At 36.3% G+C, this 72089-nt stretch overlaps 4 protein-coding genes and 1 pseudogene across 4 annotated transcripts; 3 read left to right on the top strand and 2 right to left on the bottom strand.

The window, feature by feature from the left end:
* Nucleotides 1-20091: 20091 nt before the first annotated feature.
* LOC142613751 (putative sodium/metabolite cotransporter BASS6, chloroplastic) lies at nt 20092-32428 on the top strand. Its single transcript, XM_075786237.1, has 8 exons — nt 20092-20397; nt 20497-20600; nt 22519-22649; nt 23068-23261; nt 23357-23609; nt 23688-23941; nt 24023-24105; nt 31850-32428. The coding sequence occupies exons 1-8, from the start codon at nt 20214-20216 to the stop codon at nt 31910-31912; spliced, it is 1266 nt and encodes a 421-aa protein (XP_075642352.1). The 5' UTR covers nt 20092-20213; the 3' UTR covers nt 31913-32428.
* Nucleotides 32429-55217: 22789 nt separating this feature from the next.
* LOC142612067 (uncharacterized) lies at nt 55218-56054 on the bottom strand. The gene has a single exon (XM_075784197.1). It carries the CDS (start codon nt 56052-56054, stop codon nt 55218-55220), a length of 837 nt encoding a protein of 278 aa, XP_075640312.1.
* A 1935-nt stretch (nt 56055-57989) lies between these two features.
* Nucleotides 57990-58901, bottom strand: LOC142612066 (uncharacterized). Its single transcript, XM_075784196.1, has one exon. The coding sequence runs from the start codon at nt 58899-58901 to the stop codon at nt 57990-57992; it is 912 nt and encodes a 303-aa protein (XP_075640311.1).
* Nucleotides 58902-61520: 2619 nt separating this feature from the next.
* LOC142611717 (7-deoxyloganetin glucosyltransferase-like) lies at nt 61521-66652 on the top strand. The gene is made up of 2 exons (XM_075783828.1): nt 61521-62120; nt 65538-66652. Exons 1-2 carry the CDS (start codon nt 61604-61606, stop codon nt 66464-66466), a joined length of 1446 nt encoding a protein of 481 aa, XP_075639943.1. The 5' UTR covers nt 61521-61603; the 3' UTR covers nt 66467-66652.
* A 3925-nt stretch (nt 66653-70577) lies between these two features.
* Nucleotides 70578-72089, top strand: part of LOC142611883 (7-deoxyloganetin glucosyltransferase-like) — a 3513-nt pseudogene continuing 2001 nt past the window's right edge.

Below are 72089 nucleotides of genomic sequence, written 5' to 3'. Positions count from 1 at the left end.
TCTATTGTCACATCAATTTTGATTAAATCATATATAAAAAAAAAAGTAGTTGTGTCTATTTTTTATGAACATTATAACACTTCAACAAGTCACTTTGTATAATTTTTTATTAAAAATTTTAACTCTCAATCATTTTATGCAAACAATATTAACAAAAATATTAGTCTCTTTGTACACTCTACACTTATGCAAATAATATTTTAATCATTCACCCTTTTTTTGGCTCGTGTTTTTTGGGAAATAATAAACAGCTTAAATTTTTTATCAAAAAATAGGGTTCAATTTGAAATATCTAAACGTATGGGTTAAGTATAAAATCTAATTTAATTAACGGTTCTTTTTTTAAAATTATTCTCAGAATCTTAGCACATTTTATGGGTTTTCGGTTCATCAATGAAGAGACGGTGTCGTTTTGAAGCTTAGTGAATAACGTGGCTGAAGGAGAGCGCAATTGTGTGACAGCTGGTGATAACTTTTGAGTAATGGGGTGGTGATGCGTCATTGGTTTGTCGTGGCTTCACCGTCACGAAAGGTATGCTTTTGGAGTTTCCTTACTTTTTCTTTTTTTCTTTACCGAGTTACTGAGTGAGTGAGAGAGAGAGAGCCACTACTGAGCTGGTCCAAGATGGGTTGACTCGCTCACTATTGGGGTTTTTCTTTTTGATTTCTAACGTTAACACTAGTGAAGTTGACATCTCTGAGGTTTTTTCCTTTTGTTGTTTCGGCTGGGGTTTGGACTTTCTGGACCGACATGTGTGGATAATATTTGTGACCAACCAATAGTTTCTTGACGCGTGTAATCGAAGCCAGCAGCCGCAATTATAGAAGAAGTTGGATTGGACTCGTACAAGTAGACTCGTTTTTTATATATATTATTATTCCGTGTTTTTCAACTCAAATTATTAATATTGTTTATATTTTTTAAAAATATATGTGCATAACAAATTGTGTTAAAATATATATAATATTATTTAAAAATTAAAAAATATTGTTTAAATTACGAAACCAAACAACCCTTATTTTTTTGCTTTTCCATTAAAGAATAAAAAATTCAAAGCAACCATGAAAACCAGTGAAGGCATGACTAATATTGAAAGATAAATTTGGTATGCCTTCTAAGCTTGAAATCTTTGTTTTTTTTAACAAGCAAGACAATGTGGGATACTAAATCAAGCAACATATAATATCTCCTTATTTTGGAAACATAATTGGTGCAAGCATGAGACTATTGAGTGTAGGCTTAGGTTTCACTCAAAAGTTCAATGTTTAATGGAGGCAAACCTTTATCTACCATTCATCATTTGGACAGCCTTACACATTTTATCATGTTGATGATGAGCCAATAACCTAATTGCCATGTTAGGCCAAATATTTAATTCATTAATTACACAGTTCACAAGATGAAATTATTTCACATGGAGAGTAACACTAACAAGACCCCTATGTCATCAAACAAACACTAGATTACAGCCCCAAAAGAGAGACAAGTGGAATTAATTCTTTGGAAGACACTCAAGACAATTATCTTGAACAACTTTAATTTAATGAACACATGAGAAGCACATTAAGGTAAGAAAATTACTGTGTACTTCTGAAGTATCAATACTCTCTTTTCTCACATAAATAGTGGATCTCACTAATTAAATTTATGGTAAGACCTACCATTTATGTGAGAGGGGGAGTACGTATTTATGGTACTTCAGGAGTATCTAATAATTTTCCCATTGAGGTAACGGTTAGTGTAGAAGTTTGTTTTTTTTTTTGGTATTGAAGTGTAGAAGTTGCTAAAGAACTTACTACAAATTATGAAACAAATGGAAAAGGATCAATTGAAACAAGTAACCATCAGACATTGTTGACATGTTCCTCAAATGCACTGAATAATTTCAAGCAAAATGCAAGATATAGTTTATTATATAGCACTTATGTTTTTCTAAAATAAAAAAGTAAAATATTTATAATCAAATTCATTCATGAATTAAAAGAGGCCAACACAAAATAATAATAAATAATTCTCCATATAATAAATAATAATAATTTTCTTAAAACGCTTTTACTTATAATATTTACAAAATCATAATTAAAAAACATGTACGAAGCACAACGTAACAACTAGACTCATAAAACCTTTGTAAACTAGACTCAACTTGTAACCTCAACAAGTGATGTATTTGCCTCCCACTATAATGGTCTTACAACTCTGAAATTGTTATATAAAGTTTCCTCCATGATTGAATTTGCTCCACATGAATTTGGAACTCCTATACTCCAAAGAATTCTTTGAAGGATTTTTTCCTATGAAGTCACTAGTAACGGTTCTAGAATATTTGTAGTTTTAAAGAATAACTGAAGATGTGAAAACTCACAACAAGAAACTCAAAGATAAAATCTTGAGGAGGTAATCCGATAGTTTAGACTCAAGGAGTTAAAGCTTTCTCAATGTAATTGAAACAACTACCTCTCCTTATGAAAAAAGTGCAAATTGGGGCTTTTTATAGGATGGTTAATATACGGACTTGATAAGACAATAAATAGGTAAGGGAAAAACTGTTGCAAATTTGAAATTATTGGAGACTGTACAACTATACCAACTTCAAATGGTTAAATCTCATTCATTTTAAATCTAAATTGAGTAAATTTTTTGTCAATTTTGAAGCCCTGAATGTCTTGTTCCCAAATAAATTTCACTAAAAAACATGTTACGATGTAAAAGATAAGGGTAAAATATAATTAGTTTATCATCTTTGAATATATCATGATTTTACCGTTTTTGAACAACTTTTGAACCAGACTCAACCTCAACATAAACTTTTAACCCTTGTTAAAATTAATTATTGTTTTGGATATGTCACTAAATACACATACAAATACACAATTATAAAAGTAGATCTTAGAATGGGTGGATCTCGATGGTCCCCAAAAAATTGATATCTCCCTTACCCCATGGTTTATAATAACATTTTCAAGAAAGTATATAAATGATCTTTCAAGATATTATATATATATATATATATATATATATATATATATATATATATATATATATATATATTATATTAGAGCATCCACATTGGTGGAGGCAAAATTTTGGCTATTTAGCACCTACAAAATCATTTTATCTATTTTACCTCTTAACTTTACAATACATCCAACATCAATGAATCTATAATTTTAGCTATTTGATTAAAATAATACAAAAAACTCATTAGAATCATAATAAAAACGTCCACCACAAACTTCAGGAACCAACCACAATCTCCTCCTCCATGAGCCACAATCACCACCACCGCCACCATCACAACCACAACTACAATAAACAACTACTCTTGGATGTTTACTGTAACAAGAAGGCAAAAGAATTTGTCTTTAGCTCCACCAATGTTGGGCAATAATTAGAGTTTGTGGTGCTAAAAATAGTAGTATAACTTTTTAGCACCACCAATAATAATGCTCTTAACCCCTCAAATTATAGATATTTTCATAATATCTTTGTTATTTACTAAAACTTTCAATAAAAAAACAACTTTACAATCTCCAATATATCACCATAACCCCAAGAAGAAATCTATGATTCCATCTATAAACTCCTTAGATTAGTAGATTCATCAATTATCCTTTACAATACTAGCAAAAGTAGATCATCCTTGATGATGCGAAGAAAATCAGTAGATTGGATGCTTTAGGCTTCAAAGGGCTAGCGATTGTTTCGAAGGCCTGAAAAAGAAAGAACAAGTGATCAAAGGTGATCGGGGTGGACTGGCCAATAACCTTCAGATTGTAAAGTTAGTTTCTCTTTCAAGTTCTGGAGTTCTAACTTTTTTGGAATTGTAAAAACGTACATTTTTCTAGTCTGAAGGAGTGTTTATATAGTGCATCTTAGAAATGGTTATTAGATTTGTAACTTCCCTTATATTTTAGGAGGTTCGGGGGTTCAAGAATAACTTTCACAACCGCCATGGGAGTTATGTCTTTTTACATAACTGTCATTGGAAGTTAAGTATTTAAAGAGTTGTAGAAATGAGCCTGGATCCTTCTCACGCCTAAGTGTAGAGGGTTCGTCTAGAAGCTTTCCCGATGGACGACCTTCGTTCCATGGACGGTCGTCCTGGTGTGGACGAACTTCTGATGAGGGATATTCCTTCAGCTATGGACGTCTTAAGGACGAGTTGAAGTTAGATTTTTAGTTCACCATTAGTTATCCCCCTTGTCCAAAGGTCGTCCAGAGCATCGAAGGATCTACTTTTGTTCTTTGGACGCGTGTCTCCACATCAGTGATCATACGTTATTCCATGTGCCACAATCTCAATGGTCAAATCTTATTGTCTCAGATTGTGCCACGCGTCATAATTTCATTGGTGATTTGTCACGTCGATTTAAGTTTTCGAGGAAAATGCCACGTGGTGCTTCCTGATTGGTCACGTTGTTTCAGATACCATTTTTTAACACCTATAAATAGCGGAATTCCTCTCGTACCCTTTACATTTCTCAAATTTTCTTCTTTGACATCCCTCGTCCATCGCCTCGTTTAGAAGTATTCCAGCATCCTTAGTATTTCCTCGTCTAGAGCCAGGTAATCTCCGCATCCCCTTTTTTAGGTTTTCCTTCAAATTTTGGAATGTCTAAGGTTGTTGTTTCCTTATCTAGTGATAGTGTAGAGAAATCTATAGACGAGTATCGTGACTCTAGCTACAGTGGTTCTAGTAGCGATAGTAGTAGTAGTAGTAGTGGGGATACCGAGGAATACACGTCTGAGGTCCTTGGGATTCCTTTAGAGGTCTTTCAAGAACACCTTAGGACGAGGGCAGCCTCTGGGTCTCTGGCTGGTACCTCAACAGGTGTTCCTCCGTCCGATCCTGTAGACGAGGTAGAGACCATATATAGTTGTGCTGTAGGTATCCCTTCCAAGATAGACGAGAAGAAATTAACTGCCTTATGAGCTAGTACCAAATCCCTGATGATCTCAACCCTAGGTTAGCCGTCCATGGGGAATGGTGCTACCAGCCTCGTTTTGGGATTGGCATTTATGAGGCCTATCTTCTAGGGAGTCTTAGGTTACCTTTGAATGCTTTCGTTAGAGAATTACTTACTAGGTTAGGCTTAGGAGTTTGCCAATTTAACCCTAATGTGTGGAGACCTGTCGTCTCTATGCAAATTTTGTGGAGGGAAGTGTTTGAAGGGAACCATCATCTTCTGTAGACGAGTTCCTTTACTGTTAGAAGCCCTCAGAAATTAACCAATCCCTTGGTTTTTACCAATTCTCAGCCAAAGGGAGAGATTGTAGGTTAATTAAATCCTTGGTAACCTCAGATAGGAACTGGAAGACGGAGTTTTTCTTCGTCTCTGGTTTTTAGGGTGGACATCCTGTTGAGGTTGGCAGGGATCCTTCTGCCCCCTATATTAGAGAGTTAGGGAACCTTCGTCCTGAAGGTATGCCTTCTATGTTTATTTTATCATCAATATTTTCTTATTTCGTTCCTGCAATGGTCTGACAATTTTTCATTCTTTTTATTTTATTTTATTATAGGTGTTAAACGTCCATCTTTAAACAAGTTTTACCTTGACCGCGTCCATAAGGCTCGTCTATATACTGACAGGGTTTTCCATTCTTTAGTAAGTCTTCATCGTCTTGCCATTTGGGGACTTGGTCCCGAACCATCCAAAAAAGCATTATCTCACGAACTTACTATTTGCAGGCGTAAGTTTTTTATCCCCCTCTCTTCTTCTTTCTTTTTTTTTTTAATTAAAAAAAAAGGGTTTATACTTTTGTTACCTCTTGGATGACTAACTCTTTTCCTTCAGGTATGGCAATTATGAAAGAGAACAAAGGCAAGGAAGTTGTAGACGAGGCAAGCAAGCAGGAGGTTGAAAATCAGCCTTGTCCAGCTGTGGGTGATAAGAGGAATCTATCGAAAGCTGTCGACTTGGAGAATCTCCCCAGTCATCGTAAGGAGAAAAGGGCGAAACACAGGTCATCCAAGGCTGGGGTTGTTACACCTAGTCTTCCCATTCCCCCACCATCTCAGCAGCCGTCCATTCAGATCCATGATGTAGAGTCGTCTGAGCCTGCTCACACCCCATCGTCCAAAACCACTGCGCCTACCTTGTCCCAACCTCCCTAGAGGGTTCCTACAAACATCGTCAAAAATGAGGATTTGGCTTAGGAGAGATTTGAGAAGGCCGTGATTGGCGAGGACGTGGCAGTATGCTATGACATGTCCTTGAGAGAATTCGAGCACTCAGGTGTTCATGATCTTTTCAAGGTAATTAAAACAACTTCTCCTTTTTTATCTTGTCCATGTTATCACGGCATCATACACTTATCTATGTTGAAGTTCATCGTCGCGTCCAGACATGCTACAGAGCTGGATAAGACGAGGATCTTACTGGAAAAAAGCATCAAGGAAATTAAGGATGACTACAAGGGTTAGGCTGAAATAGCAGCCAAGGCTAAGGACGAGACTAAGGGGCTGCGAAACCTCGTCGAAGAGCTGAAAGCTGATATTGTAGAGAAGGACACTCGTCTTGATCACCTCCAGAAGAAGACCGACGAGCTGAGCAATTCTCTTGAAAAGGCCAAAGAAGGTGCAATGGAGGAATTCAAAGCTTCTAAGCAACTGATTGACTTGCTAGACGCCAATTATGCAGCTGGGTTTGAAGACTTTTGTATGGATGCTAAGGAGAAGTTTCCTGACGTTGACTTCATCTCCATTAAACTTCAACTTGGTGGCGCTGCTAGCTCTTTTCTTCAGACGAGTTCTGAATATGTCAATATTGAAGACGACGCCACAACCAAGCCAGCGCAGGACGAGTCTAAGACCGGAGAAGATTCCTCAGCAAAAGCATGAAAATTTGACCAGTTTACTACTTTTCTTTTTCTTCTTTTTCTATGAGGCCATTGTTTTGGGACCATTTTAAGATTTATTTGAGTACATTTCGCTCATCTAGAGTACTTTGGACAAGTTTCCAAACAATTGCCTTTTGAGGCTTTTCCTTTGTAAGGGTTTTTGGACGGTGGTCGTCTACCATTTTTAAACTTTGATGAATGAATGGCTATTTTTACCTATTATTGATCATTATTGCATGGACGAGTTCACTCGCTTATTTTTATGTTAGACATGTTATTCTTTAATTTTTCAAGTGTAGCTCGTCCTATAAATGACTGGTTTCCAGTTTTTTCTTGCGCCCATGGGTTGGGCGATTTATCTCCATCTTTGGACGAGACGTCTCCAGCATTCAACTCGTCCAAGATGTTGGATGGCCTTGATTAGGTAAGTCCATCCGTGAGTTTGAATATTTATATTTTTTATATGGATGCATTCCTTCATCCATTTCCTGGGTGTCCATGCTTAAGGTTAGGTTTAATTTCATCTTTTAGATGAGTATAAACTTCCTCGTTCATGTTTTATGGACGAGCATGCCTTAGCATATTTTTTCTTGCTTTATCCTTACTTTGAGAAAAGCTTATAAACGTAGCTTTATCCTTTAAGGAAAGCTTATAAACGTTATATCTCCGCGTCCAGAGATTTTTGTCCGTCATAGGCCTTAGCCCTCTTGTGGGTGAAATTATGAAAATTAGATTCATGTACTAAACACATTAGAAATCCAAACCATATTCATTATATAAACATCGTCTACAAATATGGTACACGCTTAGAAGCTAGTGCCTTAGGAAATTAAAATACTTATACAAGTACACAACCTCGTCTTGCACAAATTTGTTTATAAACAGTGCAAAAGTTTAGGAACTAGTGCACTTTTTATTTTTAAAACACATAATAGTAGTAAAAACACAATAACAGTAAACAAGAGTAAACACGTAGACCACAACTATAACCTCGTCCAAGCTCATTATTGATAGTACCTCCTCAGATGCTCCACGTTCCAAGGATGTTCTAACTTTCGTCCGTCCAGAGGTTCTAAGTAGTACAACCCCTGCCTCTTGCGGTTGATTACCTTATAGGGTCCTTTCCAATTAGGTCCTAATTTCGATGAGCTGGGTTCCTGGTTGCCGGACACCCTTTTAAGGATGAGGTCCCCAATGTTGAAACGTCTGGGTTTTACCATAGCATCATACTACCTAGTCATAAGATTCTTGTATCTTGTTGTCCTTTGCTCTGCATCCATCCTTACCTTGTTAATGAGATCGAGGTTAAGACGAAGTTGTTCTTCATTCTCTTTCTCCTGATACTTCATCACTCGATGGTTAGCCATATGAACTTCCGCAAGTATGACTGCTTCACTTCCATAGGCTAGCTTGAAAGGGGTTTCTCCTATCAAAGTCCTCACAGTCGTCCTATATGCCCAAAGAACACCTGGTAGCTCATCCAGCCATGCTCCCTTAAGCTGAGTCTTGATGATTTTCAACAAGGATCGATTTGCTACTTTTGTCTGTCCGTTTGCTTATGGGTGAAAGGGTGAGGAATAGTGATTCTTGATTCCAAATTGCTCACAAAAGTCTCTAAAAGGTGTGTTGTCAAACTGTCATCCATTATCAGATACTAGTACTCTAGGTACCCCGAACCTACATACAATGTTCTTCCAAACAAAATTTTTAACATTTTGCTCAGCAATTTTTGTGAGAGGTTCGGCCTCTACCCACTTGGTAAAGTAGTCGATCTCTACTACTAGAAATTTCATCTGTCTGGTTCCTAGTGGGAAGGGACCTAGAATATCTAATCCCCATTGCACAAAGGGCCATAGGGTCATCATTGGGGTCTGGTACTCCGAAGGCTGTCTAGGAATGTTGCTAAAGCGCTGACACTGGTCACATACTTTGACATAAGCCTTAGCATCTGCTTGAATTGTTGGCCAGTAGTAGCCTGCACAGACGACCTTATGGACTAGTGACCTCACTCCCGAGTGATTCCTATATGCTCCTTCATGGATCTCTCTCAATACATAGTTTGACTCGTCCGGTGCCAAGCACCTTAGGTAGGGTTGAGAAAAGCCTCGCTTGTATAGTAATTCATCTATAAGGACGTACTTGGCAGCCCTGACCCTCAACTTCCTAGCCTCGTCTTTGTCTTCTAGAAGCCTTCCATCCCTGAGATAGACTATTATTGGACTCATCCAATTTTCTTCTCCTCCTATCTGCTGTATCTCAGGAAGGTCTATGCTTGGCATGTATTGGATTTTGTCATATTCGTTTGTAGTACCTCCTATGAAGCTGCTTTCACCAAAGCATCTGCTTCCATGTTTTCCTCCATCGGTAGTTGAACAAAACTGGCTTCTTTAAACTTTTGGATGAGCCGCTTCACTTTGTTAAGATATTTCCTCGTTTGTTCTTCCTTAGCTTCGCATATCCCATTCACTTGGTTAATAACCAATTAAGAGTCACCTTTAACTACTACTGATTCTGCCCCTAAAGACTTAGCCAACTCTAGTCCTTTAAGAAGAGCTTCATACTCAGCTTCGTTGTTGGTGGTTTGGTATTGTAAACGGGCTGCATATTCTAACTTATCTCCTTCAGGGGACTTCAGTATGACTCCAATCCCTCTTGCATATAGTGTGGACGATCTGTCTACATTGATAATCCACCTTTCAGCTCCTACCTCTTTGTCCGGCTTGTCCTGGCTAGGGGTGAACTCCGCAATGAAATCTGCCAACGCCTGTACTTTTATCGCGCTCCTTGGCTGGTATTGACATCAAACTCACTAAGCTCTACCGCCCATTGGATTAGTCGTCCTGCGGCTTCCAACTTGTTCATTGCCTTCTTTAGGAAATGATCCGTTAGGACATTAATAACATGAGCTTGAAAATAATGCCTCAGCTTCCTAGAAGCCGTGATTAAAGCAAAGGCTAGCTTTTCCATCATCGGATATCATCTTTCCACTCCTCTTAGTGCCCGGCTCGTATAGTAAACTGGTTTCTGAATCCGCCCTTCTTCTCTAATCAATGCCTAGCTCACTGCGTGCGGGGACACTACTAAATACAAATATAATTCTTCGCCAGGTACAGACGGGCTCAACAATGGTGCCGTCATGAGGTAAGCCTTGAGGTCTCGGAAGGCATTTTGACACTCGTCCGTCCACTCAAATGCCTTCTTGAGGACTCTAAAGAATGGTAACCATTTGTTAGTAGTTTTCGAAACAAACCTGTTAAGGGCGGTAACTCGTTCGGTAAGAAACTGAACTTCTTTGATATTCTTCGGTGACTCCATATTTAGTATCGCTTGGATTTTGTCAGGATTTGCCTCAATTCCTCTATGTGAAACCATGAACCCTAGGAACTTTCCTGATGAAACTCCAAAAGCACACTTACTTGGATTCAACTTCATGTTATACCGCCTAAGTGTATCAAAGGTTTCTTAAAGGTAATCTAGATGCTTCTCCTCGTCCAAACTCTTCACCAGTATGTCATCCACATAAACCTCCACATTCCGCCCAATTTATGGATGAAACATATGGTTAACAAGTCTTTAATAAGTGGCCCCCGCGTTCTTTAAACCGAAAAGTATCACCTTATAGCAAAATAACCCTTGGCTAGTAATGAAGGAGGTCTTTTCTTGATCTACCTCGTCCATCCTTATTTGGTTGTAGCCGGAAAAGCGTCCATGAAACTCAGCAGTTTATGACCTGCTGTCGAGTCCACCAATTGGTCAATGCATGGCAAAGGATAACTGTCCTTAGGGCAAGCCTTGTTTAAATCAGTAAAGTCCACGCATATCCGCCACTTACCATTGGCCTTCTTGACCATAACCACATTAGCCAACCAGTCTGGATAATAGACTTCTGGGATAAATTTTGCTGTCACCAACTTATGAACCTCGTCCTTGATGGCCTCATCCCATTCGAGAGCAAAAACCCTCTTCTTCTGACACACAGGCTTGGAGTGAGGATACACGTTTAGACGATGGGTAATGACACTAGGGTCAATACCTGGCATGTCCTCATGACTCCATGCGAACACATTAAGGCTTTTCTTCAAAAATTGGACCAAGGTTTGCTTTGTCTTCTTTTCCATACTCGCCTCAATCAATAAATTTCTCGGGATTGCTCTCGTCCAAAGGAATATCCTCTAGTACTTCAGTGGGCTCTGCAGTGATCCTTCTCTCATCTATGTTCATCGTCTGCACGTGCTCGTCCATAGCCAGCATAGCTAAATAGCATTCTCTGGTGGCTAATTGATCTCCTTGTACTTGACCCACTCCATATTCAATCGGGAACTTGACAGAAAAATGGTAGGTAGAAGTTACCGCCTTCCAACTATTTAAAGTCGGCCTTCCAATGATAGCATTGTATGACGATGAACAATCAACAACGAGGAAGTTTACCTCTTTGGTTATCTGTTGCGGGCATGCTCTGACCACCACAGGCAATGTAATGGTGCCCATCGGTTGCACTTTCATCCCTCCAAATCCTACCAAGGGCGAATTCACTAGACGGAGCTGATCTCGTCCTAACCTCATTTGTTGGATGGCGGAATAATACAAGATATCCACTGAGCTACCATTGTCTACCAACACCCTTCTGGTCATATAATCGGCAATGAGCAGGGTAATGACGATCGCGTTGTCATGTGGGTGGTGAGCTCTTTCAGCATCCTCATCCGTGAATATGATGGCTTGCTCGTCAGCTACCCTCATCCTGGGAGATCGTCTAGACAGCTGGACGTTCTGCACCATCTTCAGGTATGTCTTCCTCGATTTGGACGACTGTCCTGCTGAGGTTCCTCTTATAATAACTCTTATTTCTGCAAGTGGGGGTCTTGACGACTCTTCCACCTTGACCTTCAACTTCTCGTCCTTGTGGTCTCGTCCAAGGAAATTCCTCAACTTTTCTTGCCTGATGAGATTCTTTATCTGCTGCTTCAAATCAAAACACTTGTCGGTGTCATGCCTATGGTCTCTGTGGAAGCGACAATATTTGTTCCTATTGCGCTTATTAGGATCTCCTTTCATTTTCTCTGGCCATTTCAAGGACGGATCGTCCTTGATTTGCATAAGCACTTGCTCAAGTGGCAAATTCAAGGGAGTGTATTGTTGATTTCTCGTTGAAAAACTCGCCTTCTTACTATCTCTATATTTTTTCTCTCTTGCCCTAGCCTTCGTTGGACGAGGACCCTGATCAGGATGACGTGGGAGATCCCCTTCCATACGCTCTACTCTCTTCCTCTTCTTGGCTATGATCGCGTTCTCCGCATTCATGAAATTTTGGGCCAAATGGACGAGTTCCGCCATAGTTTGTGGCTTTTGCTCATAAAGCTTATGAATGAACAAGTCAGAGTTGACCCCATTATGGAAGGCGGCCAATTGCAACTTGTCGTCCATCTCATCCATCGTCAAGGTTTCTCTATTGAACTGGGTAATGAAGGACCGCAAACTCTAATTTTTCCCTTGCTCTATAGTTAGCAAACTGGAAGAGAAACGCTTGTGGTGTTGTCCTCCAATAAAATTGGAGACGAACAACTTACTCAACTCCTCAAATGAGCCCACCGTGTTTGGGGGTATCTTGTTGAACCACACTCGTGCTGGTCCCTTGAAGGTGGTAGCGCGAGTGTGGTAGGAAATGCCCTACACATAATCTCGTCCGAAACCCCTTGAAGGTGCATAGTAGTCTTGAAGGTGGCGATATGATCACACGGGTCACGAGTTCCATCATATGAATCCAAGAAAGGCATCTTGAACTTCGGGGGTAGGGGATGACTATTGATGGAAGCTGTAAAAGGGAGTCCGTTAGATGGACTAAGTCATCCACGGGGTTCGCCCGTCTTATGTTCTCCTTCATTTCATCCATAGTTTTTCTCATCTGGTTCATCTCCCTCTCTAGGTGCGGCACTTTTCTTAAAGCAGTACCCCTTGACTCTGGGCTTGCCTTTCCGCATGTCTTTCATGGTGCTACCTCCTTAAATTGATCTCCCTATTCAACTCTTGGTTCTGACGAGTTAGTTCCGTCATAGCGGCAGCCGTGGGCTGTATATGTTGAATGGAAGACGGTTTCATGGTGCTACCTCCTTAAATTGATCTCCCTATTCAACTCTTGGTTCTGACGAGTTAGTTCCGTCATAGCGGCAGCCGTGGGCTGTATATGTTGAATGGAAGACGGTTGCATGATAGACACTGACAAACAATCACGGTAGAGATTACTAGAAGCATCCCTACTCTCCTTGTGGCTTGGGCTGGTAACCCTTGATCTTGTCCGAATCATACAACCTTTTGTCTGGGAAAGGCGAATCGCTAAAAACAAATAATCGAACGAAAAGAACTTTCCCACAAATGGTGCCAACTAATGATGAGAAGAAAATTAATAGACTGGATGCTTCGGGCTTTAAAGGGCTAGCGACCATTTCGAGGGCCTGAAAAAGAAAGAACAAGTGATCAAAAGTGACCGGGGTGGACCGGCCAATAACTATCCAATGGTAAAGTTAGTTTCTCTCTCAAGTTCTGGAGTTCCAACTTTTTTGGAACTGTAAAAACGTACATTTTTCTGGTTTGAAGGAGTGTTTATATAGTGCACCTTAGAAACGGTTATTGGATTTGTAACTTCCTCTATATTTTAGGAGGTTCGGGAGTTCAAGAATAATTTCCACAACTGCCATGGGAGTTATGTCTTTTTGCATAACTATCGTTGGAAGTCAAGTATTTAAAGAGTTGTAGAAATGAACCTGGATCCTTTTCACGCCTAAGTGTAGTGGGGTCATCTAGAAGCTTTCCTGATGGACAACTTTCATTCCATAGACGGTCGTCCTGGTGTGGACGAACTTCTGATGAGGGATATTCCTTTAGCTATGGACGCCTTTAGGACGAGTTGGAGTTAGATTTTTAGTTCACCATCAATCCCCATCCAATTAAACATGTAAGATGTTTGGCAATGATCTCCACAAACTACTGCCACTGCTCTGGTATTTAACTACTGCATCAAAATTGATCTTCACTTCTTTTTTTTTTTTTTGATGAATAAAATGATCTTCTTTTAACCTTGAGGAAGAGGCTGCCACTTATCTTCCTCTTAATTGTTGTTAAAAATTGAACACTAAGCAAATAGAGAGACATGTAGGCTTTATTAATGCTACGAGAGCAACAGTTCTCATTATTCTCATTTCGCTTTCCTTCATTCCAAGCATACCCTAAGAAAATGATTGGGATGTAAAATCAGTTTGATCCAATTTGCTACAGGCCTGGGCCCAAAATTTTTAAATTTGAAAGGCCACGAGGAATTGATCCAAACTATTTTAAGTGAGCTGGTCAAATTTTATCAGTCAGGGTGACTTTCAGTTTGGAGTTTGGGTTTTGGACTTCAATGAACATACTATATTATAGTTTGTGTCGACTGTCAAATAGCCAATAGGGCCTTAGCTTAAAGAGTTAAAACCGGAAAGAAAATAAAGTAAAATAAAATGCAGATTTATAAAGTCAACCATTTAAGAGGATGGAGTCATTATCATGAACTTATTAATATGAAGCTATTTCTTTATTAATAATCTTTAGTTTAATTATAAACAAAAGATGAACTTATAAAAAAAAATTATAAAAAAAGATGGCAGTTGAGACTGCGATGCTTAATTCCTATTCTACATTGTAATCATGGTTTTAAAAACCTAGTCAAATGAACAGGATAAATTAATGATATTCGGTTTTGTGGTGACATAATAAATAATATAATTTGATTAATATTATAAACAAATAAAATTTGTTTATAATGATAAAAATATCCACTAAAACATCTAAAAAGTTGACTAAATTTCAAGATAAATCCAATTTATCTAATTTCCACATTATGACATGCTTGACACCTTATAAGAACAACAATACCTCTATTTAGCAAAAAAAAAAAAAAAAAAAAAAAAACAGAAAGAAGAAGAAAGAACAACAATACTTCAAGTCCATCTTAACCATTATATGAACAAAATGTATCAATCCCCACATGTGGAGACGAACCTAGGATTTTAAGTTAGCGGGGGCTAGGGTACATCTATATAGTATTAAAAAATTATAAATATACAAAATTATTGTTTTTAAATACATTAAGATGCAATCATCAACCAACAAAGAAAAAAGCAAATATAAAATAATGGTTTTTTTAATACTAAGATGGCTAGGATTTTTTTATTTATTTATTTTATTTTATAGTTGAAGTTAGAGCATTTATAGTGTTGATGCTAAAAATTTTAGCTTTTAGTACCTCATAAAGCTACTTTATTTATTTTGATACCTCACTTTACAATATACCCAATATCAAACGTTCTATTTTTTTATCACTTCATTTTAAATAATATAAATAACTCATTAAAATAATAAGGAAGAGGGAGAATTTAAGTTTTTTAATTAAATGAAAATATATAATCTTAATAAAATATTGTATTTTATTTTTAACAACTTGCTATAGTCAACTAGTATTTATACCAGTTTATTATAGTTGCAAAAAAATTAGCTTTAATTTCTCCAATAATAGACGATTTTTTTGTTCTTTGGTGGTAAAATAGTTTTTTTTTTTTGTGGCTAAAATACAATCACATTGTGAATATTTTTATTGTTTTTGTTAAGTTTTTTGGTTGGATAATTGCTATTTAGGTTAAGTTAGCTGGATTGATTGAGGAGAAGGGGGCCCAATTGCAAAAAAAAGAAATATATAATAACTAAAAAATAATAAAAAAATTTGGACCCGGGGGGGCTTGGGCCCCACCTGGGTCCATCCTTGGCCACATGGTTTGAGTTTCCAGAATGGAGTTTCAAACACATATAAATTTAAATTAGGTTAGAATAAAATTTCTATTTTGCATTTATTAAAAAAAGTGAATCAACCCCAAGTCCCCACATATTACCTCCCTAATAATTTAAAAAAAGTGTAATTTCATAACGCACTTCTTAAAATCAACACTTTTTCAAAAAACATAGTTTGAATAATCTGAATCAAACTCACCCAATCTATCCATCCAAGTCCCCATGGTTCTTTCTTAGGATGAGAGAGTCAAGTCTTAAATCAAACAAAGTTTCTCTCCAAATTAGTGTGAAGAGAAACTCTTCAAACTTTTTATATTTCTCTTTTTTGGATGTGAATCTTAAAAATCTAATCGTTGAATTTCATTTTCCTTATGTTCTTAACATGTAAATCAAATGTTATTTACTATTCAATTAATAAACTTATTTTTTATACATAATTTTAGATCACAAAAATTTGAAATTTTAACATTTGTTTGATGACATAGCAATTGATTTTTGATCTTTTTGAAATTTTGCAAGCATGAAGGATATAATAAGAACATGCAATCCAACGGTTAGATTTCTAAAATTCACATTAAATATAAAAATATATGAGGAGTTTCTTGAGTTTTTATTTTTATTTTTTATTATAAACTAGTTTGAAGAGAAACTTTATTCTAAGAACCTAAGGAACATGAAAATGAGAACCAAAATGCCGTAAACAACAAACAAATAAAACAAAATGAAAAAGAGAGAGAAGATAAACTAAATAAACTTTATTATCTATACTATTATTTAAGCGGCTGCCCCTGTTTGGACTGGATTTTTTTTGTTCCAAAATACCCCTACACCCCTTAGTTTAAGTAGAGACAAAACTAAAGGATAGTTTGGTAAAATACATGTCTAACTTGTACAAAAATATTGCCTACAAAATAGGAACACTCTTCCACTAACCCACTTCTTCAAAGTAACTATACGTTTATTGTTTTTTTTTTTAAATAGAAAAATAAGTTAAACACTCCACATTTATCCAAAAACTATACTATTATTTAAGCGGCTGCCCTTGTTCAGACCGGATTTTTTTTGTTCCAAAATACCCCTACACCCCTTAGTTTAAGTAGAGACAAAACTAAAAGATAGTTTGGTAAAATACATGTCTAACTTGCACTAAAATATTGTCTGCAAAATAGGAACACTCTTTCACTAACCCACTTCTTTAAAGTAACTATACGTTTATTGTTTTTTTTTTAAAATAGAAAAATAAGTTAAACACTCCATGTTTATCCAAAAACAAATCTAAATATCCTATAAAAAAAAATTTAATATAAAAAAAAAACTAAAGTACAATCTGAATTTTTTTATATTAAAAAATACCCTTACATTCCTATGTTTAAGTAGAGACAAAACTAAAGGACAATTCGGTAAAAATACAACTCTAACTTTCACTAAAACATTACCTAAAAAATAGGTAACTTTCTAATTGATTTTCAAATTTATCCACTTATAAATTAGATTCTTAAAATAAAAATTATATATATAATAAAAAACATAGATTTTTTTTTTTTGCTACTACCACTAAAAAAAAAAAAAAAACCTCATCTCACGCGCGAAGCGTGTGGAATAAGGCTAGTTTATTTTTGAAGAGGATAAACTTAACAAAGAGAAAAAAAAAAGGGTAGTTAATCCCAATGAACTTTTTTTTTTTTAATACAAGATAAAAATTCTACCCTAGCATAATCTAAGTGTATATATGTGTAAAGCTTCCTCATGAAGACTTGATTTTGGCTTTCCCCCACTTTCTCACTCACACTACACGCACACTCCAAATCCAATAGGAAGAGTGTGGACTTTACTTTTGTTATTGACATCACCGCACACACACATATATATGTATGTGTGTGTATATTATATATATATATATATATATATATATATATATCTCTCTCTCTCTCTCTCTCTCTCTCTCTCTCTCTTTATATATTAAGAGGATTAAGAAAGTTAGTTATTATTTTTTTCCTGTAAAAAATACCTCCTAAATTAATTAACCAACAATTTAAAAATTGAGTTAAAATAGTAATTTGGTAAAAGAAAGTTAGTTATTATTATTTTTTATTGTAAAAAATACTCCTACCTAAAACTTAAAAATGGGGTTAAAATAGTAAATTGACAAAAATAATAAACTTCTGCTTCTAATAAACTCCTACTTTTACGTTGATTTAAATTTTTACATATACTCACTAACTCCCTACAAAATAGGATCACTCTTTTGTTAGTTTTAAAACTCCTCCAATCTACAAAACTCACCCCACGTATTCATCACACCCTTAGAATTTTTTTTTTTTTTGTTATTGGAAAAAGTAGAAATTTCAAATTATAATAAAATAAAAATTATTAATCTTTACCCAAAATATAGAAGAGTCTCTGAGCACGCGCACATGCTTAGAGGCTAGTGTATCTGTATATATTAAAAGAATTCAGAAAGTTAGTTTTTTTTTTCCCTGTCAAAAATACCCCTAAATTAATTAACCAACAACTTAAAAATGGGGTTAGAATAGTAAATTAGCAAGAGAAAGTTAGTTATTACTTTTTTTACTATAAAAAATACCCCTACCTAAAACTTAAAAATGAGGTTAAAATAATAAATTGACAAAAGTAATAAATTTTTATTTCTACGTTGAAATCCATTCCTGCTTCTAATAAACTCCTACTTTTACCTTGACTTAAATTCCTACTTCTACTCGTTAACTCCTTACAAGATAGGATTACTCTTTTGTTAATTTTAAAACTCTTCCAATCTACAAAACTCTCTTGTATTCATTTTTTTTTTTTTTCATGTGAGTGGAAAAATAGAAATCTCAAATTATAATAAATGCAAATTATAGGTCTAGTTTTATCACTTGTTCCGCGACACTAACTGCCGCATGCAGTTTTGGTGAGTTTTGGTGTTAGTGTGTGAGTGTATTCCCTTATCTCATCTCTTCCCCTATATATGTGCGTGTGTGTTTCTCAAAAAAAAAAAAAATTTATAGTTCTAGTTAATGTATGCCTTAAAAATGATATATTATTATGTCTATTTAGGTCACGTTTTAGTGGTTCTATTTTGTAGAAAAAATTATTACGCGTGTGCGATGAGTTTTTTTTTTTTTAGTGGTACTATTTTGTAGAAAAAAAAATTTGTGTTTTTTATTATATATAATTTTTATTTTGAAAATCTAATTTATCTATACTATTATTTAAGGGGCTTTCTTTGTTTAGATTCCAAATTTTTTAGTTAAAAAATGCCCCTACTTCCCTATGTTTAAATATAGACAAAACTAAAGGACAATCCGGTAAAAATACAACTCTAATTCCCACTAAAACATTGCCTAAAAAATAGGACCACTCTTCTATTAATTTTCAAATTGATTTATTCACTTATAAATTTGAAAATTAATAGAAGAGTGGTCCCATTTTTTAGGCAATTTTTTAGTGGGAATTAGAGTTGTATTTTTACCGAATTGTCTTTAGTTTTGTTTATATTTAAAGATAGGGGAGTAGGGGTATTTTTAAACTAAAAAAAATGTGAAATGCAAACAGGAAGCCCTTAAATAATAGGATAGATATAACGATTAACCGCCGATCGAAGACAAAGACCCTTCCACCTGAGAATATTCAATTTCACAGTGATTTTGGAGGGAGAAAATAGTAAAATAGCAATAATTTCTAAACAATATAATTATTAGTTTCTGTTTATAAACTATATTTTTTACTAGCATCTCGAGTCTAAAAAACTCGATTTTGGGGTTAAAAATCGAGTATTTGATGGTCGATTTTTATGTCTGATGTGGCATTTTTCCATGTGGAGGTTACCTGAAAATCGATTCTCTAAGACTCGATTTACCAGCAAAATAATTTTAGCCCAACTCTCTTAACATCCCTTCCCAGAAATACTCTATAGCCACCAAAACTCACATCCCACATCAAAATCCATCCACCACCATAGAAATGGCTGAGCAAAACCCACCACAAAAAAAAAAAAAAAACCCAAAACCCATTGCACAAAAAAAAAAAAAAACCCAACTGGGTCATGCGACCTGGGCACGCGCAGCCTGGGCTCGTGCGGCCTGGGTGCATGCGGCCTGGGCGTCGCGGTCTGGGAGCGGCGGCCTGGGTCAGCTGGGTTGACGACCATTGTGCAGATCAGTGTTGAGGAGGAAGAAAGGATCAGATGAAGAGGTAGTGAGAGGAAGAAAGAAGCAGATGGAGAGAGGTAGTGAGGAGAGAAATGTGAAACACGGAAGAAAGGTTTAGCATATAAATCGAGTCTTAAAGACTCGATTTTCAAGTAGTCGACACGTGGAAAAAATGCCACATCGGACAAAATTATTTATAACCTAAAATCGAGTCATTTAAACTCAAGATACTAGTAAAAAATATAGTTTGTATTCTTTGAAAACTATTGCTATTTTACTATTTTCTACCAGAGTCACAAACTTCACAACTCACAAGCAACAAACCTTATCAATTCCCAAACAACAAAAAGCCCCATAAAATCAAATCCTTCTCTTATTTTTTGTTTTGGGAATTTGTTTTCAAAATGAATTCAGTAAGTAGCAGTAGCCAATTGAAGATCCACCTTCCACATTTCTCGGAGCCCCACTCGCGAAATGTCTCCGATAGACGAAAACCTCAGCCCCCATTTTCTTCTTCTTCTTTATTTTCAACTCTATATTTCTCGCGGTCTCTAGGGTTTCCATTTCGCTCTGATTTTAATTTACCAAGTGGGTTTTTTATATTACTGTGTACTTCTCTGTAAAAATTTTATTTTTATATGTATTGGGTGTTTATTTTTCTTTTGCACATTGCTTTAATAACATCAGATTGGAGTAGCTCAAGGTTTGTAATCAGCAAGTGTGTAAATGGGATATCTTCGGATCCTCTGGAACCGGGTACGGGTCTAAACGATGCAACCAGACCAGCTCAGGTGTGTACCGTTTTTATCTTTTGTTAAGTTTATAAGAAAAAAAACAGTACTATTTAGTTGTTTAAGTTGGAAAACTAAAAAAAAAAAAGTGTTATAGTACATACTAGTTTATAGGAAATTGTGGGTAGTTTTAGCTAAGGATATTGATGCAAACTATATGGTTTGTTTAAAAGAATGGGCGTGCTCTCAAGCCTTCATCTTCTTGTTAAAATGGTACAAATTTGTGTGTGTATCATATATATGTTCAAGTCCAAGTTACATCGCATGCAATCTTTTTTTGTTAATGGGGATAACTTTTAATTGGATTTAATATTTTGAAAATCCCAGCATCAGATTATACACTATCTCTGTTTTTAACATGCCAATTTCATTTTAATTGCAAGTTATTTACCATCCAATCCATGGACTTTTAGTGTATAATTTTAAAGTGCAAAGACTTGAATTTTAAGCATTTTACATTGTAATCCAGTTGTGGATTTGTCAAAAAATAAGCTGAGGTTTGTGTGCATGTATGTTTTCAGATTGGTAATCTTGAAGCCACGACCATAACCTCCACCCCATTCTTATGGGGTTAGGAGGAGGTGTCATTTGAGCTAGGGGTATATATTTACTCTTACAAAATCAGAAATTGTATTAGGAGCAGTATGTTTGCTGATTTTTAGCTGGTGTTTAAGGGACACCAGAGGTCATGCAACCTTTTTTTTGGATAACATCCACCAATTGGCCTTTGATCATGGTGAAGAATAGGGATGGAAAACATTCTCCTCCCTGCTTAACCCATTCCACCCCATACAGGTTTTCCCCGCCCTAAAGAGGGAATAGGATGAGGATAGGTTTTGCCTACTTCACTCCATCTTGCATTAGCCTGAGTTGCCCTGAGAGTGTGTGTGTGTATACACGCGTGTTCACACACACACACACACACATATATTTATTTATATTTATATATATCTATGTAGATAATGTAGTATTTTTATACATATCCTATTTATGATTTAATTTGTGTACATAATCTATTTTCATCTCCTAAACACACTTATCTTTTCCTCTCCTCCCTTTCGTTTCTCATCTCTATCTCTTCAATGATAGAACTATGTAATTAAGGATGGCAACATTTCTCCGCCCTTCGTCCAGCCCTGACCTGCCCTGCTCCTGCCCCGTGCAGGTTTTTCTTGCCCCGAATAGGCAAATGGGGTGGGGATGGGGCACCCATGATCCGACCCCACCCCATCCTGCTACCATCCCTGAAAACTTTTATGTGTCATGCGAGTCAATTATTCTCATGGTGTGTTGGTGAAACAACCACTTATTTAAAGGTGGGTGTAGTGTTTTTGCCTGAAGCAATAACAATCTTCAACTCTGTTAAGACAAATATGATCATATATACTAATTCCCACTGACTTAATTAGACAAAGGCAATAACAGTCTCCAACTTAATCAGACAAGGGACAGAATTTGAAATCCTCCAAAAAGAAGAGATGGTTTAAGCAACCCAAACAATAATTTAGAGTCATCAGATTTTTCAGTCTTTGCCATCCTCTTTCTACGAGCCATCAGTTAGAATTGTTCAAATAAAGATGTACCAGAGGAGAACTTAGATTGGGCTCAGTCTTATCCTGATCACAACCATCTCAACACTTTCTATACTGTGGATGGGTAGATTACAAGACTATGTTGCTAAAATCTCATATTAAATAAATGCATGTTTAACAAAAGGATGTTTTGTTTGTGAAACAAGGGGAAAATGACTAATTACTTTCTAATCCGAGCATACACTCAGTTTCACTGTAAAAGGTTTGTGTATGTTTGTGTTTTTTATGTACTGGTTCTGAAGTTTCACCAGTTTCAGTGATATATACAACTAATTTGCGGAGTAATTTTAGGCCACATTGACCACACTGCTGTGTCTTTGTTTCAGGTGCCTAAACAAAAGGACATTTCTATTTTGAAGATCTTGAAGGAATCAAATTCCCTTTTGCCACATGTAGTCCTTGCTAGTACACTGTTGGCTCTTGTCTATCCGCCTTCTTTTACATGGTTTACTACCAGGTTGTTGAACACTCTTGAGATGAATTGGATGGTTTAACATATGCCTAAACACATAAAAAGTTTTATTTTTAAGAGCAACTTCAAGGAAGAATGAGAAGCCATTGCATATTGATTTCCTTTGCTATCTAAAAAGTAAAGCAGGGGTTAAGCTAAGTTTTTGCACTCATTGAAAAATGTATCCAAATCATCAATAAGCATTTATCCATTTAAAATAGACTAAACTAGAATGAGCTCTCATTCTTGATCTATTGAACTTTTTTGCTCTGCCATATTCTTGAGTACAACCATTGAGTGATAGAAGTTAAAAATTTGGATTAGTTCATCTGAACATAAATGTTGATTTGCAATAAAAAGATATTAAAATGTTTATCCAAATCATATGTTTGTAATTCGTAATTTATATGTTTTCTATTTCCAGGTACTATGCACCTGCATTGGGGTTTCTAATGTTTGCAGTAGGGGTTAATTCTAGAGAGGATGATTTCCTTGAAGCATTCAAGAGACCAGCAGCTCTTTTTGCTGGTTATGTTGGCCAATTTGTTGTGAAACCTCTGCTAGGATATTTTTTTGGCATTATCTCAGTCACACTTTTTGGTCTTCCAACCTCCATAGGTCAGGAGATCTCTCTCTCTCTCTCTCTCTCTCCCCTTTTTGATTGGTAGGATCGGTCACTGTGCTAACATTTTGTCAGTCTCATCATGTATCAGGTGCTGGGATTATGTTGGTTTCTTGTGTTAGCGGGGCTCAGCTCTCAAATTATGCTACTTTTCTCACAGACCCACAAATGGCCCCTCTAAGCATTATTATGACATCATTGTCTACTGCTACTGCAGTAATTGTCACACCAATGTTATCACTCTTGCTCATTGGAAAAAGACTTCCTGTTGATGTAAAAGGAATGGTGTTTAGCATTACGCAGATTGTAGTTGCACCCATTGCTGCAGGCTTGCTATTGAATCGGTAATATATTGACTCCTGATGATAACATATCGAACTCTTTTAGAGGTCCTTACCTGCCTCTTATATTTGTGCTTACAGGTTCTTCCCCAAGATCTGTAATGCTATTCGGCCATTTTTGCCTCCACTATCAGTATTAGTGACATCTCTCTGTGTTGGAGCCCCACTTGCGATTAACATCAAGTCTGTTCTATCTCCTTTCGGAGCAACCATTTTGCTGCTCATTGTTGCATTCCATTTGTCAGCATTCATAGCTGGTTATGTCTTTACTGGTTTAGTGTTCCATAAGGCACCTGATGTGAAAGAGCTGCAAAGAACACTTTCCTATGAGACAGGTTCTGCCATTATTGATTATCATCAAAATATAGTACCTGGCAACATAATATTCTGGCTAACTGATATTTTTCCTTTTGCAGGTATGCAAAGCAGTCTTCTGGCCCTTGCACTGGCAAATAGGTTCTTCCAAGATCCACTTGTGAGTGTGCCTCCCGCAGTCTCGGTGAGTCCATACTATTGCTTTTTTATCAATTGTGAGAATAAGGTCGAAAGCCTCCTGTTTTGGACTCAGCATGTGTAAATCCTTGATTTGAACCTGGGGTTCTAAACTGCATTCAATTTCTTCCACCCTTTGTGGCAATCTATAGACATAGTGACATTTCCATTTTCCCAAGTGTTAAGAAATAGAGGAAAAGAAGAAATGTTGAACCACTATTCAAAGCTTCAAAGCAGAAAGAGAGGTTGGTTTTACTCTTGTAAGAAATAATGAAGGGGTATGCTTTATAATTTTGATTATAGAGCCGTAAGTAGTAGGTTCTTTGGAGGCCCGGCTACCTCAAATTAGTCAAAAATCCTGTTTTAGTTTATTTCCTTGGATTAGTGTGAGTGGATTTAGAAGTTTTTTTTATTGAATCTAAGCTGTTTCAGTTGGTGGTTAAGGAAGGAGGGAGTTTTTTCTCCCTTAAGATTTTTGAATGGGGAAAATACTACATGCAATCGGTTTTTATGGGCAAGAGTGCAGCACTTTGGGTAATGTGGAATTTGGAACATACCGTGATTGGGGGTTAATCGTAAGCAATTTTTCATGTTCAGGGAAGGTGATACTACTTACACTTTGCAACGGGGGTCCAACTTGTTTGGGCAGTACTTATCAGTGACAAAGCTTAAGGTAGGCGGATTGTGGTGAACTATCACTATCCCTGCTGGAAAGTTACAGCAAGGATGGAGAACTTTTGGGATTGAATTAAGAAGAATATTGGAACCTTCCCAATATGTGTCGGGTGGATTGAATTTTGTACCGTACAAGTCTAAGCAAATCCCAAAATATCGTGCTGCCAGGTCCTATGTGGAAGCTGTCAAAGCTCCAGTGCAGGCAAGGTTGAAGCCTGTTTAGCAGCCCTTCATCAAAGAAAAGGTCAAGGGTGGTGTCATGAAGAATATATTGGAGCTTCCGAGTAACAATTCTTGCAAACAGGTAGTAGTTTTTGAAACTCAGGCCGGAAGTTGTGTGATATTAGGAAGTCACGTTGGTTAGGGTAAGGGCTGATTGTGGATGTGAATGAGTTTGGAAAGAAGCGGGTATCTTGAGATGGTGTTAAGGGTGGTAAGCAAGCTGGCAGATGGGTAGCAAGGGAGAGTAATAATGCCCAGAATACAAAAGTGGGGCTGGGCCCATCCAATTAGAAAGCCCAAGCTCTGTTGGGCAGTAAAAACTCTGCTTTGGGCCTGGGTCTGTCAAGCCCATATAATTTTGAGACTGGCGAGAGCTCTTTTAGTGGCCCAACTGTTCTGGAGCCTTCTTACTAGAATTGTCTCTCTATTCCGAGTTCAGGTAGGAGTGAACTCACTGCCATGAAGAAACATGAGAGCTCAATGGTCTCGCCTACGACATCGGTGAAGCTTGTGATGTCGCCGAAGGTGCCCTTGGCCACGATCTCTTCCTTAGCAGTGACGAAAGTGGCAGGTAAGGGTGGTCAGCATAGCCCGACTCGACTTGCTCAGCCATCCACCGTGCCGATAGGACCAGCGGTGGTGGCCCATGCCTCCCACGAACCGTTATTGGCTATCAATGCTCCGAGTGGGTCGATTTTGGTGCCGATGGTGTCCTTGGCCACGGTGTCCTCCATTATGGTATCAAAAGCAACGGGTGTTGATGGTTTTGGTGGTTAGAGAAGTCAGACTCGGTTCTCCACCATGCCAGTCAAGCCAGTGGGGGTGGTCCAGGCATCCAGTGAACTGGTAACGACCTCTAGTGACCAGATAGTGTCGGCGCTGGTGTCTTTGACTTCTCAAGTGGCAACGAAAGATGGGGATGAGGATTTTGTGGGTTTGGAAGGATCGGCCACTACAAATAATGATTCTAATTTTGAGGGAGTTCATCTACCTGGCCCTACTATTAGGGAATTGGTTGGAGAATTGGATAAGTCTTGGGGTAATTCCAAAGTCTGGATGCTACAATTGCGTGATGGACAGCAATTAGTGCTTCCACTGTCACTGTATCGATCTCCAGATTGCATGTTGGTCTGCTTAAGCATGGAGGGAGAGTGTGTACCAGGTAATGCTTCTATTATTAATGAAGGGCAGAGGGTTAGTTGGGCAGATGAGGGTGAGGGGCTAGTAGAGTCTTCGTCTGTGGTTCCTGGGTCAGAGAATGAGATGTGGGAATTTGATGAAAGGTTGAGGTCTTGGGAGAGAGGTGATGAGCCATTAGCGGTGGTACCTTTGGCCACTGAAGGTCCTTTAGAGTTGGTGTCTAGTCATATGAAGGAGATTGGGTGTAAGGAGAGTGTTGATAACTGTTAGCTATCACAATAGGTAACCAATAGGATAAAGGCTTTTAAGAAATTTGTGGGCACTTTGTTGGAAGGTTTTGAGGAGAAAATTACAGGATTGTTATTAGCTATAGAGCCTAGAAAAGAGTAGAAACAGAAACATGTGGTGGGCGATCAGACGAAGTTGGTCAAGTTAGGCCAGAAAGGTCAGCGAGAGTTAAAAAATTTGTTGTCATCCTTGAATGTTGAGTATGGTCCAAATAAAGTAAGGAGTGTGAGTATGGAGCAGGCTGTTATGCCTTATCAATGAGTTTGAAGATTATTTCTTGGAACGTTAGAGAGTTGAATGAGCAGGACAAAAGGCTCAAGGTTAGAAAATTGATTAGGAAATGGGGGCCAGATGTGGTTTGTCTTCAAGAAACCAAAATGGGGCTGATAAATAGAACGGTGATTTGTAGTTTGTGGGGTGGCCAACATGTTGATTGGTCTTAGGTTCTTGTAGATCTTCTGGAGGGGTGTTAGTGATGTGGGACACACGGGTTGTGAATAAAATGAAGGAAGCAGTGGGGAGAGTTTCAGTTTCTTGTAAGTTTACAAGCGTGTCAGATCAGTTTGTATGGGTGTTTATGGTCCTAATTTACACTGAGATAGAAGGTTTTTATGGGAGGAACTTTGTGGTTTGAACAGCTGGTGGAGTGTTCCATGGTGTGTGTGTGGTGACTTTAATGTGGTTAGGTTCCCTTCAGAATGATTGAGGTCTAATTCTTTCACTGTTGCAATGTGGGAGTTTTCCAATTTTATTTCGGAATAGGGTCTCATTGATTTGCCATTGCAAGGGGGAACTTTTACTTGGTCAAATTCTTGAGAAGTTGCTTCGAAGGCTAGGCTGGACAGATTCTTGTTCTCTGCAGATTGGGAGGATAAGTTTCCAACAGTTTCTCAAAGACGGATGTCTAGGTTGTGCTCGGATCATTTTCCAATTGTCCTTGAGGGTGGATCTTATCAGAGAGGGAGTAGGCCGTTTAGATTTGAGAATATTTGGCTTAAGGATGAGGGTTTTGTGGATAGGGTTTGGTCTTGGTGGGAATCCTCTCAGTTTCAAGGTGCACTGAGTTTTGTTCTGGCCAATAAATTAGAACTTTTGAAAAATGATTTGAAAAGATGGAATGTGGAGGTGTTTGGTCATGTTGAAGATCGGATTAAAAAATTGTGGAAGGATTTGAGTGTTCTAGAGAATATTGAGGATAGTCAGGGTCTATCAGCCGAGGAAACATTAGAAGTGGGAAGAATTCGTGATGAGTTAGAAAAAGCTACTCTGTTGGAAGAAATATGTTGGAGGCAGAAATCTAGAGTTCTCTGTGTTAGGGAAGGAGACAAGAATACTAAATTTTTCCATCGCATAGGTAACTCTCACAGGATGGTAATTTTATTGATAGGCTTATGGTGGATGGGGATTTGTCTGTAGACCCGACAACTATAGTAGATTGTATCTCTTAGTTCTATAGGCAGCTTTATTTTGAGGATGTGGCTCATAGACCTGTCTTAGATGATGTGGACTTTTCTAGCATCTCAGTGGAAGATGCAAGTTGGCTAGATAGGTCTTTTGAGGAGGAAGAGGTGTTTGGGGTGATCAATGATTTTAATGGTGATAAGGCGCTTGGCCCGAATGGCTTTTCCATGGCGTTCTTCCAGTCTTGCTAGTGTGTTCTGAAAAAAGAAATTATGGTTGTATTCCACAATTTTCATACTTAGGCTATGTTTGAGAAGAGTCTTAATGCTTCGTTCCTTGCCCTTATTCCCAAGAAAGTGGATGCTGTATAGGTAAAGGACTTTCGGCCTAGAAGCTTAGTTGGTGGGATTTATAAGATTATTTCTAAGGGTTGGCTAATCGGCTTCGTAGGGTGGCGCATGGGCTTATTTCGAATTCACAAAATGCCTTTGTGAAGGGCAGACAAATTTTGGACTTCGTCTTGATTGCTTCTAAATGTATTGATAACAGATTGAAGTAAGGAATTCCAGGTGTGTTGTGTAAATTGGATGTGGAGAAGGTGTATGATCATGTGAGTTGGGATTTTTTAATGTATATGCTTCAGCGCTATGGGTTCTCAGAGAAATGGAGAAAATGGATAAGGTATTGCATTTCAATTGTAAAATTTTCTATTCTGATCAATGGTAGTCCATCTGATTTCTTTGGAAGTTCTAGGGGGATTCAACAAGGGGACCCATTATCTCCATTGTTGTTTGATATTGTTATGGAGGCATTAAGTCGTATGTTAGATGTGGCTGCTTCTGCTTGGCAATTCTTAGGCTTTTCTGTGGGTAGTATGGCTAGTTCATCAGTGATGGTGTCTCATCTTTTATTTCCAGATGATACTCTGATTTTTTGTGATGCTGAACCTTCTTAGATTGCTAATTTGAGGGCAATTCTTGCTAGATTCAAGGAGGTTTCAGGGCTTTGTATTAATTTGAGAAAATCTGAGTTGGTACTTGGTGTGGTGCACAATTTGGAGGCTTTGGTGGATCTGTTGGGGTGTGGGCAGTCTTCTCTGCCCTTGAAATATTTGGGCCTTCCATTAGGTGCTAAGTGGAAGGATTTATTTGTTTGGAATCCTATCCTAGAGAGAATGGAGAGCAGATTAGCAGTTTGGAAGAGACTATATTTATCTAAAGGGGATAAGGTGACACATTAAAAGTACACTCTCGTCTTTACTTACATGCTTCCTTTTTCTTCTTCCTTTATCGGGTAAGGTTGGCAAAGCGTATAGAGAAATTACAGAGAGATTTTCTGTGGAGTGGAATTGGTGGTGAACCTAAATTACATCTAGTTAAATGGGCCAAGGTCTATAAGCCTTTGTAAGTTGGGGGGTTAGGTATAAGATGTTTGGGAAGTTTTAATTCTGCCTTGCTAGGAAAATGATTGTGGAGGTATGGCATGGAGACTGATGCTTTATGGAGGAGGGTTATAGAGGCAAAATATGAGAATATTTGGGGTGGTTGGTGTACGAAAAAGGTGACAAGTCCTTATAGGGTCAGCCTGTGGAGATACATTAGAAGTGGTTGGTTGAACGTCTCTAAACTCCTTGTATATGATGTAGGGGATGGTACTAGAGTGAAATTTTGAAAGCATGTGTGGTGCGGGATTGTACTTTCCAAGAGGCCTTTCTGGAGCTTTATTGCCTTAGTAGGTCAAAGGATTCCTCGGTGGCTGAAGTTATGGGTTGGTCTACTGGGAGGTTTCACTGGAATGTGCAATTTCGTCGTCCGCCACAAGATTGGGAACAAGAAGCCTTTGATTGGTTTATGGGGTTGGTCTATTTTACGATAGTGCGGGAGTTTGGCCCAGATAAGGTTTGTTGGAAGCTTGCAAGGAATAGAGGTTTTGAGGTTAGAGGATATTATAGCTCTTTCTACCCTCCTACTCTTGTATTCTTCCCATGGAGAATGATATGGCAATCGAAGGTTCCCTCCAAGGGTAGCTTTCTTCTTTTGGTCTGCTTCCTTAGGTAAGATCTTAACAAAAGACAACCTTCGTAAAGATGTGTGCTAGTGCTTGATTGGTGTTATATGTGTAAGAGAAGTGGGGAGTCGGTGGATCATCTTCTGCTTCATTGCCCCAAAGCTTGGGAGTTGTGGTATTTGGTTTTCTGCTTGTTTGGTATTCACTGGGTTATGCCTCATACTGTTCTTGAGTTGTTTGAGGCTTGGCAATGAAAGTTTGCGCGACATCGTCACATAGATGTTTGGAGATTAGTGCCTCATTGCTTGATTTGGTGCATTTGGCGTGAAGGGAATGCTAGAAGCTTTGAGGGTTGTGAACGTTCTTTGCTAGAGATTTAAGTCTTTTTTCTTGCACACTCTCTTTGAATAGAGTGTGGTCTTTTCTTATTTTTCTTTTCCTATCTTTCTTGATCGTTGTACTTTTGGTTCCTGATTTGTGCCCCCATAGTACATCCCCAATGTAGTCGGCTTGACACTTTTGATAATATTTTTTCATTACTTATCAAAAAAAATTTATTCCTCCAAACACAAAACTGCAAATCTAGTCAGACTTCTTACTAGGAGCAGGGTTTTTTTTTTAATTTTTTTATTTATATATATATAAAATGATATTAACTCCTTATGTAGCAACTCCATCTCCGAATAGTTTGACTGCAATGGATCAAAATCTAGTTTTTTCTACTACTAATGGAGACAGTCATTTTGGGACATAAACATGGTATATCTGTCATGGTGTTATAATGGGTTTCATGACTTTCGGGTATCACTATTTTTTGTCACTGATATATCCAGTTTTTTAATTTTATGGGTACATATTAGACATACATCATGTATCGAATGTGCATCTCTTTCTGCAGCTATATTATCATCTCAAATTCCATAAGCAATATTTCAATATAGCAAATATAGGAAGAATTCTGAAAGTAAGAACAGGCACATCTGCATGGGAATCTAATGTGACCATGCAGAGCATGTCAGACTTGTATTGAATTTGTTGTTGAAATTTTGATATTACCCTAAAAATAGTTACAAATGAGCTTCTTCTTGCTTGTGACTTCAATTTGCATGTTCAATGCCCGATGGGATCTACTTATAAAATAGATCTTGAAATTAGCCTTAATGACTTGCACATGACTGCATTTCTGCTATAGCATTCTCATTCCTCTTGGTTTTTGTGCACTTTTTCATCTAGTGTGCTCTCCCCCATTGGAATAACCGTTGTAGCTACTCACACCACAATCTAAAAGCTTAGTATTTCCGAGTTATCTTGTTAGAATTATGTTTAAATGACCAAATTCACAATTTCCTAACAAATTAAGCTTTTGGGAGAATTAGTAATTTATTATAATATCAGAGTAGGAGATCCTGATTTTGATCCTTGCCTCCACTATACCTCCCAATTAAAATGTTAAAAATCCCATGCGTTGGGCCTCACTTATTAAGGGAGAGTTTGGGTCCACACGTGAGGGGGGAGTGATAAAATTATAGTTAAGTGATTAAATTTGCCATTTCCTTATAATTTAAGCTTTTGGGAGAATCGGTAATTTATTATATTCATTGGCTATAATGACCTGTTGTTTGATTTGCTAGGAATATGTTTATAGCCAATATAGAATCGTAGCATATATCACATGATAAGAAAATCTTGCAGAAGATTTACCGAACTACAACAATTTTTTTTTGGTAAGATTACACATACATGTTATGGGTTTTGAACTCATGATCTCACCTTTCACTACAATCTTTAATGGAGGGAGGAAACTCTCTAATTGAGCTAAAGATCATTGACAAAATTCCACCAAAATTTATTCAAAGCTCTCTTTTTTGCTCTTACTTATACATACACAATGTACACATATACTCACACACACACACACACACACACAACACATCTTTTGAATTAGGCTGCATTAGGTGTTGAATATTAGTCTGCTGGGGGATTTTGAGGAATATCCACATTGTTTCTATGATTTGCAGACTGTAATCATGTCTTTGATGGGCTTCTCTCTTGTGATGATTTGGTCTGAGAGGAAAGAATAACAGTATGATAAAACAGAACTACGAGCATTGACGTATTGGAACTTTGTCCATCCGTCATCCTCAAGTGAATTGGCAGTGCAGAAGCTGTCATGGAGCACTTGAAGATGGGACCTTCCAGTAGCTTTTGGGCTGGCTACATGAGGATCTAAGAAGGAATCGATTTTAGAAAATATGGATTGGCACTTTGGTTTGGTCCAATCAGATTCTGATTTTAGGCAGTTGCAGAGCAGTTTCTTTCTCCAAATGTTATGAGACTTTTGTAGTTATTTTGTGAAGACCCTGGGAAAAGCTTCATTCTTAAGGTAGAGCATATCAAATTGCTTTGTGAAGATACTGGGGCAATTCTTTGTGCTTAAAAAGAGCATATCAGTGTCAGCTGTGCGTGTGTGCAGGTGTGTCGGTGTTATGGACTTTTTGCTAGTTTCTCCATAAACATCAATTTAGAGTAACTATTGTAAATATTACTTCACTTAATAACTTTATATAATTTTAATTTTTTTTTATAATCATATAAATGTATTGTTGAATTACGTTGTCACTTTATACCCGCTTGCATAAGATCAAAATGATTAGAAATCAGTACTCTTTTATTTATACATATTTAAATTTCAAGTTTCTTGTCTTTTAAAATAATACACTAAGGAAAAAGTTTAGCTTCAATTTGGTTTGGAGCTATCTTTCTCTAACCCATTATGTAGCAATTGAAGAGGCTGTTTATGTGTAATTATAATCACATGACTTTTTTAATAAGTCATATGATTAGTTTAAATAATATACTTGGATAAAGAAAGTTGTCTCCAAACTTGTTTGAAGAAAACTTACTCCAACTAAGTGTGGGTTAAAAAGACCATCCACGCGGAGCTTTAGTCACATACATTTTTAAAAACTTGCATAATTTTTTGGAGAGGACTAAAATGTTGTATAACTTATTTAAATAATATATACATGTAGATAGTCTTAAAAATCGTCACATGTTGGATTAGAAGAGATTCCTCTAAATTAGTTTGGAAAAAACACTTGTTTTACATGAATGGTCTTATAAATTTCCATGTACGGGGTTAGAGAAAATTTTTCCAAACTGGTTTGGAATTAATCATTGTTCGTACACTCTGCACAACATGAATTTATGGATTGAAGGACAATTTTTATTTTTATTGAATTAAATGATTTTGAACTATTTGAGATGATGACGAGGACGATAAATAGTCTATAAAGAGAGGAGGCTAAGGAGTTATAGGTGATACTTTCAGCAGTAGAGTAGAGACAAGTAGGTGGGCATATAAAAAGAGGAAAGGAGTTGTGTAGATAGATTTGCGTACACCATAAGCGGTAAAGAGTAGAGAAAAGAGGTTTGATACTTTGTTTAATTTCGACCACCGAGCACCTTTGGTGTGGTGGTCATTTCACAAATATAAAAGCTTGGGTGTGAGAGAAAAGGGTCGGGGGTTCAAGTCTCCAGGAAGGAGTTTCACACATATATACACTTAGATTAAGTTTGAGTAAAATTCTATCTTGTATTAAAAAAAAAACATCATGTCCTCTTGCCAGCTACTCGTACATTGATGGTAGAGAGTAATTATGGTCTCACAACTTATTTGAACCTTTAAAATGTGAACAATTATGACATCTGTCTTTCATATCCAATTTTTATATTTAAATGTGGACATTACATTTTCACTCTTTAAAATGTGTAAATTAATGTGTACAATTGTAGATATTATGTAAAAAAATGTGTAAAATGAGTACAAGAGAATAATCACCATGACTTTTTAAGCTTTTTTTTTTTCCCTTGTTTATCTAGAGTATGCTCTTTCTCAACACATGCTAAAAGGAGTACTTCACGAAAATAATTTACTTATTAAGAAAAAAAAAACTCACATCTTTATAAGCGTCTTTTCTCTTTACTCACAATACTCTAAGGAGGCGTTGAGTATGGGGTAATATTTTAAGATTATTAGGATTAAATGTTGGAAGATTCTATATCATTCTCATATTCGGTTGCAAATTGCACAAGGAAATCAAATATCTGAGGGTATTTGGATTCTCACTTAACCCCATTTTTATAAAAATGTAAATTCCTTTCAAAACAGGTAGATATTTGCATTCCCATGTAAGGAAAAAAAGTTACAATTTTTCTAAACTAACAATTTTACCCATTTTCCCTTGCCCTTTAACCAAAAGAAATAAAACTAAAGAATACTAATTATAAAATTGACAATTTAAATAATTATTTTTGTATTATACATGCTATTCAAACAAGAGTCTTTTGGCTAAAAATTGCAAAAAATGGAGTTTATTGGTGTTATAGGTATTGTTCAAAGTTATTTGGCAAAATGAGGAAAGAGACTGAATTTCGGCAACACTGTTGCCGAAATTGTAAGAAAAAGTATGAGAGAGAAAAAAGATAAGTGATGTGATGGGGAGGGAGAAAAAATTGAATTTCGGTAATGAGATTACCGAAATTCTTGTCTTGCCCGTGGAGTGCCAAGCTCCTGCACATGAAGTGCTCAAGTGCATGATGGGGGGAGTGCTCGAAAAGGGAAACCAATTGTAACAATGGTATTGCCGAAATTGTAGGGAAGGGTGGAGAGAGAAAATATGAATTGTGGTAACCAAGTTGCCGAAAATGGGAAGAAAAAAAAAAAAAAATAATTGTGGCAACCAAGTTACTGAAATCTTAGGGTGGAATTAAAAAAAAAGTGTTACGTCCACAACATTTTTACAACAAATAATAGGTGGTTAGTTGTTATTGGTTCAAATTTAAACTTAAGACTAAGATTATTTTTTTGCCCCAACAATAATAACCAGTAACAACCTACCACTTAAAATTTGTTGTAAAAATGCTGTGAAAATGTTGCAGACTTATCATTTCTCTTTTAAAAAAAAATTTGTGACAATTGATTTATGGCAATGTCATTGCCGTAATAGAAGGAAAAAAAAAATTTCGTGTCAATGATTTGTGGCAATGGCATTGCCAAAATAGGAGGGAAAATTTTAAAATTTTTTTTCCCTTGCAATGGCATTGCCGAAATAGAAGGGAAGAAAAAAATAGTGTCAATGATTTGTGGTGATGTGCGCAGGGGTGGGTAATGACAATATGTTTAGTTTAAACCAAAATGTTTGATTCACATATCTGTTTTTATGGGGTGCAATGAGGATCAAATGATATCCATATACAAAGAAGTGTTTTCGGTGCAAAAAAGTTCCAAGAAAGTTGCTTGTACAGTAGTTTGACATGCAATTATTATGGGATAATCTAATAAAAAGTCATTCTAGTAAAATCAATTGCCACAATTTCCCCCCCCTCTATTTTGGCAATGACATTGCCACAATTGGTTTTCCTTTGGGCACCCACCTAGTACTAGCACTTCGGGCACTTCACACTCACTTGGGCAGTTGCTTTGGGCAGTAGGAATTTCGATAATGAGAGTATTGAAATTCAAAATTTTCTCTCTCCTACTTTTTCTTTTTCTCTCTCTTACTTTTTCGTTCTCTCTCATACTTTTGTTAGAATTTTGGCAACACCATTACCGAAATTCACTCTCTTTCCTCAATTTCCTAAATAACTTGGAATAGTATACCTATAACGCAAATAAACTCGAGATTCCGCAATATTCAGCCAAAAGACTCATTCAAACAATGTTATACTATAGTTTCATTGAATTTTCCATTATTTATAGTGTATATTTTATTTCTCATTATTTATTTGGAGGAAAAAAAACTTGATATTGTGTTTACAAACCATAGGATATTTTGTGAAAAATAAATAATGTTTATATATAAGATTCTTAAGAATAAACCAAATATAAAATCTTAGATTTCTAATAAAACCAAACATATATAGACTAAGTTACATTTTTAAGCATCCAAAATGTGGTATATACCACATTTCCAAAAATCTAGAGGCTAGAAATAATATGGATTCCACCAAACCAAATGCCCCTTAAGGTTTTTCATTTGCTAAGAGGATAATTTGACAAGGAAAAGAGGGAATGAATGACGCTCATAAACATAAGCCTCAAGTTCATTTCAATAGGATTGCTCTAATAACTTCCAAAGTTGCTTGGACACTTGTAATTCAATATCTTTGAGACTTATTCATAGCGTTTGAAGCTTCTTTTTTTTTTTTTGTAAATTAATATTTGAGAAGGAGAAAAGGAAAGGATTTTTATTATATTATTTTTTGTTTACTTTAACTATGTCCATATTTTTTAAACCCATATTTTCCCTTTTTTTTTAGTAAATATTATCTCTGAGTAGAGAATTTTGAACTCTATGACTTACAAAACAAATTATTTCGATGAGGATAAATTTGTTCTTAATTTTCTCTTGAAACATGGACATTTCTTTCCTTTTATGCAACCAATTTTTAAAGCAAATAATTAATTCTTTTATCCAGTAAAAAGGTATATATATATATATATATATATATATATATATATATATATATATATATATTAATATGCATAATGATGTTATCTTATTAACCGTTAGATATTTTGAAAATCAATGGCTATAAAAAAGTGTAACTTTTGTAGAATTATATTAGATGTAACTTAAAACCCATATATATATATTCTGTAAGGCAAAAATACAAAATTAGAGATGCAATACACAAATATTGTTTGCAAAGATGTTGTGCACATAATTTCCAAGTGAAACGTAAAAATAGTCTCAGCTTGTTTCATTACCATCGGAAATATTAAAGCAAAACAAGAAGGGATTGATTCTTTCATTGGCCAAGTGGCCTATTCTTTGAAGAAGAATCCGTTGGTGACATGCATTTGTCTTCTGTCACGCGTTCACTGTCAAGGGAAAGAGAAATAGAATGCTTGAAGGTTAAAGGTCGGCCTTGCAGCCAAATCTTAAGCAATTTCCAAGTTAGAAAGGACAGATAAATATTGCTTCCAAAAAGAAAGATAAAAAATGGGGGGAGGGGGAGGAAGAGAGTTACAACAGATCCATATTGTCTGCAAACAGCAATGATCGATGTACGTTACATACAGAAAATCCAAGTGAACGGTACATATACCCTAGGGTTTGTTTCATGAACATCGGAAATATCAAAGCAAAACCAGAAGAATTGTATGTCTCTTCCATTGGCTCTCTTCTTAATTTGTAGAATCAACCGTCGGTTACATGCATTCTTGTCTTTTGTCATGCGTCACGGAGAAACGAATATACCAGAGGTCTGCTTTGTTGCCAAAAGTGACAAAGTAGCTAGATAGATTGAAACGAAGGGCTATTTTATTATAAGATACAATGAAAGTGCATAAGCTCATACACACATAACAGAAAAGAAGGAAATGGATTCCAAAACTCAAGGAATTGATAAGCCTCATGCAGTTTGTATTCCATACCTAGTTCCGAGCCACATAAAAGCAATTTTGAAGTTTTCAAAACTTCTCCACCATAAAGGTTTTCACATAACCTTTGTTAACACTGAGTTTAACCACCAACGTTTTTTGAAGTCTAGAGGCCCCAACTCCTAAGACGGCTTGACTGACTTCTGATTCGAAACCATTCTAGACGGTCTCCCTCCATCGGATCCCAATGTCCAGGGACGGAGTTAGGACTTGAAGTTAAGGGGGGCAAAAGTATAAACAAAAAAAAATTGAAACTCTAAATAAATATTCATTTTATATACCATCAACAAAGAAAAATACACAAAATTATTGTTTTTTAAGATGCTACAATGCAATTATTTATGAAAATAAGACATTAAATTTTTCTCAATATTAGTAGTTGGTAATGTTGCACCACTATTATTAGCTTCTAAATCATTTGAAGTTTTTCTTTTGAAAAAATCAAACATGGTAGTGAATTTTTTCTTAATTTATAAATAAAATATAATTTAAAATTATCATGTTATTATATGGTCAATAATCTCTAATCATTTCACACAATAAACAAATACCATGCGCACAAGTAGTTAACAAATAACCAACAAATTTTAAAGTGGTAAATAATCTCTTATTTACCTGAAAAAAAAATAAATTTCAAAAGACACTAATAGACAACAACACTACCAAACAAAACTACAAATCTACACTAAAGTGCACAGAACGGCATTGTGTTGTTTTACATAGTTTACAGTTGTTAATCACTAGACTAGAGACGAGACACCACCTGACCACCATTTATTATAAAAAAATATATATAACTTTGGCCTTATTAAAGATTGAAAGAGAAAGATTAAAGATTGAAAGAGAAAGATTAAAGATTGAGTCAAGTCAGAGTCTACCTCTCTCTCTCTCACTCTTTGTTTCTAGTCTCTTCTTCTATTTTTGGATGAGTCTCTCAGCTCTGCTTCTCTTTCAATTTTCTTCACAACACTGTCAACACATATGATTAAATCTAAGTTAATCAACCAACTAACCAAGCATTAGAGATTCAGATATGAGAGAGGGATAAAATGTTACCGGGTTTGGGGCCTTTGGGCGGTGCTGATTGCTGCGGTGGACTAGTGGTGGCCGATGGTGTCAGGCATGGTGCACTGTTTTGCCTTTGCTTCTGCTGCAGTGCCGCTACCCAAGTCCTCAGTTTTGAGGTCTTCTACCGTAAGTTAGGTTTTAGGTTTTTTTTTTTTTTTTTGGTAGTAGCTTAGAAATCCCCTGTTTTTCCCTTTTATTATATATTGTGTCTTGCCTTAAGTTGGCTTAGAAATCCCCTTCTAGTTAGAATTTTTTTTTTTTTGCTTTTGTTTATTTGTTTTGGGCAGATGTCTAGGCTTAATTTTTGTTGTTGAGTTAATATTTATAGCTTTTAAAAATATCAATAATATTGTTGAGGGGGCAAATAGCAATTTTATTGAAACAGATTGCTAAAAATAATAGATTACATATATAGTAAATTTTTTTTTTAAAAAAATCTAGGGGGGGGCGACTGATCCCCCAGGTCCAACAATAGCTCCGTCCCTGCCAATGCCACCCAAGACATTCCTTCTCTTTGTGTTTCCATTAGGAAAAACTTCTTGGCCTCATTTTCCAACCTCCTTGTAAAACTCAATAGTGCTACTTCGAGTGGGCCCATTGACTTGCATTATCTCAGATTGTTTCATGCAATACACTATCACCGCTGCTCAGGAACTTGGAATCCCAGTTGTAAAGTTCTTCACTATCGCTGCTTGCAGCTTGATGGGATTCATGCAGATTCTGTAAGATTTCAAGAAAACTTTATGTAGCCCACATTTAAATGATAAATGAAAATTCATGTCTTAAGGATTTTATTTGTGAAATATGTTATGATGAATAATAATTTCTAAGTAATTCTCAATTGGAATAACCCCCCTTTGGTTAATAAATACCTTGAAGTTACAAGTTTTAAACTCCTTGATGGAAGGAGATTATGGAACAAATTTTAATTTAAAAGGGTCCCTAATCTAGCCTATATATATATAGCCTGTCTCCATCAAAAGGAAATATGTAAGGTATAGACCATAGACTAGAAGACACCTTTTATAAACACTATCGTCATATAGTGAGTCTTCTTCTTTCCAAACACTTAAACAACTATAGCTGAAGGTATGTTTATGTTTGTTTTGTTTCCGCTGCATACTCTAAATTTTATCTTGCATTTGGTATCAGAGCCTCCTTCATGCTATGTTGTTTAGTAGTTTTTTTGATGCACATATGGATTTTAGGATATAAAGTATTTGCATTGCATATTCTTTTGTGCTGGGACCTTTCGGCTAAATTAACTATGCCATCAAAATCTGGCCTTTTAACCAATGTTAGCAAACTCAGTTTTAAGAGGCATGGAATAATGTTAAATTTTATGCCATGTATCTCATGTTTGGCTCATAGCATATAATGTTGAAGCTTATCACTGAAATAGCACATACCATCATTTGGGCTGGATGGCTTTAATATGAGATAGTTTTTAGATATAGGCAACTATCTATGACAAATTATTCCTTTTGCATTTGGCATTGGCCAAATGTTTCTATGAAGATAATGATTGGTTTTTCAAATTTAAGCTTCTCATGAAAGTGGACATCTGTCATGATAACTTTTTGCATATAGATTATTATGTTTCTTTGATAGAAATAAAAAATGGTTTGGGCTAGTAGAACTTATCTTGTTTGACTTGCATATAGTGTGCAATGATTTTATAAAGTTTGTGACTATATATGAAAATTTGATCATTACATCATTAAAATATATGATATTTTTAGTGTATTTACAGTTTCTTACACTTGTCTTTAAATATTATATTATGGTTTATTTTAATTGACATGATCGATATTAGGATTGGTTGATCTTTATGCTGCCATATGAAGTAGTGGATATTAAAATGACATGGGAGTAGCCATAGCATCCTAAGCCATGATGATAATCACATCAATAAATTTTTATGAGACTTCATTAGGAATAAAGGCATCTAAGTGGCAATTAATTTATGAAGATAATTACTTGGCCCTATAGGGAGGTTATTATTTTTATGATTTAATTGGAATAAAATGGTGAATGTAGAATTAAGATGAGATTTTTCCTAGGCCCATAGGTATGGAAAATTTGATTCTTATTGTTATATTTACTAGTCTTATGAATAAAGTTTTATAGTAAATTCATGCATGATACGCCTCTGCCCATAGGAAGGTCGAATTTACTATTAAATTGACATTGGTTAATTTAAAATTAAAGTTTAAATTTCATAGCATTAAAGTTTATTTTGTTTGGGTTTGTGGATCTTTGTTTTGGTAGTCATGTGGATGAACCACCCATCTCATTGAATAAATATGTTAAATGAGAAATTGAGTATGAGGGTGAGAGTGATCTAATTGCTCAAGAGTAAGAACTTGAGAATTTATTCCTATAATGCTAAAGGTTTTGTGAAAGCTATTACTATTAATTTACAAGATCCATTAAGGATTAACTCCCAATAAAAGTTATACTTTGCAAAAGTTAGGCATATAGGCATCCCACTAATAGTATATACGGGTTCACCAACTTTGTTGTGCCATTGGTTTTACTGGTCACATTGTTATTCGATGGATATACCTTAAGATCAGTGTGAGTAAATGTATTGTTTTTACACCTAAATATGAATGACATACTACTTGGAAGTAGTGACTTGATTTTTTCGTGTAAGATATCGTATATGTTATGAAGCTATAAGACAAGCATGATGGATAGGTCTTAAGGTTGTCGATTTTATGATGAGACCTTGAAAGATTTTAAAGATAACTCGGCCATGATTTTCTTCTCTAAGGACAATGATTGTGAAAGCCGAAATAAACATATCGACATAAAGTAACTCAGTCTAAGAGAGAATTTTAAGAAATTGAAAGTGTTCATTGTGTTAAAATGATTGAGCTAATATATGTTAATTTCATAACTAAACGTTTGCTGGCAAAGCAGTATGAAAGTCTTTTGGACACATGGAACTTCTTAGCTCATTTGGTGTTTAATTTCTCTCTAATTATTCTATATTTTGGACACATATTTGGTTAGTTTTGGAGAAGAAAATATTTGATTTTTATTTTGTGCACATAAAGTATATGTATTAAGTTAGATATATTTGTGGAGATATATAAGGATGATATATTCGTGGGGATGTACAAAAGACCCGAATGACTAATAGGTAGTTCATTCATAAAGAATTAATGGCTCATAAAGTTCTCATGTAAGGATTACCATACATTATAATACATGGAAGGAAGTACTCATTATAATTAAGGGTATTACTGCCATGATTCATGTATTGGATTCTTTATATGAGTGGGAGTATTTCACAACTGGTTGACATAAGTAATATCATGGCCACGTTAAAGTTAATATCATTTATCAAGTAATTTAAATGTCAAGTGTCCCAAGTGGAAGAATGTAAGATTTCAAGAAAACTTTATGTGGCCCACATTTAAATGATAAATGAAAACTCATGTCTTAAGGATTTTATTTGTGAAATACGTTATGGTGAATAACAATTTCTAAGTAACTCTCAATTGGAATAACCCCTTTGGTTAATAAACATCTTGAAGTTACAAGTTTTAAACTCCTTGATGGAAGGAGGTTATGAAACAAATCTTGATTTAAAAGGGTCCCTAGTCTAGCCTATATATATTGCTTGTCTCCATCAAAAGGAAATATGTAAGATATAGGCCATAGACAAGAAGACACCTTTTATAGAAACTATCATCATATAGTGAGTATTCTTTTCTCCAAACACTTTAACAACTATAGTTGGAGGTATGTTTATGTTTGTTTTACTTTAACAACTATAGTTGGAGGTATGTTTATGTTTGTTTTATTTCCGCTACATACTTTAAATTTTATCTTACAGATTCCTCATCTCAAGGATTAAGGCATCATTCTGCTTAAAGGTCTAACGAAATATGCAAAACCGCATTGAAATCTTGCATTACAAATGCCGCTATAGCAAGTGCCATTATTTTATTATGCTATAGGCCCATTTTTTTAAAAGGCTATAGCAGCGTTTATATAAATGCCACTATAGGTCCATACACTATAGTGGCATTTGTAAAATGCTGCTATAGGCCAAATTCATTTATTTTTTTAATTAGCCTATAGCAGCGTTTTTAAAATGCCACCACAGCTCCATACCCTATAGTGGCGTTTTTAAAACACTGCTATAGACCCTTATATATATTTATATATATTTTTAAAAAATCAGCTATAGCAACATTTCAAAACGCCACTATAGCCAAAAACCACCAACAAAAAAAATTTGATTACCAAAAATTAATTTTTGGTAATCTTTTTTTTTAAATGAATTAAAATTGTAATTAAATTAAAATTACAATTTTAATTAAATTAAAATTACAATTTTAATTTAATTAAAAGATACAAAACAAAAAACAAAACAAAATACATAAGTAAAACAAAATACAAACACTATAGCTAGCCTAGCAAATTCATATGAAACACGAACCCACCCAAAAAAAATTTAAAATCAAACACAACATGCTCACATGCAAAAATTAAAAAAAAAAAAAAAACTCCAACCCAACACATTCAGCCGCCGAAGACCAACCTCGAAAAAGAAATCATCAAATGGATTTTGAATTTTTCACTACTTTCTTGGTTCTATTAACAAAGACATTATCACACTTGAGATCTCTATACCTATCAATAATAAAAAGCCAAAGAGTTCACAAAAAATAATCAGAAATCTCAGAGACCCACGAAGCAAAGTTGACATCAAATAAGGAATAGACCAAAACTATTATAAAAAAAGGAATAGACTAAAACAATCATTAATTTTTTTTTTAAATGCTTACTTGCAACTATACAACCAATGGCATCAAACACAATTGCACTCCTTCTTCAATCACAAATCCCATTATAGTAGCACTATCTACAAATTTGAATAAAATCAACTAGTTGCAACACCATTTGCAAATTCAAAATCCACTAACATCAACACCATCACAAATAAAATAGGGGAACTAAAATCAAAATGGAGAGGAAGAGAAAAGAATAAATCCAGGTGTGAAGTGAAAGAAGAGTGAAAGAAAGAAAAAAAGAAAGAGAAAAGAAGAAAGATGGAGGAGTGGAGATAAGGGGAAAAAGAAAGAAAAAAAGAAAAGAAAAAAGAGAAGAGAAATTTGAAGAGGCATGGAGATAAGGGAGTGGGGGTAGGTGTGCTTTGAATTTTGAATGGAGATAATGGGGATAGGATTTAAGAGGAGATAGTGGGGCTAGGTGGGAAAGTGTGGGAATTGGTTGGGTTTTTTTTTGTTGGACCTATAGTGGTGTTTGCAAATGTTGCTATAGGTCCCTTATTTATTTATTTTTTAGTTCTGAACATTTTTTAACTTTTTTTATAATTTTTTTTGGATCTATAGTGGCATTTGCAAACTCCGCTATAGGTCCCCTATTTTGAAATTTTTTTTTGGCTGCCTGGACTCTTTTTTTAAAGTTTGTTTTTTTTTTTTTGTTTTGTTTTTTTTTAATGCTAGGTTATAGCAGTGTTTTACAAATGCCACTATAGCCCCTTGTAAGACCAGGACCTATAGTGGCATTTCTAAAATGTTGTTATTGGTCCCTTATTTACTTTTTTGGGTTTGGCTACAAGGGCCTATAGGAGCGTTTGTAAAACGCTGCTCTAGGTCCTTTATATATATATATATATTTTTTTCGGTTATTTTTATTTTTTCGAGTGGCATTTATGAAATGTTGCTATAGGTCTCTCAATTTTTTTTTTTCGGGTTGGGCTATAGCAGCGTTTTACAAATTCCACTATAGGCCCTTGTAAGAGACAAAGGGCCTATAGTGGCGTTTATGAAATGTTGCTATATATCCCTCAAATTTTTATTTTTGGGGGTTGGGCTATAGCAGCGTTTTACAAACACCACTATAGGCCCTCATAAGAGACAAAGGGCCTATAGTGGCATTTGTAAAACGCTGCTATAGGTTCCTCATTTTCTTTTTTTGGGTTTGGCTAAAGCAGTGTTTTACAAACGCCACTATAGGCCCTCGACTTACAAGCGCCTATAGTGCCGTTTGTAAAATGCTGCTATAGGTCCCTCATTTTTTTTTTAATTGGGCTATAGCAGTGTTTTACAAATGGCACTATAGGCGCTTGTAAGTCAAGGGCCTGTAGTGGCGTTTCTAAAACGCTGCTATAGGTCCTTCATATACATATATATATATATATTTTGGTTGGTTTTTATTTTTTTTTATTTTTTTTAAAGGAGCTATAGTGGGGTTTATGAAATGCTGCTATAGGTCCCTCAAAATATTTTTTGGGGTTGGGCTATAGTAGCGTTTTACAAACGCCACTATAGGCCCTTGTAAGAGAAAAAAAGGCCTATAGTGGTGTTTGTAAAATGCTGCTCTAGGTTCCTCATTTTCTTTTTTGGGGTTGGGCTATAGCAACGTTTTACATATGCCACTATAGGTACTTCATATATGAGCTCATATGTATATATATATATTAAAATTTTTTTCCGGTTGGTTTTTTCTTTTAAAGGACCTATTGTGGTGTTTATGAAAAGCTGCTATAGGTACTTTTTTAATTTTAATTTTTTTTGGTTAGTTTTTTTTTTTAAAGTACCTATAGTAGCGTTTTACAAACGCCACTATAGACCCTTGTAAGACCAAGACCTATAGTGGTGTTTTTAAAATGCTGTTGTAGGCCCTTGGAAACGCTGCTATTGGCCTAGTGTTTAAAAACGCCACTATAGAGCCCTCTAGACATGGCTATAGATATGCCTATAACAACGTTTTTAGAAAATGCCACTATAGGGTACCTATAGTGGCCCTTTTTTGTAAACGCTATTAAAAAAAAAACGCTGTTATAGGTAGTTTTTTTGTAGTGTGACACCATCACTCTTAGTTGAATTTGGTTGGGGACTTGCAAACAGTAAATATATATTTTTGTGGATAATCAAGCCTGATTTAGTTGTTAGCGAATTAGCGATATTGCCACCTGAGTTCAAGTTTGAAACTAAAGAAAGAGGTGTAATAACTAGTTGGTGCCCTGAAGAGGAAGTGTTGAACCACCCATCAATTGGAGGGTTCTTAACCCATAGTGGGTGGAATTCAACTATTGAAAGTGTGTGTGTAGGAGTGCTAATGCTTTGTTGGCCATTCTTTGCAGATCAACAAACAAATTGCAAGAATACTTGTAATGATTGGGGCATTGGCATGGAGATTGATAATGATGTGAAGAGAGAAGACATAGAGAAGATTGTGAGAGTATTAATGGAAAGAGAAAAGGGTAAGAAAATGAAGAAAAAAGTCATGGAGTGGAAAAACTTGACCGAAAAGGCCATTGAGCCACTTGGTTCGTCATCTATTTACTTGAACAATTTTGTGAATGAAGTGATTTTATCAAAAGGATAGTTGTTTTATAAAAAAAGTGACAATAAAAAACCTTTCTCTATTTGATAGGGAGAATAGAAAAATATAGAAGATAAAAAAGTGAAATAACAGAATGATGTATAAGCTCTCTATCACATGTGTTTTGTAAAAGAGGTGTAAAAACAAAAGGATAAAAAGTGGTTCTACATTTCACTTTGTTGGTTAAGAAATTCTTTTTTCATTGGATAATTCAATTTTTTGGATAATTCAATAGTTATTGTAAAGAGGGAAAATTCCTGACCTATTACAAGTTGACACATCATACTACCAAATCCACAAAGTACGGCCAATTATAAAGTGTCACGTACTACTACTAGATTTGCTATCATTATTTAGAAACCAACAAAAATTTGCCAAATGTCGTTGAAATAGGGACATAAAATGCATGCAAAAACCATTCACACATCGGCATGTGTAAGTAATGACATAAGCAACCCAGCGCATGTAAGCGATGACATAAGCAGTTCAATCGGGTGCTGACATGTGTCACCTTGAAAATCAAAACATTTCGACCAATTAGAAGATGCCACATGTCTTGAAGAAAAAGTCTTAAAACTCCTCCAATCATATTGTGACACATGTCACCAATTAGGCTTTGCCACGTGTCGCTCACCCACCCCCAAACTCCTATAAGTAGAAGCCTTCCTAAGGCATTTCAATACACCAAGAGATCTTGGAAGGGACCAAGAGATCTAGTGCACAAGTAGCATCAAAGAAGATTCAGAAGTATAGAAGCTCTGTTGGAATCAAGTCCTGAAGCCTCTAGGAACTTCAAGAACTTCAACTTTGAATACGAAGAAAATTCGAAGAGAAATCACCTAAATCATCTTCTTAGATCACAAAGGTCACTGGAATCAAGCTCAAAAGCCTCTAGAAGCTTTAAGAAACTATAAATTGGTGAAGCTCTGCGAACTCAAACCTCCAAAGCCTTGAAGAACTTCCACCACAAACCTTCGAATATGAAAAACATTTGAAGAGGAATCATCCAAATCATATTCCTAGATCTCAAAGTTCATTGGAATCAAGCTCAAAAGCCTCTAGAAACCTTAACAAACCATAAGTCAACGAAGCTTTTTGGATTCAAGCCTCTAAAGCACCAAAGAACTTCCACCACAAACCTTCGAAGATGAAGAACGCACCAAGAACATGAAGAACATGAAGAATAAATAATTTCTAACAAGCTCATAACTAGAGATTCATTGTAATCTGTTTCAAGGGTCTTCGATCCATTCTTTAGCCAAATTGAAGGATATTTGTTGTTCGAGTCAAAATCACATTATTACAATTCCAACTAACAAGTCATTCAAGGAGATCAAATAAGAGGATCACTCTTTTGTAATTTTAGAGAATTGTACCATACGTTCATCAATACAAATTCGCATTTGTGAAATTATTTTAATTGTTTTACCTATTTCAAACTAAGAAATTTAGTTGTCCTATATTATAATGAGGGATGAAATATTTGAACCTTAGATATCTTTTCTGGAGATACCAGGAGGTGCTAACCAGTCAAGCTATAAAGCTTTTAACCATTAAGGAGAAAAAAATTAGTTGGAAGAAATTGTATTTTAACCAATTTTCTATTATGTCCTTGTTACAAAAGAACCAAATTAATTTTCATAATTATGAATATTTATTATAATAATATGAATATACAAAGAATGCAATAATATAATGAATTTTACTAAGCATGATTCAATTTTATTATAGCCTTTTGCAAATCTAATTAAAATTAATGTTACTTTTGATGTTAATTACTATTATGCCTTCATCATATAAAATGTAAAGAGTAACATTTGATCAGCAGACCTTCGGTGAATTTGGTCGTCTGTAAAATTGCAGACTATCAGTAAAATAGGTCGTTAGTAACATTGACGACCGTTACACACATTAATGCTCAAATATAAATTCTCACTTAAATGATGCAAGTGTAATGGACGTACAACCTTTCCAGCCACCAACTTACAGCTGTTACAACTACCTCAAGCTGATCCTTACATAACTGTTACAGAACATTGAATGGGGAAGTCAAATGGCTATTAAATGAGCATTTAAGCCTCCAGCTCAACCATAACTAATGGGATAAAACGCTTGTCCATATTGCAAACCGTCCATGTTAATGATGAGTAAAAGTATGAACGAGTGTAAACGCATTAGTTCCAGACAGCATTTAATGTCCAAATGATAAATGAGTACATAGTCGTTATTGCCGTACAATTATGCATATTTAATGGCCGTTACAGGCGTTAAAGGGCTAAGGATAAATGATAATTATTAGGCCATAAATCTTCCAGCTGTGGTACAACGTTAGAGAGGCCAGTAAATTGAGCATTTACTCATACAAAGGCTATATAAAGCCAGGAGAGACAAGTAAGTGGGGCATGTTGAACACACACACAAATTACTCTACAGATTACAAATTTCTAAACAGTTTAAGCTAATTTAAGCATCGGAGGGTCTTGGCAAGCCCCAAGCCGGTGTCATTATCTGCTTAGTGCTTACTTTGGTACAGGATTTCCAAGTTGTCTATAGTACTGACGAGGAACATACTGACGAACTCTAGGTTGTCCATTGTATTAACGAGGTACATACTGATGAGCTCTAGGTCGTCCATCGTACTGACGAGGAACATACTAAAGAGGTGAAATTCTGCTTCATCAAAATGTATATATATTCATTCCACCTATTTATCTATTTCTTATTTTATATTCTATTTAGAAACTCAAAATTTGATTATTGTATTTTGATTCATCTACGTTTATTATTTGATAATAAAACTATTCTTCTATTTTTTTTTTTTATTTGCAAAGATGTTGGCTACAGAATTTCCAAGTGAAACTAACAAATAGTCTATGTTGTTTTTTTACCACTGGAAATTTTAAAGCAAAGCAGGAAGGGTTTGTCTCTTGTGGTAAAAGTGAAAGCTAAAATACCAAGATTGAATGTGAAAATGTTATATATGCTTGAGAAAAATCTTCTAAATGAATAACAAGAATGCAATAAAAAAAAAAGAAAAAAATCCAAAAGAAAAATAGATCCAAACACACAAAGAGAACATCAAGAATTTGTAGCTTAACAATAGTTTACGTTAAAAAACGACAACAAAGATTTTAGAAACAAATTTTCAGAATACTAAGATGAAGTAGGGATATTCTCATAGACCCAAATCCTCAAACTTATCCAAATAGCTCTTGATGATGCCGAAAATTGTTAGTTAGTCACATGGTCCTCACGTGCTCAAGACAACACTTGCACAACACAAAAAAGGAAGACCTCAAGAGAGTATCGGTGTGGTACCGGCCAAATGACATTTGATGGTTAAGTCAAAGAACTTTCACAACCCTAGAATGCCAGAGTTGGGGAGAATTGTGTGTACCTTGGTTTCTGAGGGTTTTTGGGGTTTTATAGTAGTGGAGAATTGACTTTGGTTTCTTGGCAAAGATGATTATTTCCTTGTAGAGAAGATCCTCACAAATGCGCGTATTTTATGGGACCCTTTCCATATAGAAATTCTATTGACAAGGGTTAATCGTGATGCACAAAACATTTCCATTTGAAATTCCTTAAGGACCAATTAAACCATGTGGGTTCCACGTGGCTTTGCCATTGTCCACTTTGTATCTGTCTACTTCCTCGCCTGTCCACCGCAGGTAATTCGTCCACCTACAACACGAGTCGTCGTGTTGCTTCATTTCTTTGTCTGTCAAACTAGTGTAGTCGCCTATGGTAGGTTCTGTAAAATCTGATCGTCTACCTTAATTTTGTTCTCTTCTATTACCCCCTCACTCTATGGGTCTGTCGCCATGTTTCCTAGATGGAGAGTGACGGTTTAACACAACTTTTAGGAAATGTGTCCTGATTTGACAGGCTAGCCTGGTGCCATTAGTGTAGTAGGGGCACGTGGCATGTTTTTAGTGGTTAATTGCTCATACCGAAGCGTCCCTTCGTCTTCTGTGCCGTTCCCTCTATATATATCTGTTACTTCTCCCTTTCATTTTTACTTTCTATAAATTTTTTTTAGAGCTAGAGCGATATCATCTACTTATCATTTCAGCTTTGCCTTCTTTGTCGTTTTTTGGTGATTGTTCACTTGTTGCGTCCGTCTACTACGCTGTGTTCGTTTCTTCGAATCGTTAACTGGTAAGCATCTGTTTCCTCTCAGTTTTAATTTCATTCTTTAGTTTAAATATTGTTTATCCATCTTCTTCATAGACCTGTAGAGTCTTAGGGGTTTACCTATCATGTGTAGGTGACAGATATCTAGTGAGGCGTTGAGTGATCAATCGTGGGTCTGCGAAAGAGCGGGCTACGATAAGGTGTATTCGTCTAGTCATGATGACCATGACACCTCTCATGATGAAAGGGATCCGTCTGCCAGTTCTCTTTTGGAGGAGGATAAGGATGTGGATGTGGTTGGATTAGAGGGAGGTTCAGGCAGTGATTCACATAGCATCGATGTTGTCTACGTTGATCCTCCCGTCCAATCTGTCATAGGTCCAGATGGCCTTAGGGAGTTCATCCTCCTTCCATTGTGGACGGTAAATGATTTTAACTCTACCGTTAAGCAAAAACATTTCGAAACCGTTAGGGAGAGGTACTAGATTCCTACCAGCATACCCATTTGTCTACCTCTTAGGTTTGAAAAATGTTACTATGAGGGCGTTGAGGATGTTGGGGTATATGAGCAGATGTTTGAAGCTGTTAGGACATATGTGGTTTACTTGTTAAGAACATATGTCATTCTGTTATGTAATTGGCTAATCATCTGACAAAACACACTCTACTTGTAATTGGGTAGATCTAGGATGTTTTTGATACTTCAAGAAACAAGGTTTCAAGATCAAGTGTTAAAGCCATGCACGACTGTTCAAGAAACAAGCTGAGAAGTGCTCTTTATTAAAGCTCGACAGCTGTATCTATCGAGCTTTAAGAAGCTGTTCTAGCCTCGTGGCTTGACAGCTGCTCGACAGCACCTCGATACCTCTAGCTGTTGAGATTTAAGAAAAATAGTTTTTCAGTACTGTTTTGATTCTAATCTGTGGACATGTCTTTGAGCCTTCTTTTCTCATAACCCTAGACATATAAAATGATTATTTTAAGGGCCGTCAAAGTAAACACATGTTGCACAAGCATTGAGCAAAGTCTGTTCAAGTAATTTGTGACCGGAGACAAAGTTTGCCCTAGTTCATCTCTTTGTGAAGAAGCTGCTGTGTCTTTGCACCATAGGGTTTTGTAACCAAGCTTCTTCTCGTTCTTCATTGTGAGGATGAACTGAAGAACTTTGCAGCCAACATCTTTCTCAAGTTGGTGATTGAAGTTGCGTACTGGGATCCGCGCAATTGGTTAGTCACGTACTGGGAGCCGTGCATTGAACATGAGAGATTGTCACTACAGAACAAGTCCAATTGGGTATTGGGGTAAGGGTTCAACTGTAGGTTGGTATAAGGTACTGGGATTCCTTTACTTGTAACTGCTTGTTGTGATAATAGTAGATTTTCGGGAGTGGTGACCTTGAAATCACCCAGTGGAGTTTTTGTCTTGGAGGTTTCCCCATTTGTAAACAAATCACTGTGTCAATTTATTTTTTGTTGTACTTTAGTTTATTGGTGATTTGTTTGTGCTACCACGCGTTTACATGTTAATTTGATTAATTAACAAACTTAATCCATCACAAGGGGTCAATACGTTTTTGGCCTATCAAAAGCGGGACTTCGGTTTCCTCTAAGTGCTCTTCATCGTCATCTTCTTCAGTACCTCTCCCAAATCTCCCCGAATGCTTGGAAAGTCTTCCTAGGCGCTAAAGTTTTGTATGGAGTCTTAAGTGATGGGGAGCGAAGGATGACGATGGAGGAGTTCTTTTACTGCTAACATCCGTTAGAGATCACCCAGTCTAAAGGTATGTATAGCTTCTTACCAAGAAAGCATGTACTTAGGCTGGTGTGTGACACTCTTGACCCCAACAAAAACTGGAAGAGTCGTTATTTCTTTATCCAAGGTGACGACTAGATGTGTCACCCTGATGATTAGGAGTTCATGCCTGTAGAAAAAACTTGGGGCATAATGCCTCTGTTTGGTGAGAATCCATTTTTTTTGAATTTTACATTTTATTTACAGTCGTTGTTCTAACCGTCCCTTTCTTGCAGCTTGAGACCATCCCGAAGTGACTTTGGAGTAGTGGAGCTTCTTGGAGAAATTTTTGCAATTAAGTTGAAGAAGAGGACGTGGGCTAAGCTCGTCACTTTGGAAACAATCCATTGGTATTGTGACGGTCCTGAACCTACCGAAGCTGCCCGTCGCTACGATAGCTAGGCATGCAGACGTAAGTCTGTTTCTCTTTATAGTATTTTCTTTCTAATTGTAATTCACCTAACCCTTTCTTTCCGTCCACCTTGATGTGGAAATGGAGGAAGGCAGGAGGAGAGCTTACATTAAGTAGTAGGTTGTTGTTGCGAAGAAACAGGAGGGCACCTTGCCTTTTAAGGTTGCCACCTAAGTCCCTCCGTCAAAGAAGAGACTGTTAGAGAAGTCTGACCATCCACCTAGAAAGCCCAAGGTGGCGGAGTCAACCATTGAGGTGAAAGCTGAAGCAAAAAGACGGCTACTCTACCCGGTTCAGGGAAGGGCAAGGGTTTGATAACGGGTCAGGTACCTATTACCCCAAAGCCACTCGTCCTTCTTTGTGAGGACCCTCAGTATGCCCTTGAGCAGCTTTCGTCCATCACCAAAGTTAATATTACGAGGAATTAAGCAATCACGCAACGAAAGCGATGGGGAGACGGGTTTCTTCAGTATCGCACAGGTAAATTTTTCTGTCTGTTTTCTTTTTGGAGTCAAGTTGTCTCCGTCCCCTTTTAACCCCCCTTTTTTTTTGTTGTTTTGCAGGGGTGGTAATGATGAAGGGTATAATGGACTGTTGCCTCTCCCATGAGATAGCTTTGGACCGGGTTAGGGTGAGGGCAAAGGCAACGGCGATGGAACTGGAAGAGTTGAAGGCCTGGAAGGTGGTCCAGGAAAAGAAACTTGCTGCATCAAAGCAAGTAAGGGGCGAACTAGAGAAACAGATGGAGGTGCTAAGGAAGGTCCTTAAGGACAAGGAAGGTGAAATCAAAGATGCCAAGGACCACCTCTATCAGGCCAAGGAGGATGCAATACAGGAGTACCGCGACTCTGATGCTCTCCTAGCGGATCTTGGTAGCTCATTCACGGATGGCTTTGATGACTGCTTCCGTCAAGTTAAGTTTTCTTTTCCTGACCTGGACCTGTCCCGCATCTCCATCGACCCCCAGATCCAGACTCTAGCCCAGCCTGTCTACTTTGAAAGCACTAATGAGTTGTTTGTTGATGACACCGTTTCTGACCCCTGAGGTGAAGAGGAGACAACTCTTACAGATCAGGTCACCTCCTTCGGTGATGACGCTCATCCACTCGAGGGGGAGCAAACAGCCAAGGACGGAGAAAACCCTATTGACGAGAACTAGATTTTTCTTTCTTAGCTTAGTCTTTAATTTTCCTTTCTTTTTTGTATGCAAAGATTTTTGGTAGAACAATGCTTCTATTTTACCTTGCCTTGTTATTTAGGACTTACATGTAGACATTTGCCCTTTATTGGGCTTTCTATAATATATTGGTATTTTGATCATGTATTTGTAAATATAGGTTTGCCATATATCCGTCTACTTTGGACTTAACGATTGAACCCGTCCTCATGTGAACTTAATAAATACAACCCATTCATTGAATGACTCCGTTCACCTAGTCATCCATTCGGTATGATCCCATCTACTTTTTTGGACTTAAAAAATATAATTCATCATTGTAGGATGATCCCGTCCACTTTGTGGACTTAATAAATATGGCTCATCCCTCTAAGGACAATCTCGTCCACTTTATGGACTTGATAAATATAGCCCATCCTTTTGGGATGGACTTGATGAATATAGCTTATCCCTTTAAGATGAACCCGTCCACTTTTGTGGACTTCATAAAACTTATCCTTTTAGGATGATCCCGTCCACTTTATGGACTTGATAAATATAGCCCATCATTTTGGGATGAACCCGTCCACTTTATGGACTTTATAAAATTCATCCTTTTAGGATCCTATCCACTTTATGGACTTGATAAATTTAACTCTGTAGACACACTTACAACGTTTCTAAATAACTTCTCTTATTGTGATAAATATGCAAGTAGAAATTGTTCTTTTTTAAAAAATAAGAAAATTGCCCTTTGGGCTTAAAAAGTACTGTAGATAATAAAAATTAACTAAAATGAAATAAAATGGAAGTAAGGAGTGTCATCGCTTGTGCCCTTGTCTACTAGTAGTACTTCTTCAGGTGCTCCGTGTTCCATGGATGGTGCAGCTTTTTCTTGTCCAGCGTCTCGAGGTGGTAGGTGCCCTTCCTATGCCATGATGTGATCCTATATGATCCTTCCCAGTTAGGTCCTAACTATTCATGAACGGGATCTCTTATCGTGCCTTCAACTTAACTTGGAGTTGTAATGCTTCGCCATGAGGTCTTGGTACCATGCTAACCTCTGCTCAACCATTGCCCTGACCTTGTCCACCAAGTTAAGTTGAAGGCGCATCGCTTCATCATTCTTACTACGGTCATAGTTTCCAGCTCTATAGCTTTTGAGTCTGACCTCGACCGGGATGACTGCCTCGCTCCCGTACGCCAGTCGTAACGGAGTCTCCCTTGTAGTCGTCCTTGCTGTTGTCTTGTAGGCCCATAAAACGCTTGTCAATTCCTCTGGCCATATCCCCTTTACCCCCTCGATCCTAGTGTTGATAATTTTGAGCAAGGATTGGTTTGTCACCTCAACCCGTCCATTGGCTTGTAGGTGGGTAGGAGATGAGTAGTGATTTTTGAATCCCAATAGTGAGCAAAAATCTTGGAATGAATCATTGTTGAATTTTTTTCCATTGTTTGAGACCAGTACCCTAGGTATACCTTACTTGCAGATGATAGTCTTCCATACAAAGCTCCGTACATTCTTCTCTGTGATGGTGGCCAAGGCTTCGGCCTCCACCCATTTGGTGAAGTAGTCTATACCGACTACTAGGAAATTTCAGCTGCTGAATAGCCGTCGAGAACGAACCCATGATGTCCAACCCCCACTAAGCGAAAGGCCACGAGGCCGTCATTGGGGTGAGTTCCTCTGTTGGTTGTTGGATAATGTTGCCGAACCTCTGACACTTGTTGCAAGTTTTGACGTATGCAAGGACATCCTTCTACATAGTAGGCCAATAGTATTCTGCGCGGATTAGTTTGTGTACCAACGACCGAGATCCAAAATGGTTTCCGTAGATTCCCTCGTGAACTTCTTGCATGGCATAGTTTGCTTCCTCAGGGATAAGGCACCTCAGGTATGGTTGAGAGAAACCTCTCTTGTATAAGATATCTTTAATCAGTACAAATCGTGCAGTATAGACCTTAAACTTCCTTGCAGCTTCCTTATTGTCAAGCAGCACGCTATCCTTTAGGTAGAAGGTTATTGGTGTCATCTAGTTGTTCTTGGAACTTATCTTCTACACACTGACGATGTTTAACAAAGGTGAGGCCTGAACAAGAAAGAGTACTTGACCGAGGAAGAGCATGTGCTCTGTTGATGCCACCTTGGCGACGGTTGGCATGCTCGTTCTCCTCCCTTGGGATTTGAATGAACTTTGTATGGAGGTTGTTCATCTGATTCTTCACTTGCTCAAGGTACTTCTTCATCCGTTCACCCCTGCACTCATAATCGCCATTAACTTGGTTAGTGACCACTTGGGAGTCGCAATGCACAAACACATTCATGGCTCCTGCTACTTGGGCGAGATCTAGTCCTGCTATCAGAGCTTCGTACTCTGCCTCATTGTTTGTTGTGGGGAAGTCAAGTCGGACCATGCATTTGATCTCGTCTACTTCCGAGCTGTGGATTACCACACCAGCTCCTCCTGCTTGTCTATTGGATGATCCATCCATGTAGACACTCCATTGGGGATTCTCCTCTGCCCCTTGCTCATCCGTGTGGGTGAACTCTGCAATGAAATTGGCAATAACCTGTCCTTTTATGGCTGTACGTGGGCAATATTGTATGTCAAACTCGCTTAATTTGATCACCCTTATTGTCATCCATTCGGCGGCTTCAGGGTTTCTTATCGCTCTTCGTAGAGGTTTATTCGTAAAAACAATAACCGTATGTGCTTGAAAGTAAGGTTTAAGCTTGTGAGCAGCAGTTATCAAGGCGAAGGCTAGCTTTTCCATTGAGGGGTACCTTTCTTCTGCGCCCCGGAGTGCTTGACTCGTGAAGTATACGGGATTTTTCATTTCGTCTTATTCCCCTGACTAGGGCTGTGCGGACAGCAGTTGAGGAGACGGCCAAGTAGAGAAAAAATTCCTCTCCTGGTTTGGATGGGCTCAACAAAGGTGGGGAAGAAAGATATGCCTTCAGATCCTTGAATGCGTGTTGACACTCGGTTGTCCATTCAAAGGCCTTTTTTAATGTGCGGAAGAAGGGTAGGCACTTATCCGTCGCTCTTGAAACGAACCTGTTTAATGCAGCGACCTTACTGTTCAGACTTTGTACCTCCTTGATGGTTTTTAGTGGAGCTAACTCTATGATGGCTCGTATCTTGTTTGGGTTGACCTTAATACCCCTCTAGAATACCATGAATCCCAAGAATTTTTCTACCGTCACTCCGAATGCACACTTGTTCAGATTTGGCTTCATGTTATAGTGTTGAAGGGTCTCGAAGGTCTCCTTGAGGTCATCCAGGTGGTTGTCCTCCTGCTTTTTACCAGCATGTTGTCCACATAGACCTACACGTTCTTTCCAATCTGATGCGCGAGCATTTTATTCACCAGCCTCTGATACGTGGCGTTAGCGTTCTTTAGCCCGAAGGGCATTACTTTGTAACAAAAGAGGCCTTGACTGGTGACGAATGAAGTCTTTTCCTAGTCGGCTTCATCCAGCTTGATCTGGTTGTAACCATAAAATGCATCCATGAAACTCAGCAGCTGGTGTCTTGCCGTTGAATCCACCAAAATATCAATTTGGGAAGTGGGTAGCTGTCCTTGGGGCATGCCCTGTCAAGTCCGTGAAATCTATGCACATCCTCCACTTCCCGTTGGCTTTTTTGACCATCACCACGTTGGCCAGCTAGTTGGGGTAGTATACCTCTTGTATAAACTTTGCTTCATGTAGCTTGAGAACCTCTTCTGCTATGGCCTGATCTCGTTCTTGAGCGAATACCCGTTTCTTCTAGCGGAAGGAAGAGAAAGAAGGCGATACGTTTAGCTTGTGGACTATGACCGAAGGATCGATCTCGGGCATGTCTTCGTGGCTCTAGGTGAAGACATCTTGGTTCTCTCTTAGAAATGATATTAGGGCCTGACGGACTGGCAAGTTAGCAAGAGTACCTATTCTTGTCGTTCGCTCGGGCTTAGAGTCATCAAGGTGTACCTCTTCCAACCCTTCTACTGGTTTTGCCACCGTTCGTTGTTCTTCTATGCACATTGTTGGTAAATGGTAGTCCATCTCCAGCATGGCGATGTAGCACTCGCGCGCCACTACTTGATCTCCCCGTACTTCTCCTACTCTGTATTCGGTAGGGAACTTGATTATCAGGTGGTAAGTGGAGGTTATGGCCTTCCACGAATTAAGTGTAGGGTGTCCCAGGATGGCAGTGTAAGCGGATGAACAGTCCACAACCAGGAATGTGACATCCCTGGTGATTTGTTGAGGATAATCGCTGATGGTTACGGATAAAGTGACAGTTCCGAGTGGGTACACTCTTGTTCCTCCAAATCCAACGATTGGTGTGTTAGGATCAATTGTTCTCTCCCAATCCTCATCTGCTGGAAGGCAGGGTAGTAGAGTATATCATCGGAGCTCCCGTTGTCCACTAGGACCCTGTGAGTGTTGTAGTCCTCGACTTGTATGCTCACTACAAGCGCGTCATCGTGTGGATGATGGAGACATTGAGCATCCTCCTCTATGAACCCGATTACAGGGTTATCAATGCATGCCATCTTCGGGACCAAACCCGTCAGCTAGACGGTCTGAACCATCCGGAGGTAGGTCTTACGCGCCTTCCTAGTTGAGCAGGAAGTTGTGGTGCCCCTTACAATCATCCTTATGTCTCCTATAAGTGGTTTGGGATGCTTGTTTTCCCTCCGGGGGCCTTGCTCTTATGGTTGGTTCGTCCTCTCTTTGCTGACGAACCTCTGCAATTTTCCTTGTCTGATCAGGGCTTTTATTTGCTACTTCAAATCGTAGTAGTCGGACGTATCATGACCATGATCTCGATGGAAACGACAGTGCTTGTCTCTGGACCTTTTGTTGGGGTCACCTTTTAGCTTGCTAGGAAACGTCAGGGATCCTTCATCCTTGATCTGTATCAGTACCTGATCGATCGGAATATTTAGTGGGGTGAAATTCACGAATCTTCCAGTGGGTGGTTTGAAGCGTCTATCCTCTTGTCCATCTCCTGTCCTTGGGGCCTTCCTTCCCCTATCCTGTCGTGTTTCTTCTTGTCTTTCTCTCTTCCTTGGCTTTTCTTTTCGGGCAAGCAATGCGTCTTCTGCATTCATGTATTTGGTAGCCTTGTAAAGTACATCTGACATTGTTTTCGGGTCGTTCTTGTATAAGAAAAACAAAAACTTCCCCTTTCGTAGCCCATTGGTGAACGTAGCCACAAGCATCTTGTCGTTAGCTTCATCAATCGAAAGGGTCTCCTTGTTGAAGCGGGTGATGTAAGACCTCACTGTCTCATCCTTCCGTTGCTTGATATTCATCAAGCATGCAGTGGACTTCTTGTACCTGTGTTCCTCGATAAAGTGTGAGGCAAACTGGGTGCTCAACTCTTTGAAGGTATTGATAGAGTTTGGTGTCAACCTGCTATACCATACTCTTGTGGGACCTCTTAATGTAGTGGAAAAGGCTCGGCACATGATCTCGTTCGCTACTCCTTGCAAGTGCATGAGGGTCTTGAATGACTCCAGGTGGTCTAAAGGATCCTTTGACCCGTCGTAGGCTTCTACTTGTGGCATACGGAACTTCGGTGGGAGGGGGAATGAAGTAATGGGTGCAGTGAAGGGGGAGTCCATCCGGTGTACCAGTTCATAAAGATCGTTTGATACCCGTCCTCTGAGGGCATTCATCATTAGATCCATTTGTGGCAGTTGGTCTGCTCACGGCGTTGCTGCCTTTTGGCCCTTCCCTATTCTGCCTACTGTTAGTGTGCTGAAGGCTGTTGCCCTCCTGCTCCTCTTCTTGATCTCGGGGCTTGGCGTCCCTTTGGCGCAGTTGTTCTTCTAGGTCATGGTTTTGCTTGGTGAGGCGTTCAACAGCCGTGACAAGAGTTTGAACCTGTCTTTCAAGGGCGGTGGTACGTGGTTCGTCTTCTTAGTTATTGTTTGTGGTCGCCATTGAGGGAGTAAGCACCATGCAACTTTTTTTTCCGAGAAGAGGTAATATGGCTTACATACTTCCCCATAAACGGCGCCAACTGATGATGCCAAAAATCGTAAGTTAGTCACACGGACCTCACGTGCCTAAGACAACACCTGCACAACATAGAAAAAGAAGACCTCAGGAGAGTATTGGTGTGATACTGGCCAAATACCCTCCGAAGGTTAAGTCAGAAAACTTTCACAACCCTAGAGTGCCAGAGTTGGGGAGAATTGTGTGTACCTTGGTTTCTGAGGGTTTTAGGGTTTTAATAGTAGTGTAGAACCGACTTTGGTTTCTTGGCGAAGATGATTATTTCCTTGTAGAGAAGATCCTCACAAACGCGCGTATTTTACAGGACCCTTTCCATATAGAGATTTTGTTGACTAAGGTTAATCGTGATGCACAAGACATTTCCATTTGAAGTTCCTTGGGGACTAATTAAACCATGTGGGTGCCACGTGGCTTTGCCATCGTCCACTTTGTATCTGTCTACTTCCTTGTTTGTCCATCGCAGGTAATCCGTCCACCTGCAACACGCGTCGTCGTGTTGCTTCCTTTCTTTGTCCATCAACCTAGTCTAGTCGCCCATGGTAGGTTCTGTAAAATTTGACCGTCTACCTTAGTTTTGTCCTCTTTAGCTCTTCTTCACAAATGCCAAGATCAAGGTTTGCACCTAATAGAAAGACAAATTTTTTTTTTCCTACCTAAAATTACTGTACAGCACCCTCAGAAGAGATGACCGCACCTAAAACTGAAAGTCTAAAACAAAGCCCCACTCACAAACTAATAATAAAAGCTAAGCTGCATAGAACCCACACAAATCCTTACGCCACAAATCCAAGAGAGCTAAGAACCAAACCAAATACTAATGGCCGCACCATATGTCTCTTTGAATATATAATATATTGTGATTGGTGTAACAATAAGTAGAACACAAAAAAAAAAAAAAAAAAAATTGCATTCCCGTCTTGCACTAACTGATTTGCAGCACACCCTTACCAGGCAATAATACTTAAATAAAAGGCGAAACATTACAAAAACCTTAAAAACGATGAGGGGCATCTAGCTATACTAATTCAAACCATAGCCAGTAAACCGATATAACCGAGTCTGTTGCTTTATTTCAAGTGGCGTTTTTTCAAGCCACATGTCTTCAAGTGGCCTATTCTTTGAAGCAGCCGCTGGGTACATGCACTTGGCCTATGAAGGAGATATAGACATATGATGTGGCTTGAATAATGCCACAGGCTCTGTCATATCGTTTTACTGTGTATGGTTTGAATTAGTCTAGATGTCCCTCATCGTTTTTGACATTTTTGAAAAGTTTCGCCTTTTAATTAATTATTATTTTAATTAATTATTATTGCTTAGTAAGGGTGTGCAATAATATCGGTTAGTGTGAGACAGGAATGCAAATTCTTTATCTTATTTTTTGTATCCCACTTAATGTTACACCAAACACAATGTGCTATGTATTCAGAAGAGACAAATGGTACGGCCATTAGTATTTGGTTTGGTTCTTAGTTCTCTTGGATGTGTGGCGTAAAGGTTTGTGCGGGTTCTATGCAGCTTGGCTTTTATCATTAGTTTGTGGGTGGGGCTCTAGATGGCTCTGCCATGCGTGCACTGTCAATCTCTTTAATTAGACGGTGCATTTAATTAATTAATTACCTACACCAAAATTAAGGTTACAAGTTCTGTAGCAATATTGATTTTCACCGCTTAATGTTTTTAGCGAAGACATCAAGTGTTTGAACTCCTTTTCAACTATTGAATTATAGAAATATTATATGCACTCTGCTTTGTAGTTTAGTAAAAATAGAATGCCATTTCCAAGTTAAAAAGTACATACAAATGGATATTGTTTCCGAGAGTAAATCAAACACAGTTTTGCTCTAAATCAATTTAGCAGAATCTTATTTAATTTACTATGTGATAATTTATAAAACCATTAACTTGTAGTTTTAGTCATTTAAGCCATTTAACTATTGAAGGTAATTTTTTTCACAAAAAAAATGGTGATGTTATATATACTAGAATTTCCAAGTGAAAAAAGTAGTATACACAGTCTAGGGATGATTCATTAAGATCGGATATATAAAAGCAAAACAAGAAAGAATTGTCTCTTTCTTTAGACCAAGTGGCATATTCTTTGAAGAAGCAGCCGTTAATTACGCGCAACCGTACGTCTCTTTCACCCTTTTGTCATGCGCCTACAATCACGGGGAAGAGAACTAAATTCCAGAGGCACAGTTTGCAGCCAAAATTGTCACGAAATTGCTAGACTGAAACAGTGGGTCATTAATCATTTTATAAGATTTGTGCTAGACTGAAACAGTGGGTAATTAATCATTTTATAAGATACATTGAAACTTGGAAAGTGCATATGCAAACGCAAAACATATAATAGAAAGAAGTAAAAATGGATTCCAAGACGCTAAAGGCTGATAAGCCTCATGCAGTTTGTATTCCATTTCCAGTTCAAAGCCACATAAAAGCAATGCTCAAGTTTTCAAAGCTTCTCCACCATAAAGGCTTTCACATAACCTTTGTTAACACTGAGTTCAACCACCAGCGTTTTCTGAAATTTAGAGGTCCCAACTCCTTAGATGGTTTGTCTGACTTCCGATTTGAAACGATTCCAGATAACCTCCCTCCATCGGATCCTAATGCCTCCCAAGACGTCTCTTCTCTTTGCAATTCCATTACCAAAAACTTCTTCGCCTCATTTTCTAACCTTCTTGTGAAACTCAACAGTGCAACTTCAAACGTTCCCCCAGTGACTTGTATTATCTCAGACGGTTTCATGCAATTCACCATCAACGCTGCTCAGGAACTCGGAATCCCAATTCTAATGTTCTTCACTATCTCCGCTTGTAGCTTAATGGGTTACATGCAGATTCCTCCTCTCAAGGATAAAGGCATCATTCCACTTAAAGGTGTGTAACAAAAAATGTGATACTCCATTGAAATCTTGCATTAATTTATTAGAGCAATTGCAGTTTTGGTTTATTAATTATTATTATTTTTTTGAGAAGAATTATGAATTATTAGCCTCTGACCACGCGCTCACGCATGTGCTCAGAGGCTCTTCTACTTTTTGGGTAAGAGTTAATTTAGAGTATTTATTATAATTTGGGAGTACTACATTTTCTAATCACAAAAAAAACCTAAGGGTATGATGAATATTAAAAACTGGAAAACAAAAAAGATTTCCCACATTGCTAAGTTTTACGCGTTTGGTAAATGTTTTACGTGTTTGGTAATTGTTTTATGCGTGCTCAGAGGCTCTTCTATTTTTTGGATAAAGGTTAATTATTTTATCACACATAACACTCAACTCACAAAATCTCTAAATGAAAGTTCAAACAAAAAACATAAACACACTCACAAAATCTCTAAATTAAAACCCATACCTCCAAACACTCAACTCACCAATTACCCCTCTCGGCTGGAACTCAAGTTCTGCTCTCATAATTGTACAATGGTGTAAAATCCCGAAGCAGCCTCGATTAAAGGCTTACTATGAACACCAACCAAGACGTGTTGTAGATTTTTAACTTCCTTCACTTTTTATAGTAGTAGTTGTTAGAGATGTGGGTTTTTTTTTTTAATAAGAATCTCAATTTCAAAATATATACATGTGTTACATTTTTTTTTTACTTCCTTCAGTTATTTTAGTCATAGTTATCTGAAACTCTTGTAAAAAAAACATGTTTTTTTTTTTTTTGATAGGGCTGAACGTGGGTTGGGTTCGGATGTGGTATCCGAAACTCTGGTCAAAGATAACATTTTTTTTTATTTGTTTTTGTTTTTGTTTTTTTGGTAAGAATCCAAACGTGGGTTGGGTTTTGACGTGGTATTTAAAAGTTTTTGGATTTTTTTTTTAACTTTCAATTTTTTTAGCAGAGTAGTTATCCGAAACTTTTGTTATAGAATTGAAAGTGGTTTTTTTTTTTTTTTTTTTTCTAAAAAAAAAAAAAATTGAACATGGGTTTTTTTTAGGGAAAATTTGACCGTGGTTTTTATTTTTATCCTAATCTTTTTATTTTTATGGGAGATATCTGAAAATTTTGTTATAGAATTGAAAGTTTTTAAAAAAAAAAAAAAAAAAATTGAACGTGGTTTTTATTTTTTATCCGAAACTTTTTATTTTTATTTTTATGGGAGTTATCCGAAACTTTTGTTATAGAATTAAAGTGGTTTAATAAAAAAACAAAAACAAAATTGAAAGTGGTTTTTTTTTTTTGAGAAACATGTTTGAATGTGGTTTTTTTTTTTTTTTTTTTCACATTTCTAACCCTATCATTTAAGTTTTACAAATTGATAAATTTGAGAGTATTTTGGACATCAAAATTGAGGACTCTTTAAAATCTAATCATGGACTCTTTAAAAAAAAAAAAAAAGTGAGGAAGTAGAAGATAAAGATTTTTTAGAATTTAACTCTATCATGGACTCTTTAAAATTTAATCACTGCATCATCAAAAATTTAAATAAATAACTAAATAAAAAAAATTTAACGCCAAAAACATATACAATGATGGTAATAAAAAAAAATAAAAAAAAACTAAAAAACTTTAACACCAAAAACATATACAATGATGGTAATAAAAAAATAAAAAATAAATAAAAAACTTTATTGCCAAAAACATATACAATGATGGTAAAAAAAAAAAAAAAAAAAGAAGTGAGGAAATAGAAGGAAATCATTTATATTTTGATCTTTAATCAGGGAGTATTGTAGTAACTATTTTTATTTCAATTCAAAATTTCAAAATTACATTTAAAAAAAAAAAGTTAACGTGATAAACGTAAAAAAGAAAAAGAAAAAGAAAGTAGAACTCAAAGAAAGTCAATCATAAACCAAAGAAAAGAAAATAAAGAGGAATTTGTAAAAGATAGAACCTGAAAATTTGTTAGTTGAGTGCTTCTTTTGTAGCATAAGGCAGCCCTATCTTTGGATCACAATACCTATAACATGAAATGACAGTTCATTAAGAAGTACAGTGGTAAAGTATATGAAGGAACCATTCATTTCAAAATTACATTTACAAGAAAAAGAAATAAAAAGAGAGTTACGTGATACATATTAAAAAAAAAAAAAAAAGTAAAGCTCAAAGAAAGTCAATCATAAATTAAAGAAAAGAAAATAAAGAGGAACTTGTAAAAGATAGAACCTGGAAATTTGTTGAAACCTTTATCAATAAATGTCTTTAATCTGAAGAAAAAGAAATGAGGATGTAGAACTAAACTAAATGTCTTCAATCTGAAGAAGAATGAGAGATAGAAAGTGAGATAGAAACTGCAAAGCTACGTGAGTTTGTGAGTTTTAAAGTGTAAGAGTTTTAATTTACTTATTTATCATCGATAGTTGAAAACTTGTAAGTGGATATGATGAGGGTATTTTAGGCATCCAAAATGTGGAATCCAAACAGGGGAAGCCCCTTAAATAGTAGTATAGATTATTATTATTATTATTATTATTATTTAATTAAAAAATGTCTCTACACTCCTATGTTTAAGTAGAGACAAAACTAAAGGACAATTTGATAAAAATGCAACTCTAACTCCCACTAAAACATTGCCTAAAAAATAGGACCACTCTCCTATTAATTTTTAAATTGATTTATTCACTTTTAAATTAGATTTTCAAAATAAAAATTATGTATATAATAAAAAAATACAGTTTTTTTTTCTACAAAATAGGACCACTTAAAAAAAAAAAAGCCTCATGCACGCGCAAAAGGCGTGCGATGAGGCTAGTTATTATTATTATTATTATTATAGTTACAAACTTACAATATCCATCTTTAGTTAAAAATGTAGCAATATCCTATTTTATTTTATTGTACTGAACACCTTACTCCTCTATTATCATTTTATATTAAAAACTCAATTTTTTTGTTAGTTGAAAATGACTTTTATACCCTCTTATAACAATCATATCGCATGCGCGCAGTAATACACAATTTGAAGGATTATAGTTGTGCATATGTGACGTGTTTGTTATTGGAAGGTATTAATACCATTATTATGCACATATTGTGTTTGTTATTGGAGGGTATTAAGACCATCATTATGCATATATTGTGTTTGTTATTGGATGGTAAATATTAATACCATTAAAGTGTGGGTCTCCCCAAATATATATATTTTTAAATTGAATTAATTTTTTTTATTTGAAAAAAACACTAACCTATGGAAAAAATGTTCATTACAACATTGCTATGTTTAAACTAAAATGAGAACATTGCAATTTTCTTATAGCATTAAAGGGATAAAGTGTAATTTTTCTGTTTTATTATGATTAAAAATAAATTTAATTTTAAGCTAAAAATATTCTGTCTTTTTTGCAGATAAGAGCTATTTAACCAATGGGTATTTGGACATAGTTATAGATTGGATTCCAGGTATGAGAGGCATTAGACTCAAGGATCTCCCAAGCCAGGTTCGAACCATAGATCCGAATGATGCTACCTTTAAATTTGTGATCGAAACAGCAGAGAGAGCTCCTACAGCTTCAGGAATTGTTATTCAAACATTTGATGCATTAGAGCAAGAAGTTTTGGATGCTCTCTTGACCATGTTTCCTCATGTATATGCCATTGGCCCTCTCCAACTACTGCTCAATCACTTACCCAATGACCCTTTGAAATCAATTGGATATAGTTTATGGGAGGAAGAAACTGAGTGCCTCCAATGGCTTAACTCTAAGGCGCCCAACTCTGTAATATATGTGAATTTTGGCAGCATAGTTGTCATGACACCAACACAATTGGTTGAGTTTGGTTGGGGACTTGCAAATAGTAAATATTTATTTTTGTGGATAATTAGACCTGATTTAGTTGTTGGTGAATCAGCAATATTGCCACCTGAATTCGAGTTAGAAACTAAAGAAAGGGGTTTGATAGCTAGTTGGTGCCCTCAAGAAGAAGTGTTGAACCACCCCTCAATTGGAGGGTTCTTAACACATTGTGGGTGGAATTCAACTATTGAAAGTGTGTGTGCAGGAATACCAATGCTTTGTTGGCCATTCTTGGCAGATCAACAAACAAATTGTAAGTATACTTGCAATGAATTGGGCATTGGCATGGAGATTGATAATGATGTCAAGAGAGAGGAAGTGGAAAAGATTGTGAAAGAGTTGATGGAAGGAGAAAAGGGTAAGAAAATGAAGAAAAAGGCCATGGAGTGGAAAAAGTTAGCTGAAGAGGCCACTGAGCCACTTGGTTCTTCATCCATTAACTTAAACAATTTGGTGAATGAAGTGCTTTTATCGAAATGATAGATATTTTAGAAATAAAAGTGATAAAAAATTTATTATAATTTGTGAAGATTTATTATAATAGCATGAATGTACCAATAACGCATTACATAATTATGTTGAGTGAATTTTACTAATCATGATTCAAATTTATTATAGCCTTTTGTAATCCAATTAAAATTAATGCCACTGTAGATTCTAATTACTATGATACTCTCTTATATAAAATGTATATATTCATTCCTGCTGTTCATCAATCTCTTATTTTAGGCTTAAAAAAATCTCTTAATTTTATATTCAATTTAGAAACTCATATTTGATTATTGTATTTTGATTAATCTATTCTTTATTTGAGTTTTAAAAAAAACCATTCTTTTTTTTAGTTGCATCAAATATCTCAAATTTATTTGCTTATTGTGATAAATATATTGAGATCCTATCAATCATGCTTTGTCCAAACTTTTTCTTTTAATAAATCTTCCTCTTTGATAAATATATTGAGGTCCTACCATCACGGGGAAAAAATATTTCGATGGTCCAGAGTTCGGCTTTCTAGCCCAAATTTTGACGAAATAGCTAGATTGAAATAAATGGTTCATTTATAAGATACAATAAAGTGCATATATAGGTCGGCTTCACAGCCCAAATTATCCCCAATTAAATAGCTAGATTGAAACAGTAGGTCATTATAAAAGCAATAATTTATAAAAAAAAAACAAAGAAAATAATGGGTCATCTATAGTTTGTCCGCCCATTTGCAATTTTCTCTGAAGATTGTCACCGCCCCTCCAACCAAATTAGTGGAGGCAAATTTTGTGGTAATTTTTTTAAAATCTACGTTTCCAGGCGCTACCCACTTTAATACTAATTGGTTGAGGCATACTTCAATTTTATTTTCTATTTACATTTAAAAATTTTGGGGTTAATTCTTCTGTGTTTTTTAGTTTGGCTATTGAGTTTGAGTTTATGGTCTGCAATTTTTTGCATTTTTAGTTTTTGCCGTTGGCTGTAGAGAAAAGCTTAGAAATTAGGCCCACTCCGTGATTTCTTTTTACTACCGTCAGAGACCAGTCTTACTCAGACTCTATTACCAGTAAGTTTTCTAATTTTGTTTTATAAGTTTTCCTGTTAAATATGATTTAGGGTTTTGTTTGGGAGTGTTTTCTCTTTTAGATTGATGGGTTTGGAGCCCGTAGTGGGTTTTGTTAATTTCAATCAAAACTCTGTCTTAATGTGAAGATAGTTTTAAATTTACGGTTCAGATTAGTTTTTACTGTTGTATAGCTTTTTTTTTTTTTTTTTCCTTCCATCATACTGTATAGTTTTCTTCTGCTGCTTTTGTGCCATTCCTTCCCTGCAACAACAAAGGTTCCATTCTTACATTGTTTATGCCTTAATACTTCTAAATTGTTCACTGTTGTTAAGATTCCATCTTCCTAATTAATTTATGATTTCTTATTTTCATTCTTTTTCATCTTTTTCTCCAATTGTAGGATATCGTGTTTTTGTACTAGACATTGGGTCTTATGCCAAAGAAAAAAAAATTGAATCAGGGTTAAAGGTACCTTGATTTCCCATTTTATTTTTCCAATTTTTGGGGATCTGTTTTGTCAATTATTGTTTTTTGGTTAGAATATTTTTCCTGTTTGGTATACATTTGTGAGATTTTAAAGTTTTCTTTATTTAGGTTATGGTTTTGTCATTGTTAGAGGATTTGTTTCAATTTCTTTATGCCATCTTCATTCAATTTTAAGTTTTGTCATAGGATGTTCTGAGCATCCTAAGACTCTTATATCAACATGAGTTGCAAGTGCTGTAATATATGTGATTCCAATTTTGAATCCAACTATAATTCCTTCCTAATGTTGGTTGCGAAGTTTCAAATATAGAGAGGATTTTTTAGGTAGATTCTTGCTTACATCTGTCTTTGTTGATGTCATTTTTTTCTATCTTTTCATTTCCTATGTCTTTGTCCAATTGAAGAAAATTGAAGTGCAGATTGCAATTCATTTGCCTCTTTGTTAGATTTCTACTTTGTTCAATGTAGCCTTAGTTTGGGAATACAAGATTGATTGAAAATTGAGACTGCCATGAGTATTCATTTTGATAGGTGTTGCATTAAAATTCTTCGAATTATAAGTTAATGAATCTGAGTCCTAATTTTAAGTAATGAGTGTGATTGTTGTATTATATACAACAAAAATAAATAAATAAAGGTCATGAACAAGGAAAATATTTGGAGTTGAGAAATTCAAAATGCAAACCTTTGCAGGATATTGCCAACTTTTAAAAAACTAAATACTAGGAAAGATATTAATTTGTTGTGGTTGGTCTCTCACTTCTTTCCTTTATAAAAGTTCATGTTGTTCAGGTATTAGGAAAGTTGTTAATTTGTTTAATAAATAAAAAAGAATAGCATAATATGAAGGTATGTACTCCATTCTAATTTGATCATAGATTGATAAAATCAGTTGGTGTTTGTTTGCAATGCATCTATGATTTTGTAAATTTCATAGACCCAAAAAAGGAGGTGACTAAACCTGCATTTAGAATTCATCTCTATCTAAACTGCACTATGATTATTACACAATCATTGATTTAACTCTCTCCTTTTTTGTTTTTGTGTAGGTGATTTTGTAGATTTCCATGCACTGATGTATATCTTACATGCCCACATTGCTTATCACGAACCAAGAACTTGTGCTATAAATAATAAAATAATGTTATGAACAATGTTAATGTTGTAGCTTCATTGATGGTATGTACTTAAAATGATTTCAAGCAGCTTCATTGATGGCATGTACTTAAATGATTTCAAGCAATTGCTTCAAATATTTTTTATTTTCTTGCTCATAGAAATAGCTATTAATACATTATTGCATTGTCTCTATTTAAATGAACCTTACTGTATTTAAAATTTTTTCCATAGAGAGTGGCTTGGCTGAGCCTAATAGCACTGCTTCAAATAATTGTGTATTACTTTCAACCCAACATCTGGTGTTTTTGAAATTGATTGTATGTCTTACTTAAGATGTATCCAAAGAGTTTATGAAATTTGGTTTTAATTGTTTATTGAGATAGTTGAAACTGAAATATATAGGCATTTTGTTTGATTCCTTTCAAATAGACACTCTTTCAAACTACTATTTTTTGCATGTACTTAAGATGTATCTAAAGGAAATTAGATGCATTTGACACAAATATATGTTGCTGCAAATGATCTCCTCAACAGTTTCTAAGAAGCTAGCATAATTAAAATTGGGGGCCAAAAGGAGTAGATAAGCACAAATACTTAGACTATTTGTCAGCTGTTTCTTTTCAAAGTTTTGAATATTGTGTTTATGAGTTGCTTCTTATAAGAGATAGTGGCATTGTGTCCCATGTGTTTATGTGGCATATTAATCCCTGGCAGCAAATGCATGGTCTTGCTAATGCTGTCATGAGATTATTTACACATTTAAATATTCATTTTATCAATAATTTTTTTATATGATTTATATTGGTGGTAGACTATAAATTGATTTGCAATTGAGCATTATGAGAATTCATATTATGTCCAAATTTGTGTATGAGCTATTGGAATGTTGGAAATAATTTTTTCATCTACATAGAGAAACCAAGGTGTGATCTTTATGTGTTATGTGAAACACCCTACATTTATAATCAAAGAACATATTTTGCGCGCTTTGTATGATTATTTGTAATTGTTATTTAACCAACCATCTCGTGCATCGCACGGGTTAGCGACTAGTTTTATATATAAGATAAATTGAGGGTGCGTATACCCTCGCAAACATAAATGACAAAACCATTTTCACACAAAACCCTAACTCTACATACCATAGGTTACTTCCTACTTGCGTATGCGGTATGCCTAATTATGTTTACATATATAGGTTGGTCCATGAGTGCGCATGAGGCCGCTAGAAGAACAATTTGTTGAAGTATTTTTCAAAAGAAAAGATGCAAAACCTTAATCCTACATTATTGAAAGACTGTTTTTGCACCCCAATTTTAAACTATAAAAAGGGCCTTCTAGACTATTGCAAAGCATTAGCAAACACTTGGAGAAAAACACTCTAGAAGAGTGCTTACAAGCACTCAAAGAGAGTCTTCAAAAGAAAGAAAAGAAATGGATTCTAGCACGTTAGTAGCTGATAAGCCTCATGCAGTTTGTATTCCATTCCCAATTCAAAGCCACATAAAGGCAATGCTAAAGTTTTCAAAGCTTCTCCACCGTATGCATAAAGGTTTTCATATAATCTTTGTCAACATTTGTAGACACCACATTTTGTATCCATTAATAAATTTTGGTCCCCGACCCTAATGATGAGCTTGACATATGTCAACCAAGGCTAATTAAACAGTTCACAATAGTTTGGAAGTAATCAAAACTCAAAAGTGCTCAAATCTCTTTGAAATCGATACTGAAAAATGACCTTTGCTCACTTTTTGACCATAACTTTTGATCCACAAAGAATTTTTAAGTGAAGTTTGTTTCATTGAAAAGTAGACATCCTGGGCTTCAATTTAAACATAACTTTTGCCTAATTTGGACTTATATCTAGTAAGTTATGACCATTTGAAATTGGGCTAACTAGGGAGTTCGTTTTTCTGGATTTTAAAACTTCATTTTAAGGGCCCGAAACATCATGCTTTGATGTGGGCCAGCCCATAGACCCTTAGAACGTCCAAAGAAAATTAAAAAGCCCCCAAAACCCTAATTTTAACTTATAAATACTCATTTTATGTCTCCAATCAAAACCCTAGCTAGGGAGAGTTATTTTTTTGCAACCATCTTTTCTAAAACCCTAAATCTCTTTTCTAAAACACACACACAGCCCCTTAGCATTTTTTTTTTTTACAAATTGAAAACCTCTCTTTAGTTAGTTCTAAGGCAGAAACTATTTTCCAAAATTGATTTCTCAAAAACCTTTTTCAATTAAAGTTTGTTCTTGAGTTGTGATTATCTAAACTATTGTGTTCATTTAATTATTTTTTCCCTCAATCTAATCTTTGTGTTGTAGCCACTGAGGGGTTGGTTAAACAACTTCAAATCTGTGATTCTAAAGCAAGGTGAGCTTCTTTTCCATGGTTTTGCACTTTGTTTAATATGATTCACATGATTTTCTAGATATAGTTTCTCCATTCATTATATTTGTTTGTTTGATGTTTTTAATTATGTTTGACATGTTTTAATATGCATTTTTAGTTTAGTTTTATGTAGTTTTCATGTTTTAAAGCATATTAGGTTGTTAATTTCCTTAATTTTTGTTTTTGCTTTGTTTTTGTGTTTTTGAGTTTCTTCTGGGTTAGGGTTTTTGGGAGCATGTCTACGCACGCATAATTCTGGATGCGCATGTAGGCTTGAAGTATGCATACGCATACAACTAGCCCGTGTATGTAGGCTCATGTATGCGCACGCATACTTCAGCCCGAAAACCTTAATCCGAGTTTTTTTGCCTCTTTTTCTTTATTTCCCTATGTTATATAGCTCTGTTTTGGCTCATTTTTATGTTTTTGAGTCTCTATTCCTCTGTTTCATTGTTTGTTTGCCTTTAACATGCTAGATTATGGTTTTATTTTCTTGCTTTAATACCATGAACATGCATTAATATGTCAATTCATTGATGCATATGTGCTA

Source organism: Castanea sativa, chromosome 10, assembly GCF_040712315.1.
Source record: "Castanea sativa cultivar Marrone di Chiusa Pesio chromosome 10, ASM4071231v1".
NCBI classification, from domain to species: Eukaryota; Viridiplantae; Streptophyta; class Magnoliopsida; order Fagales; family Fagaceae; genus Castanea; species Castanea sativa.
Note: the sequence above shows the minus strand (reverse complement) of the source record. Positions and strands in the feature narration are given on the sequence as shown.

What these genes read in the sequence shown, in the direction of transcription:
- LOC142613751 (XM_075786237.1), top strand. Translation starts at nt 20,214, where the DNA reads ATGAATTCAGTAAGTAGCAGTAGCCAATTGAAGATCCACCTTCCACAT. An exon ending in ATGCAACCAGACCAGCTCAG is followed by an intron (nt 20,601 to 22,518) that starts GTGTGTACCGTT and finishes TCTTTGTTTCAG; the next exon opens with GTGCCTAAACAAAAGGACAT. An exon ending in TGGTCTTCCAACCTCCATAG is followed by an intron (nt 23,262 to 23,356) that starts GTCAGGAGATCT and finishes ATCATGTATCAG; the next exon opens with GTGCTGGGATTATGTTGGTT.
- LOC142612067 (XM_075784197.1), bottom strand. Translation starts at nt 56,054, where the DNA reads ATGAAAAATCCCGTATACTTCACGAGTCAAGCACTCCGGGGCGCAGAA.
- LOC142612066 (XM_075784196.1), bottom strand. Translation starts at nt 58,901, where the DNA reads ATGGATCTAATGATGAATGCCCTCAGAGGACGGGTATCAAACGATCTT.
- LOC142611717 (XM_075783828.1), top strand. Translation starts at nt 61,604, where the DNA reads ATGGATTCCAAGACGCTAAAGGCTGATAAGCCTCATGCAGTTTGTATT. An exon ending in AGGCATCATTCCACTTAAAG is followed by an intron (nt 62,121 to 65,537) that starts GTGTGTAACAAA and finishes TCTTTTTTGCAG; the next exon opens with ATAAGAGCTATTTAACCAAT.